Below are 72,089 nucleotides of genomic sequence, written 5' to 3' on the forward strand. Positions count from 1 at the left end.
GGAGAAGGAGAGAGGGGAGAGGAGGGAAGGGGAGGGGTTGAGGAATGGAGGGGATGGAGAGGGGAAGGGAGGGGAGGAAAAGGGAGAGGAGAGGTGGAGAGGAAAGAGGAGGGAAAAGGAGAGGAAAAGAGGGGAAAGAAGCAAAGGGAGGGAAAGAAGGAAGGGAGAGGAGGGGAGAGAGAAGAGGGGAGGAGAGGAAGAGGGGAGGGGAGAGAAGGAAAGGGAGGGGATGGGAGAGAAGGAAACAGAGGGGAGGGAAAAGAAGGAAGGGAGGGGAGGGAAAGGAAGGAGGGAGGGAGAGAGGGAGAGAGAGGGAGGGAGAGAAGGAGAGAGAAGGCGGAGGGAGGGAGGGTGTGATTACAGCTAGCTGCACACAGGTGCTAAGTCCTCAGTCATGTGGGCCACTTGTCCCATTCTGACTTGTGCCCTGGTGCTGGTACCTGTACTTAGCCCTTGATCGAAAACCCCCTGGTTATCTCTGTCCCTTCCAAGCCTGAACCCAGTTGTCCTCTCTGCCCCTCTCTAATGCTCTCTCTAGGAAGAAGAGGCCTGGGTCTGAGTGCCATCCCTTACTTAGAGGACCTTCACTAGAGATCTCACCTGTGACTTCCTCAGGGAAGCATTTTCTGATCCCAGCCAATGCTAGTTAGAGGCTAGTTTGCTGAGTTCCTAAAACTCCTAAGATAATGCATATGGCATTGTTTTAAATTGTCTGTCTACTGGCCCTCTGCCCTATTAGAATGTAAGTACCTTGAGGGTAGAAACTCTGTCTTCACCACCTTATTCCTAATGGCTGGCATGGGATAGGAACTCAAATTGTATTTACTAAATAAATGAATGAAGGCAGAGAAGAACATTTTAAGGGACACCAAGGTCTTGCCACTAGAGCTAAAATCATATCCTCGTTAAGTTGCACTCCTTCCAGAGGCCTCTGGAGAAGCTCAGGAAGATCTCATGCCAGAGAGTGACAGGAAGGGATTTATCACGGGTCCAAAAGATGTCCTGGCCTGTGGAGAGGAGAGAGAGAACTGGGCACCATTGGTGTCTCCTGCCTGGCAGGGATAAGTTGGCAGTTAGCAGGCACCTCACGAGAGAGAAGGAGAAGTAGAGGAAGACAGCAGGGAGAGGGAAGGAGAGAGCAGTCAGGTAATCCCAGGAGGTAGAGAGAAGCCACAAATCCAAAACTCTCCAGCAGCCAAATTCTTCAGGACCCCTTACCTCCAAGCTCCACTTATCCTCCACAAGAAGTTCCCCAGAGCACAAACAGATCCTCATCAAGAATACTTGTGGGCCTGGCACAGTGGCTCACGCCTGTCATCTCAGCGCTTTGGTAGGTTGAGGTGAGCAGATCACTTGAGGTCAGGAGTTTGAGACCCGTTGGGCCAACATTGTGAAAACCCATCTTTACTAAAAATACAGAAATTAGTCAGGCATGGTGGCACATGCCTGTAATCCCAGCTACTCAGGAGGCTGAAGCAGGAGAATTACTTGAGCCTGGGAGATGGAGGTTGCAGTGAGCCGAGATCGCACCACTGCATTCCAGCCTGGGTGACAGAGGGAGACTCCATCTCAGAAAAAAAAAAAAAAAAATACTTGTGAGCTGCTGCAGCCTACCAATCAGGACCCACAGCTCCAGAGATGAGGAAATAAGAGTTGGGAACTTGTCCTGCCCTGTCTCCCTCTGGGAGCTCCCAATCTCAGCTCTGCAAGAGCCTAAACTCCACAAAGGGCACCTGATGAGACAGACACATAGAGAGCCCTGCAACCTGGGGCGCAGGGGAGACTCCTGGAAGAAGGGCCTGGGTGTGGACCTTGGTCAACGGGCAGGATTTGTGGGGAGGATGCCAGGTGGGGTTGGAAACCTGACAAATGTGGAAATTGGGCAATAAGAGTGGGTGGTAGGGAAAGGCATAGAGATGTACAGTCAATATGACTTACTGCTGTTGACGCTAACCTTGATCACCTGGCTGAAGTCACACTTGCCAGGTTTCTCCACTGAAAAATTACTCTATTTTTCCCCCATCATTCTTTGGCAGTAAGTCACTGTGTGCAGCCCACTCTTGAGAGATATGGAGCTACGTTCCACCTCTCTGAGGACAGAGTACCTACATAAATGATTTGGAATTCTTCCGCACAGGAGATTTGTCTATTCTTCGTCTGTTTTTGTATTCAATCATTTGTTTATATAAATTACTACTTCTTATTTTCTTGCTCAAATTGTTTCAACTTTGGCCACTGGGAACTCTTTTAGCTACTGCTACACTCCTATAGTACCCCTTTTGCTGAGGGTGGTTGGGTGGTTTTGAGCACTTTCTTATTTTACAGCACTACAAGATCCTCCAGGCTCACCATACGTATTTCTTACTCCAGTCCCAGAATCAGCCCATAGTTCCTCTTACTAGAGAATGGTATTAGAAACCAATATCTAGATGCTGTATGTGCTCATTGCTACTGAGGTGTTCTTGCCTCTAGGCTCTCTCAGCTGACAGAGAAAGTAAATACATATGAGTATACTAATGTGTGTATCTACACACACCTGTACGTTTAAATACATAGCTGTGTCTATATTAAACTAAACATGAGTTTATGCCAATGTCTCCAACTCTAATCTGTTACAACATGAATCATTCTGGCCCCCTCTCCTTGCTTGTCTGTAACCTCCTTCTCTAACAGTAAGAACCAGGTTCCTGCCATCTGCCATCCATTTACTCAATTGTTCAATTCCAGGATACATGTATGGCAGTATCAGGCTACCCAGCACCCCTATGATGGCGATGGTGGTTTTTCTATGCTATTTAATGCCATGATTCCTCAAGCACAGGGATCCTTGCAAGGCAAATGCAGACCTTCACAGGTGCCCAGAAGTCCCAACCCCTGATTCATTGAGCAATCAGCTCTCCAACTGCTAGGGCCGCCTCCTAATAGCCACCACTGTACTCTCATGCCATGCACTAGTGAGAAGCAACGAAGTCAAGCCAGGCATCTTCCCTTCCCATGAGCCCACTGCCCCCACCCACAGCAAACTGGCAACCCTCAGGGGTATTGCAACCTCTGCATTAGAGCAAACCAGGATCAGGGTAAGGGAGAAGCTCACATAAGCCAGGGCTCCAAGCACATGCTACATTGTCCTATCAGATTTGACTTATGAAACACAAATGCAAAGATCAAATTATTACAAATTTCAAGTCGGTGAGTGCGGCATATAAATCCCAAGCATGGGGCCCATCTAAGCATGGAGCTCCTGGTTGACTACACTGGTTCCACACTCATGAAGCCAGCCCTGTCTGGCACTCACGTGCCCCAGAGAGGCCCCTGTCATCTATTTGCATATTGCCCTCCCAAAGTTCAGTCAATCCAGCCTACTATGGGCCACATCCTGGTCTTCTTCCACAGCAGTATCACCAGGCAGTAACCCTAGCCTCTAAAATTCATTTTACTTGGACATATATATGTATAAATACCCACAAGAGAGAACATTTTTCAATGAAACTTAAAGAAATTTTTGTAAACTGGAAAAGATATCAGCCTTAACGTGCTTGGACATAGAGTTTTCTCATGGCTGGAGCCAGTGATGTGGGTGGCTGGGGTCCCTGGAATTTTATCTGGGTAAAGTATTTTAGGAAGGATTAAAGGAAGAACTCACAGATTTTCCAAGGAGCCCTTTATTTTGGTGATCTGCAAGACACCCTCTAGCCTCCCAGCTTCCTGACCCTCTGAGGACATTGAGAGACAATGCACTCAGATAGGACACTAGACACTGACATCTGGATGCAGGGAATGAAACCCTGACCTCTCTCACCATGTGGCCTCCATAAGTCATTTAGTCTCTGAGCCTTAGTTGATTCCTCATCTATAAAATGGGCAGGGGGTGGTCCCTGATGATCTCCCTCGCAGAGTTTCTATGAGTATGCATTGGAAATGGCATCTATGAAGGCTAACACAGTACTCTATCCATGGAAGTGCTCAGTCAAGGGTGGTGGCATGTTGCTGAGTGCTTGACCCCTGAGACCCAGCCCCAATTTCCAAGGAAATCAGACAGAAAAAACGGCTCTCTCACTAAGCCATGGAGATCAGCTTAGGCAAGCCCTGGGTCCCTTGTTCCAGAAAAGATTCCCAGGCGAAAACAGTTTTTGCGACATCTATATGAAACAATGGCTTTTTCCAAATAGTCACCTCATAAATGAACAGTCCAAGGACATCTAATTGAAGCCTCTATGATCTACAGCTTTTTCTGTCCACAGGCCCAGGGCAGGCAGATGCACATTGACCTCCTGGGGGCTCACAGGCCACCACCAGGCCCATCTGTAGTGAGCGATCCTGGACTGTGAACGCATTTGTACAGTGCACCACCTGTTACCCTACAAATAAGAGGGCATTCATTTCAAGGCCTCACCTCCCTCTATTGCTTCCATTAGTAGCCTCCTGAAAAGCCAGGCCCTAAGAATGGTTACTTCCTGGCCACGGAGGGGCTCCAAGTCGGGGTCAGGTGTCACCTTCAGGTCTGTGCACCTGCCCACACCCTCTGAGACTGAGCAACTGGCTTAGACAGGCACTGTCTAGGAGGGGCCCAGGAGCCTGGCCTTTTCCAGAGGGGACATGTGGGACCTCTTTCCACAGAGAGGGAAAAGGATTCCCTCACTCTCCCCTTCTTTCTGCCACATGACGAGATAGCCCTAGGGTCAGGAAAGCCACCCGCTGGCAGGACTGCCCAGCAAAGGAGCCCTGCTGGTGGCCACCTGGGTGCGTCTTAATCCTGGCCCAGCTCGTGCTAGTCTTTAAGGGGTGGCTCCAGAGGCAGGTCCATTCACAGAGGCCAGCTCAGGGACTGCATTTGCTGTTCCAGCTGTGAAAGCAGGAGGTGCTTCCCTGACCTCCACTCCCACTTAGCTTTCAATGAGTACCCACTGCATGCTAGACCTGGGGCTGGGGCTTGGGGGTTCAGGGCAGACGACAAGGAAGACACTTTGGGAAGCACCAGGTCTGGTGGATTACAGGTGTTAGGTTTTATATGTGGCTGTACCTGGCTGGGTTTTTTTGAGTACTTATTATGTGCCAGAAACCACAGTAAGCACTTAACATGTATGGTCTCATTGAATCCTCACTGTCAAACTATGAAACTGTTACTGTTTCTATACCCATTGTACAGATGAGAAAACTGAGGCAGAGACAAGTGAAGAAGTCTCTCTAAGGTGACAGAGTGTGTCAGTTGCTGCTCTGGAAAGCAGATGTCAAGCAAAATTAGAAGTGCTAGAGATGTATTGGGAAAACAACTGTGAAAGATAACAGGGAGAGGGAGCAGGAGAAGCAGGAGGACTTTCAGGCATCCGCAAAAGGATTGGCAGGAGGAAGAAAGATTTGGCAGAAGGGCCTGACTTTGATGCATATCTGAAAAAAATCTAATGGCCCAACAGATAGCTCCAGTGCAAAGATTGCCTGCAGAGGGTCCCACACAGAGCTGAAATAGCCAGGCCCCTGGAGCGCAGATGTGCTCAGCTGTTGGCTGGGAGAAGCCCAGGATGAGAGCAGGCTTGGCTCAAGCACTGCAGAGGATCCCAAAGGTGCTATAGCTGGAAACCACCAGCCAACTGCCCCACTGCAAGCTGCTTGACAACATCTGTCTTGCTTGGAGGTCTGAGCCCCTCTCCCGGGAAAGTGCCACAAGGAGCTGTGGCTCAAACCAGGTCTTGTGCTGACTTCAGAACCCATACTCTCATTTGTTATGCTAAACAGATGAATTCACAGGTGATTATGTCTCTGACTGCTCTCTCCAAAACTTATTAGTCAGTCACCTAGCTGTACAGAGCCCTCACGTATGCTTCTCTCCATGGGGTGTAAAGAGAAAGCCTGATTACTCCCTATAGGAGGTTCCAACTGAGGAAGACAAGACTGAAAAAAAAAGGCACCAAGATGAACTGATCAGTCTCTGCCTTCACAGAGGTCACCTTCTAGATGGATCCAGGAACCAGACAATTACAAAAGAGTGAGAGAAATGTATGTAAGGGAAAGTGCAAGGAAGGATGAGCCCTAGCCCACCTCTGGCAGTTATGGAAGGCTTCCTGGAGGAAGGGGCTTCTTAACGGACTCCTGGAAGGAGAGTAGCCATTAGCTAGATGAAGAGGGGTAGATGAGGATAGGAGCACGTATATGTTTCCCAGTGGGAAGTGGTGGCAGTGGGCAGGGAAGGAAAGAAAAGAAAGAAAAGAGAATAGTATTTCTGACAGAAGGAACAGCCTCAGCAAAGGCCCACGAGGCAAGAGAAGGTGCAGTGCATTGTTCATGGAGCCACCAACTGTTCTGGAAGGCTGTGGATGAGAAGACAGCCTGGTTGGTAAGTAGCCCTGCCTGCCCCACTAAGGCATTTGTCCCTAGGGCAGTAGAAGGAAATGCTGTAATTAAGCACTTAGCCATGTAGGGTAGAAGCTCATTCCAGGGAGAGACCACTGAGGGCAGGCCAATCAGGGAGGGCTTTGAGGTATTGGGAGGGCTTGAAAGATTATCAGCAAAAATGTTTCCCATCATGAGAGCTGATGGAGTCCTCATTAAGGTTCCCATAGTTATAATCCTCCAGAACTAAACCTGAACTTAATCAGGTGATATGGGAAAATGAGAACTAAAAATAGAATTGTTACTTGATTCTATTCCTACATCTTCACCCTCCAGAGGGAAGTTTATGAGGGATATTGGATCTTTCTGACCATGTTTTTAATAACACTTTTAGCCAAAAAGTTCCCCCTCAAAAATTCAACTACCTGTTTGATGCCTGCTTTGACTTCTCTGATTAACCCTACTCACAGGGCAGCCTCCCTCTAATCCATATTGTTGGTCTTAAAATGTATTTTAGAATTTAAGTAGCCACAGCCTCAGCTCATCTCCAAGTTGTGGACAGGTAAGATTCCCCTGGGCTCTCCATTTCAACAGTTATCATTACTTATTGTTATGTAAAAAACCATCCCAAACTTTGTGGCATACAAAAGTCCTCTATTAGTATTATTATTAATATATCTCTTGCAGTTTTGAGGGTTGACTGTGCTCATCTAGTTGGTTTTCTGTCAAGATCTGCCATGCAGTTGTGGTCAAACAGAACTGATGATCAAAGGCTTGCTCACTCACATGTCTGGCAATTGATGCTGCAGCTCAAACTCCTATATGTAGCCTCTCCCCATGGCCCAGACTTCCCCAGAGCAAGTGTCCCTAAAAGAGGGAGAGCCAGTCCAAAACTCCATCAACCTTTAGGGCCTAACCCTGGATGTCCATAGCGTTGCTTCACCACATTCTATGAGTTGAAGCAGTGGCAAAGACCCACCCAGGTTCAAGGTGAAAGGACACAGATTCTGCCTCTCAACAGTGGACTGGCAAGGTCACATTGCAAAAAGAGCATGTGGGATGGAAGATATTGTTGTGGCATCTGTTGAAAATACAGTCTGCCAAGGTCACAACATCACTGCCACAACCACACTTCAAACCATTAACATCTTTTCCATGTGCAACATGCCCTGTGCTGGCCCTGAGATCCCCAAGTCCCACCATAATTGGCACTAGCTTGACATCCAGGATCTTTTCATTTAAATCAGGTCCAAATGCCAAGGAGACCCCACAAGTGTGGTTCTTCTTCCACAGGGCCTTGATCGATACAAAGACCTTTGAATGAGAGTGACATGTTATCCACCCCCTATACACCCAATATTCAATGGTGGGATGAACATGACTACTATATATACTCCTGTTTAAAAAGAGGGAAAACTAGGCCCCTAGCAGTAATGGGATCGTAGTAATCTCTCAGCAGTTTCCTCCCTACATGTGCAATTGCTCTGAAAGGCAAATAGTTGCATTTACTCTTGTATATTTTCACCTCGTTCTAACTCAGAGTTGGTAACCCTTGGCCCTAGGGAATGGTAAGTAGAAAGAAAGATTAGCCCATGGCAAGGCGGGAAACGAAGCATTGCTGTGGCTCCATTGTGGGCAATCTGCTCCACACAGTCATGGAGCTCTGTCAGTTGGGGTGTTCTCACCACCACACTCTCCCTGGCCCAGGCTACCGGTGGCTGGGATTGGTTTTTCAATGGCAAATGACCCACAGAGCCAGTCTTATGTTTTCTCTACATAAGCCGGGACATAGACCTCTCTTTTGGTTCAGTGTTGGTGTCAAGCGGCAAGCACATGAGTCTGAGACCGTCAGCAGCCATTTCTCCAACCCAAGGACAGAGCCGTCTGCAGAACAGAGCCAGAAGCAGAAGGGAGCAGAGCCAAGGATTCGAGTGAGCAGAGCCTAATGATGTCATTTGAGCCAAGACTTTAATTCAATAATAAATCCTCCTACTTGCTTTAAGATAGGTTAGGTTGGATTTTTGTCACTTGCATTGGAGAGTATCCTAATACACTCCCATTTTTCTCCCTAAGCTCTTTGCCCTGACCTAAAGTCTAGCCTCCCATGGCCCTCTAAACCCTCCTTCAGGAAGAAAGACCCCCCTGAAGCACTTAAGTTCATCTTATTGTCCTGGGGCATTCCCAAGTGGAGAGGGAAGGCTGTGTTGTCTTCCTCAGTCCTCCCGTCTTTCCAAACACTGGAGACAATTAGAAAGTAAAAACAGCTCACACACAACAACTGCCTCCACTTAGACTCAAGCCTGTCGCTGTCTCCCTTCACTCCCACTCCCAGTTGACCATAACAGTGAACAGTCTCCAAAGTGTACACATGCTGCAGAGGGAAGTGCCAGGATGGTCTCACAAGAGAGCTGCACAACACTCAGTGCAGACCACCCTGGACACTTCCCTGGCCAGAACCGACCACTCTCCGAGGGCCCTACTGTCAACTTTTCTCTTATATGACTTAGAACCTTCTGGTATCAATATGTTCAGCAGGAAATGGCCCTTTGATCACTGTAAAGTCCCTGCTGATTGTGAAGATTAGATCAACTGTGGTCTGCAGAGTCCCCTCTTCCAAGATATAAATAACTGAGACTGCACTGGGGAGCAATTAGCAACGTTGAGCACCAGCCCACACTCCCAGCGTGGTCAGATTTCATGCATGCTAGACCTGTATGGAGCCAGGGGCCTCAGATGCAAGGGTCTGAGGGGGAAGACTTCAAGCACAAGAGAGTGGGGAGAAAAGGAAGGTCAAAGGTGCAAGATGCAGCAGAAAAGGCTGAGACATGTCGTCTGATACCCACCAAGCTCCACAGCTCTCCCATTCCACACTTTGAACCCACAGCAACCTACCTATGAGGCATGACCCAGGTGAGGATAATAATTTTCAACCTTCCTCCAGCCCCTAAACATATGTCATTTGTTTGCATGGACACTCCCCCGAGCCACAGGCTGAAGCACAGCTGAAATTCACTATGGCCACACCTCCTACTAGCCTGTAGTGTAACTCCATCCCTTCCCATTCTACCCAGGAAAGTTATTGTATACTTCACTTCACTAACCACCATTAGTAACAATCCACCTGTGGCTCAGCCCCCAACAGCTCCAGATGGTGAACATGGAAGGCATCACCCCTTGAGCTGTGGACTCAACCAGCTGAGGGTACGGTCCACTATCAGACTCAAGGCCTGCTGCACGTTTATTCCAGTAACACCTCCCTTCTGGTGTGGCCTTTAAGTGCTCCTAACATCATTCCACTGTGGTACATCTCCAGGCTTAAGTTGACAGTGGACCCCTACACATTTAAAAGCCTGTTTCCAGACAGCACCCAGGGGACTCCCTCGACACTCCTGGGAGGTGGGGTTGGCTATCATCATGATTCCCTGCAGATTCATTTATTTGTTGAGGACTTGTTATGTACCAGACATGGTTCTAATAGTGAATAGAACAAAGACCTTTTTCCTCGGGGAGCTTAAATTCTAGTGGAGGAATAAAGACATTAAAATAAAAGCATAATAAATATGTAGTATTACTTATATAAGAAGGTAATGAGTACTACAGAAAATATGAGAGAACAGGGCAAGGCAAAAGGGAAATGATGTGCATGGAGGATGGGGAAGTTTCCAAGATTAAATAGGGTGGTCAGGGTCTGCCTCATTGAAAACATTAAGATTTGCACAAACACTAGAAGGAAGTGGGTGAGCAAGCCAAAGGGCATGAGGAGACAGTATTCCAGGCACAGGGGGCCGCCAGAGCACAGGCCCTGCAGTAGACCATGCCAGGCAGCTATGAGGAACAGCAAGGAGGCCACAGTGACAGGGAGAGAGTGAGCCGGGGGAGGCCAGTGGACAGGAGGCTGGAGAGGAACAGACAAAGCCAACCAGAGGGAGGACTTGCCACCTAAGGCCAGAGGTGCAAGACACCCTCGTGAAGGGCAGCCCCCAGAGGCTATTTACTCCCCTTGGACACCTGAGGGAGCCATCCTGCCTCACCCCTGCACCTGCCTGTGTCCCACTAGCAAGAGGGCTGACAACCAGGAAGAACCAAATTAAAGAACCCCCCAGTAATCAGAGGGCCTCTCCTTTCCTTATCCTGGGCCCAGAAACCTCCAATTGTAGATCCATGGTCCTGGGATCTCCCAATCAAAAGCTGGCATGCACGAGGCAGGGGCAAGCCAGGCCCAGGACGTGGCGGTTTCACATCCTGTACTGCCAGGGCCCAGCGGCCATCTGGCTGGGTTTTCCATGGCCAATCAGACAGCAGGCAGCTGATACTGGGACTGCCAGGGCACTGGGGCCGCAGGAGGCATCTGAGGCAAAGCTCCCCAGCTGCTCAGACATAACCAAATGAGGCCTTTGCAAGGAGGGGGAAGAGTGCATTACCAAGCCTGACGTGCCAAGAGCTCCTTGGATCCACTCCGCCTCCCATGCCTCACCCTCTCCTGGGCTCACCATGTTAGAGTTAAATGGCTCTATTTATTGCCATCCAAGTTTTTGTTTGGTGGGGCCCAGTGTGGCTGACCTCAGCCAGCAGTGACAAGTGGCCATACTCAGTCAGCAGACACCAACCTTGCTGCCATCTTTCAGCATCCCCACTTTCCCCTTTCTCACACACAAACGTCTACAGAGCTGTGGGCGGACCAGACCCCTGAACAACTCACAGAGGCAAGAGGGCTGGTGGATGGTGCTTAGATGATTCATAGGGATGACGGCAAAATCGCTCATTTTCTCTGGACCTCAGTTCCCCTTCTTATAAAATGATAGACCTGAAAAGCAATGATCATACAACTCTTAGAGACAACTGAGTATTCCATTTTGAGGGCAAGGAAGGACTTTGAATCACAAAGAAGAACTGACGAAATTCAGAGACCTAAATCTGAATTGCTATGCAGATGTTGCTGCAAGAAATGAGAGGGGCTGAGAAAGATAAGGGACCTCCCCAGGATTGCCCTCTTAGACTTCCTTAGATTGCCTGGCTTAGACTTCCAGTAGATGCAGAATATCCTTCTTCTTTCCCTCCACTACACAGATCTGAGACTGGAGCTAGAAATAAAGACATGGGTACTTCCATGCCAAATAATGAAGTAACAGATGGGGCAAGAGGCCAAGACAGTGGAGCTCCAGGCTACGTCTCTTCTTTCTGCAGATCTGGAGCCCCCACACCTGGGGGTCTATTTCAGCAGATCATCAGGAGCACAGCTGCCAGAGAAAGTGTTAAACCAAGGAGTCCCTCCAGGTGGAAGAGTGTCAACAGCAAGGCAGCTGAGCACAGAAACAGGAGTCTGTACCTCCAGCTTCTCTGTTAACTGAAAGGAAAATGCTGGAAGAGATTGACCTTTGATGACATGGATTCAGAGTCTGGTTTTGTACATGTCTGAGTTTAGACCAGAAATCAGGAAAAAGGTCAGGCAGAGGGGAGACACATGTTTGGGAGATGTTTGCAAAGAAAGATGTAGAGAAAGGATTGGAGTAGATGACAGAGAAAAAAATTTAAAGGGCATATTGGAGCATCTTAGAGAATGTCTGCATTTAGGAGTTGAGAGAAGGCGGAGTAGCCAGAAAGGGAGGCAAAGAAGGGGTGTCGAGAGAGGTAGGAAGCATCAGGGTTGCATGGAAGTAGGGTCATCATGAGTGCTGTTGATCAAACAGTCCTGTCTCCCCCACCAGAAGCACAGCAGAACTGGAATTCCTGACTCCCTGCAATGCTATCATAGAAGTGATATCTCACTTCTATGATATCTCACTTCTATGTGGCACATTTGAGAGTCTCCTTCTTCTTTCCCTCCACTACAATGACCATGAATGTTCCAGCAGTGACTGCACTGTGGGTCCAGGCCACTCAGGAGTGAGAAACCAACCTCTGTTGCATGAAGACACTGGGGTAATTGTTTGTATCTGCAGCACAACCTAGCCTTTTCTGACTCATTAACCAATGGCAGGTTTCTAGAAGGAAGAAAGTGACCCACAGGGAGAATGAGGCCTGGGAAAAGGTAGGTGTTGAGTTTGGCAAACAAGTTGGATCTTAGTGACCTTCAAACTTGGAGGTTAGAAGCAAGAGCCAGACTGCAAGGCATGAAGGAATGAAGTACTGAAGACAGAAAATGAAGATGTCTCTTTTAAATATCTTGGGGAATGTCAGAAAAGAAGGGGGTTAACATGAGGGCCAGCAGGGAGGGGAGAAAAGCTTCAGCTTTTATTCCTAAGATAAGTCAGTGAAGAAAAAGGGGATGATATCAATGGTGACCTGATTTGCCCAAGCTCATGACTTCTCTGTCCAGTTGGGAAGCAAGAGAAGCGAGAAACTAGTTCTCCCACTCCGCAAGTTTCCCTTTTCTTGTTCCACATCACTCTAGGAATTGACCAAGGGTCAGTGGACACAGCTGACACTGGCAGGAGTTGGGAAAATGAGAGGGAGGCTCTTGGGAAGAAGAAGTAGTGGGGGGATGGTGGGGAGACAGAGAAAAATCAGTGGAAAAATTATCAGTCTACAGGAAATAGGGAAGTTCAGGAGCCCCTAGGGATTGACCTCCATGAGGTAGGTTTCTATATTCATTGAATGGGGATAACCTTAGGGCACAGAGTCATGGAGAAGATCAAAGAGGGTGATGCATACATAGCAATGCGTTACAAACTTCAAAGCTCCAAGGACATGTGATGGGATATTGGCTGATCATCACTGTTGGGGGTGTCTTTACACAGAGAGTCCGTTGCCCCTGGTTGCTACCAATAAGGCTGCACTCCCAAATCAGGCACCATGGCTTGCTGATGGAACAACCTCAGGTTCACACCAGCACACACAGTTCTTGCACACTCTAGTGTAAACCAAGATGAGAGACCTGGATCTCACTGAGTGATCCTGGGTTAGTCACCCCTCCTTTCTAGGCCCCAGTGGTAGAGGCACCAAATGGGAGAAACAGGACAAACAATCTCTAAGAGGCCTCCCAGCTCTGACATTTTAAGATGCAGGGATTCAATTAGATCCCCAGCTAGTCTATACTTCTCATACAAATAAAACTAGTTGTAGTTAATTAAACTTGAAACAGTTACTATAGCATTAATTAGATGAACAGACACACAAACAAACACACACACACACACACACACACACAAAAGAATAACTGTCAAATGATATTTTGGTTCTTTAATTCCTTTGACTCAGTCCTCAGATCAGTTACACACATACTTTGGCCACATTAAAACCCTTTTACTGCCAACGAAGGCTCCAGCTGAGCTGGCCAGCAACAACGTGCCCTCTTCCTGGCCAGCTGAGAGCCCCTGTCCTGTGTCTGCCTCCACCACGCATAGGGCTCCAGCTGTCAGTTGCCTTGAAAGGGCACACATCCTCAGTCTGCCCACATATCGTAGCCCACCCCATGATGGGTGTGTTACTGAAGCAAAACACATAAAATCAACACTTGAGCCTGTGCTCACCCTGACTTCATCACTGCCACCAAAGACAAGTGCTAAGCTCCATGAAGAGAAAGTCTAAACTCTGACCTGCTTCAGTCCTGCCCATCAATACCCTCAGTAGAAAGTCAAACCTGAGATATCCTAGGGAGGCTGATACCCAAGAAAACCGCCCCCCAGATTCTCCCATATGTGTGTGAACCAATCAATCTCTCTCTCTCTCTCTCTCTCTCTCTCTCTCTCTCACACACACACACACACACACACACACCAGCAATGACCAGGAGGTATTGGCCACAGTTCTTAGAGCTGATCCCCTGGGCTGGGTGTGATTAATCCCTCTTCTTTCCATGGTCTAAATGGGACCAGACAAGCTTAAAGACTTGGTCATAAATTAGCCCATGCACAGGATAGTGGAATCAAGTTCCACTGAAAGCAGCATTCAGGCCCTCCTGCCTCTCTGGTCCAGCATGGCTTTGCAACCCCGCAAAGGAAAAGCATGTCTGGTTTTCAAGTAACTGGGTCTGGGACTCTCATTTTCACATCCAGCTTGAGTTGGTTATGGTCTTCCACGAAAAGTAAAATGCCACACCAAGCCCGCCCCACCTGCAAACCTACCTGACACCTTTCCCCTCCTGCCCTGCAGTTGACAGCCATGCAACCCCAATGGTGTTGTGGTGGGCCTCATTTAATCCTTGAGTGGAAGGAGCAAGGCCTGGGGACAGGAAGGGGTCCTTAAAAAGTCATCAGATCTAGGAGGCAGCTCTGCCAGTCCTAAGAGGTGTGCTCTCCACCAGCTCCTCCAGAATTCTGGGACCACATCATTCCACCCACAATTATCTGAGGAGGTGCAGGGGATGATGGGACACAGGGGCCTCTGCAGACCACACTCTGTGAGTTTGCTGCTAATTGTTCCCATTAAACAGTATGAGAACATTCACAGTCTGAATTGAGCAATGCAACATGAATTCAACAGTGTCCTGCTGCATCTCACAGCATTCTGCCTTGGCCATACCCTTCTGCTGCACGTCACTTATATCTTCTTACCACTGTACAGAAGCCCCAGGCTCATGCTCAGGAAGCCTAGGTTCTTGTCTTAGTTCTTTCATATCTGCACAACCTTGGACAATTTTTTTTACTCCTCTGAATATTAGTTTTCCACTCTCTAAGATGAGATGAGCACTACTTACTACTGGCCCTCCCTGCTCTACTGTTGTGGTCTGGAGTCCTGAGTCCTCTACCAGACACTTCCCTGTATAAACTTATTCCAAGGGCCAAATTTTATAGGCATAGAGAGAACATTGCAAAAGCAGGGGAACTGCAGGAGTTCAGAAGGTCCTGCCTTTGTCATTGCCCTGGCTCCCCACCAGAGTCTTAGAAATTCCACTGTAAGAGACTCAAGTTTCTAAGCAGGGTGCTTCCTCCTCACCCAGACCCTGCCTTCAAACGGCACCTCCACCAGAAAGGGAAATATCTGGGTGACTTTTATTTACCGTCTCTGTCTCTTACTGGACAAGGCTAAATTCCTTCATCTACAATTTAAAGTCTTCCAGAATCTGGCCTCAATCTACTCTTTCATCTTTATGTCTCATCCTGCCTTGGTTGCAGCTTTAGCCCCAGACACAGCGAAGGACTCACTCTTTCCTGAACTTAACTTGCCATCTAATCTTTTGTAGAGAGAATGTCAGTAATGCCAACTACAGATCAATCTACCCATTCAATAAAGAAGGTCCCTACAGACTTTCACAAAGCAGTTCAAAGCCTAGCTCAATCTGCTACTTGTTAATAATTCTTAAAATGAATAAATACATACTTCTTCAAACCCAAGTTTTCACTGCTTACTGCTGGCCCTCCCTGCCCTAGTGCTATGGGCTGAATTCTTACCCCCTACCTCAATTCATATATTGAAGTCCTAACACCCAGCACCTCAGAATGTGACAGAATTTAGGAGAGAAGGTCTCAAAAGAGGCAGTTAAGTTAAAATGAGGTCCTTAGAGTGGGACTTAGTCCAATATGACTGGTGTCCTTATAAGAGAAAATTTGGACACAGACATGCACATGTACAAGGAAAAGACCATGTAAAGACATAGAAAGAAGACAGCTACCTGCAAGCCAAAGAGAGAAGGCTCAGGGCCGGGCGCGGTGGCTCACACCTGTAATCCCAGCACTCTGGGAGGCCAAGGCGGGCAGATCGTGAAGTCAGGAGATCAAGACCATCCTGTCTAACATGGTGAAACTCCGTCTCTACTAAAAATACAAAAAAAATAGCCAGGTGTGGTGGCGGGCACCTGTAGTCCCAGCTACTCGGGAGGCAGAGGCAGGAGAATGGCTTGAACCTGGCGGAGCAGAGCTTGTAGTGAACTGAGATTGCGCCACTGCGCTCCAGCCTGGGTGACAGAGCGAGACTCTGTCTCAAAAAAAAAAAAAAAAAAAGAAGAAGAAGAAGGCTCAGAATGAAATTAAACCTGCTGACCCCTTGATCTTGGAATTCTAGCTTCCAGAATCATTAAAAAATACATTTCTATTCTTGAAGCCATCCAGCCTGTGGTACTTTGTTACGGCAGCCCTAGCAAGCTAATGCACCTAGTGAGGTGCATCCTTCCACCCAGCCAGCCCAAATACGAGTCACAGAACATCAGAGTGGAAAGAGCCTCAGATTGTTGAGTCCAACATCCTGTTTTTCAGATAGGCACAGAGAGGCCCAATAAAGGAAGAAATTGATCAAGGTCACACAGAAGGTGGTGGCTGAGCCTCCACCCAGGGCTGGTTTGGTGCTGAAACACTGAGCCCTGGGGAAACAGGTTGGGATGCACTGAACTGCCTGAGCTAAGCAAACACACAGGTAATTCCCCATGGAACTCTGCCCTACACATATCAAGGTTGAATATAAGTGCCGGACACACAGGCCCTGACTTCCCAGCTCTGTCCAGAGACGGCTATCTCCACAAACCCTGCATAAGCCCACAGTGACCTGAGAGTGCAGAGTGGGTCTTCCTTGGCTGGCACCAGAAATCAGCTTAATATAATCTAGTACCATTTGAGATGGTATGAAAGGAACATGAAGGGGGAAGGAGGAGAGCTACTGTGGTCCAGACCTGCCCCTGAACCCCAAAATCTCCTGCTGAAAGCCAGGCTGCCTTCATAAGTGGTAAATCTTAATTCCATTTTTCATCACTATCTCAACATTTACTAGTATTGTATTGTTGTATGTGTAGTATTTGTTGAGTGAGTGAGATTCAGAGATACTGCATGAAGTCAGTGCTTCGGAAGGTTAAGGAAAGAGGATATCCCTTTAGACCAGGTAATCAGATGCAACTTTTTGGGGAGGCTAAAACTTGAGCCAGTCATTGAAGGATAGGTGGAGCATGGAGAAAAATAGTCATTCCAGAGAGGCAGCAGCCCCAGGGTCAGATTTCATTTCAGGTTTCTACTGCATCACTGAATTTGTTCCCTGAAACAAATCTGTGCTGGTTTGGAATTTTATCCACAGTAATGAACACTGACAAATGTAGTTTAAGGGAGCAGAGTAGAAAGAGAAGGCACAGTCCTTGCAACAAGGAGTGTACAATCGGAATGAGAAGATCAAGCTTTATTTTTTTATTTCATTTTTGAGACAGTCTAGCTCTGTGGCTTAGGTTGGAGTGCAGCGGCACCATCTCGGCTCACTGCAACCTCCGCCTCCTGGGTTCAAGTGATTCATATGCCTCAGCCTCCTGAGGAGCTGGGATTCCAGGCACGTGCCACCACACCCAACTAATTTTTTGTATTTTTATCAGAGACAGGGTTTCACTATGCTGGCCAGGCTTGTCTTGAACTCCTGGCCTCAAGTGATCCGCCCTCCTCGGCCTCCCAAAGGATTACAGGCATGAACCACTGTGCCTGGCCCAAGCTTCCCTTTTGAAGTCAAGCTCCTGGGTCATGGCCAGCTCTTTTCAGCAGTGGCTTGGGGGTCTGAAAACAATCACTGGACTATTTGAAACTCTTCACCACATTCCAGGGTTCCTGAACGTTTAGGGGCAGCATTTATTAAGGAATAAGGGAAGAAACACCTCCGGGCTCACCTTCAGACTGAAGACCAGGCACTGAAAGTGGACTCCTCCTGAAGAGACATCCACAGCACTGCAGTGACACTAGTCAGCTGCCTGAACCTGGCCTTCTTGATTGTGTTTTCTGTGAGTTCCTATCAACAGGGGCTGACCATATGAGGGTCAGGTCCACAGCTTAGCTCTCCCTCTGCCAGTTCCTGAGGAAACTTGCGTTTCAACCAGGGTTTTACAGCCTGTCCAGCTCTGAACACCTTCATTATCCATCTGTCCAAGTTTAGGAGGTATGAACTGGTACCTGAATGACAAAGATCTTTTTTGGAGGTTGGAGAGGCTGAATGTTGACCATAAACTAGAATTGTTTGTCTTCCAAACTCTATGGGTTCATCCTGATAATCTGAAACACTTGTCTGCTTTGTGCATAAACTGGATTGAAATATTCTTAGAGTTCTCAATCAAGATGTATTTTTTTAGGGGTGGGCAACAGTTGATTTTATAAATATATTTTCATTCTCCCTTGTTGTGAAGTAAACAGTATTCCCATTACTTTGTTTATTATGTGACTAAATGAGAAGTAATAGGATTGAGTCTAGGCTGGGACAACGCCACCCCTAGGTGTGAGGGCCTGTTCTTGCCTATGGAGAGAGGGGCTCCCTCTCACTGGACACCAGGAAGGAAGGAAAGAGAGCCAAGGGTGGGCTCAGAGTGCCTTTCACACATGTGGCCTTGGCCACAAGAACTTTGAGATATCTAAGAGGGAATTTCAATATTAAAAAGGAATCTTCTGGTTGGAGTTTGCCCAGAACTAGAAACTAAAAACTTCTGGTGAGATGTCTGAAAAACTAATAGCCCTTCAGGATTAGAAGGTAGATGTTACGGATCAGAGACTATGAACTTGGAGAATGTGCTGCAGGAGCCACGGTTTCTTGAATTTTCTATGCTATTTTTCCCTGTTCTCCTTTAGTAATCCATTACTATCTTTAGAAATGTCTAGCCTGCCTCAGCTGCTCCAAAGAAAATCAGGATAAACTTAATTAAAGTCCATGGCCAGAGTGCTCTGTAGGAGCAGCTATGTTTATTACTATGAACATCTTGATGAAATAGACAATTCCTAGGAAGATAAAAGATTGACTCGAGAACTATTAACCATGCTGAGAAAAACTGTGAATGAATTATCTCTACAAAAGGCTCTGAGCTCAGACAGCTTTACGAATGAGTGCTTTCAGATTGTTATAGAGCAGAGAAAAAAGATGGAAAGCTTTCCAATCTCTTTTATAAGGGATAATTTCATGACAAAACCTGGCAAAGATAATATACAAATGAATACACATATAACATTATATAATATATGTCAGTAATACATACACAGACCAATGTTAATTACGTATTCATTTTTCATTTGGGATTTTTGCTATACTACGTACTTCAGTATGCTATATACTTACACTCAAGTATATAATATAGAAAAAATGTATTCCTCAAGTATTAACATATACTGCATACTTGAGTATATAGTATAGCAAAAATCCCAAATGAAAAACTATGCTAATACTTGGGAGTATACTAATACTATATATATGCAATATGTTATATACTATAGTATATAATACCATATACTCAAACATATAGTATAGCAAAAATATATGCTCAAGTATATAGTATAGCAAAATCCCAAATGAAAAACTAATAAATTCAGGAGATATTCAAATAATAATTTAATATGACTAATATTGTATTTATCCCCGGAATTCAATGATGACTTTGATATGGAAGTATGCAATAGTCTACATCAGTCTGTCACAGAAGAAAAACCATAAGATCATCCTAATAGATTCAAAGATACAGATTTTTTAATGTAATACGTTTTGTGGATTAGAAAAAAAAAACTTAGCAAACTGTAGACAGGATTTTACACTTGTAATCGACATCCTGTTCATGGTGAAATAATAGGTACCTGTCTACCAAAATTAGAAACAAGGCAAGTAAGACTTCTAGTACTATCATGATTATATATTTTCTATTTCTGGTCAATAACCTGAAACAGAAACGTAACATTTTTTAAAAGTTAGGAAATCAAAATATCATTATTTGTAGACAATATATCCTAGTCTGCCAAAAAAAAATTCAAGAGAAAACTACCAGAACTAATAGGATTTTAGTAAGGTGGGCAATAAGTTAAAAATATACAAATCTATAGATGATTATATACCAGAAGTAGCTAGTTTAAAAATACAGTGGGGGAGAAGATTATATTTAAAGTGAAATAACAATATTAATAATAATAAACCTAAAAATAATCTTCATGAATAAACACACAAATTCTATTAAAAATATTATTTAAAATCTATTGTGAGACGTAAAAGCAGACTTGAAGAAATATCATGTTCCCGGTGGAAACATTAATTTTTTTTTCAAATTCTTTCCCAAATATTTTTTGAAAAGAAGAATTGTATATGACAGGAGGGGAAGAGCAAGGCCTGCAGGACTCTCCTAACAGGTACTGTACACCCTCATGCTAGAAGCATTCAAGAACACAGAGAAGCACAACCCCACCCAGCCACATCCACGTGTAAAGATCTAATGTCCCAGAGAGAGGAAAATACGCAAGCTTTCGAAACACAACAGAATATGAGGCATGACAATACCTGATGTCAGCTTTGGAAATTGTGAAACTTAAGTTTTCTTTGTTCTGGGACTGTTCAGAAATCACTAATTATTCATAGAGGTAGGAAATTAAGTAAGACTGTGAGTGCCATCTCATGGAGAAAGACACCAATACGGTGTCCAAGTCACTTTTGTCACGGTTCTTCCCAATCATGTAAACTTACGGCATCTGACATGATACAAAGCCACAATAATAAAAACAGTAGGGAGCTGCAATCAGAGTTGTGAATTAAATCACACGACAGGCTACACAGCTCCAAACATATAAATAGAGAGATTTATTATTTTATAAAAGTAGCATCATTCATCAGGGAGGAGAGGAAGAATTAATGGTTAAAGCATTAACTAAAGTAAACGGTTTACTTTTGAGGGGGCGAATAAATTCTGAACTCAATTTTATGTGAGCATAATTCCAGATGAATAAAGAGTGTACCTAGAATTAATGTTAAAAAAAAAAACTAATTAGAAAAATATAAAGAAAAATAGCAGAAAGCATGGAAACTTCATGAAGGCAGGGATTTTTGACTGTTTTGTTTATCGCTGTATCTCCAGCACATAGAGTAACACTTGCTGCATAGGAAGGGCTCAATACATTATTGAAAAGATGAATGAATGAATGAAATTTTTTTCCATTATAAATTTCCTGATTATGTCCTTTGTCACATTTTCTACTAGGGTTTTTTTTTTCTTTAATTACTACAATTTGCTTTTTAAAAAAATCTTCTTATATGTTAAAGATTATTCTGTGTACATTAGACTTATCGCAAAGAATCTCTCAAAGTTGTTGTCTTTTCATTTATTTGATTTACATGCAAAAAACAACTTATTTGTACGAGGTTAGCCAATTCAGTCAATTATCTTTTATAACTTCCTCTGATTATCATTATCTACAGAAAGTCCTTTCTGATTCCAAAGAGCAGTCTGATCCAAGTTATTTCAACTGGGGGGCTAGCCCATCCTCTCCTTCTTCCAAGGCCAGGGCCCACTTCACAGGCATCTGATTCAGAAGATTTCCCTCCCCAACTAGACTCATCAAACCCCAAGCTTCCTTTCCCTGCTTACTCTTTTGCATAATTACACAGTGAGGTCATGTGTTTACCATACCATTGTTCCATCGCCATGGAGATGATGAGCCGCAAAGCACTGGCAAGAGGCCTCCCATGCAGGATGAAGCCAAAGAAGAAGAAGGAGAGAAGAGAGGAAGGACACGCCCATTAACCAGAAGACCCAAAACATATCTCAAGGAGCTCATGAAGTCACCCTCATGCACACAGTTTCCCAGGTGTCAGATCTGTTTGGTAAGCACGTAACCTTCCAACCCAGCTTAGCATGTGGCTGCACCCAACAAGCAGCCTCTGACCTCAGAAGATGAGGTTCCTTTCCCCTTTAACCTCTGGGGCTCCTAATCTGATCCTCAGCTGGCTGGTGGCCTCCTGTTTTCTCTCAGAATATAACTCCCTGTTTGTAATCACTTTACTGCATCATTCTTACCCTCTCTCCCCCCTCCAGATTCAAATCTGTGCTCCCCTCTACTTCCAGGACAATCTCTCTAAGACAAAAATCTGACTGCCGTACTCATATTGTAAAGTTAAGTCAGTGATTAACCATTGTCCTAAGGGAAAACATTCTAAATTCCTCATGATCTGGCCCCTGCTTCTATTTCCAGTCAACTGCTTACTGCCCACTTCTTTGTGCTCTACTCCAACCATATTCTGTCTAGCATTTGAAAATACTGCTTTCTCCATCTAAAATAATAACTTCCTCTTACTGATAACACTGACCTAGGCAGAGTCCTAAGAAGGTGATCTGTATATCCTCTAGCAAGGAAATTAGGGTTCAAAGTGGTTCAACAATTTACCTAGGGTCATACAACTTTTAAGTAGCAGAGCAGAGACTTGAATCCAGGTCTTTCCAACTCTGAAAGTTGTGACCCTTCTACTACCTAGGGTGACCTACCATCCTAATTCACCCAAAATTGTCTCAGTTTTAGCACTGAGAGTCCCACATCCTGAGAAGCCTCTAAGCCCCAGCAAATCTGGATAGTTGGTTTGTTAGGCCGTTATTGCATTGCTATAAAGCAATACCTGAGATTGGGTAATTTATAAAGAAATGAGGTTTCATTGGCTCACAGTTCTGCAGGCCATACGGGAAGCATGGTGTTGGCATCTGCTTGGCTTCCGGGGAGGCCTCAAGGAGCTTTTACTCAATGGCAAAAGGCGAAGCAGGTGCTTGCATATTACATGGTAAGAATTCACTTATTGAGAAGACAGCCCTTCTCTCCTTTAGCCCCAAGCCATGAGAGATCTGCCCCCGTGACCCAGACACCTCCTACCAGGCCCCATCTCCAACATTAGGGATTACAATTCCACATGAGATTTGGTGAGGACACACATTCAAACCATATAAGTTGGGTACCCTTCAGCAACCCCTTGCTGTGGCCTTTCCTGTTAATGCCAATTCATCTTTCACACACGCTCTCTCTCTCTGTCTCTCTCTCTCTGCCTCCTCCAGGAAGCCTTCCAAGACTACCCCACACCAGAGAAGTATATTTCCTCTGTCCTGCCACATTCCTGGGCCTGCCTCCATCCCAACAAATCACCTTATATCAAAAAGACCTGTTTACCTCTTAATCTCTTTTGCTAGAGGATGAACTTTCCTGCACCTTGGAAGCAAGACCAATTCATCTCTGTTACCCCAGGGCTTGACAAAAAGTAGGAGCTCAATTACTGATTGTTCATTGAATGGGCAAATGTGATAAGAACTGCTCTGTGGGTACCCTGGTGGCCATATCTCCTGAGAAAGTGGTTTCTAGAAATAACTTTGCAGTCTCAAAATTCAGAAGTAGGTTCTCTCTGGAGCCTCACAATCAGCAAACATGACCCAAGCAATTGCTCTGCTTGGAACCCATGGGCCCCACAAGGTCTATATCTGACCCAAACTCCTCTGTTGCTAGTTTTTAAGCCCACTGATATCTCCAATGCCCTCCTTAAAAGTCTCTGGTAATGTTAGCTTGTGGGATCCATTTACAAAGCTGTTCCAGGAAGGAGGAGGAGGGAGGGAAGGAGATACGGAAAATGCATCACTTTCCAAATGGCTTCTGCTCTGATGCAGAAATGGTGCTGGCACACAGAGGCCACAGGTGGAAACAGCATCTTCACCCTGCACCTACACAAAACTGTTCTACCCCTACATGCCCTCTGAGAAGGGGGAAGACCCGTTAATCATCCAGAGAGAAAGAGAATGAGGGTCGCTTTCCTGGAGCTCAGGTGCGCTGCCCCATGAACAGGCAACATGAAACTTAGGAAGAGACAAAAGAAGAGCAAACTCCATTGTTGGGTGAAAGAAAGAGTTCAGATTCAGGCTGGTTCTGATTTATCCAAACAAGTCCCACTGCTCTGGCGAGAAATTGTTAGAATCAAAACCACCTGACACGTGTCAAAACACCAGCATCACTGCCCACCGGCAGCATGTGAGGGGCAGATATTTGATCCAGCCACCGTCTTTTCCCTCCTGCCTCGCTCCATGATGAAAGCAATGTGTCCTGACCCCCTACTTTTCCCCACCACTGACACTCTGGAGGGGCTTAGGGAAGCCTTTGCAAATAATTAATTTTAGCTGTTGGGAGAAATACAGACGAAAAAAGGTCAGGGATGAGAAGAGAAGCGGTGATGAGAGAACAGGAAATTGATGCCCAAAAAAACTCAAGAGTGGGGCCACAGCTTAGTGCGCCAACCAGATATTTGTATTAACAATAATCTAGGCTATTTATATGATCCCTCCATATGCACAGCACGTAAGGGTTCACAAAGCACTCTCACAAATGTTCATTAGCTCCTGTGGAGCACTGCACCTGATTTTTGCGATAGGAAGGTCAGTGATGATTAGTCTGACTGTGTAGATGGCAAATCCGAGGTGCAGAAAGGTTAAGCAACTTACCAAGTCCACAGCTGGTAAAAAATGGAGCCCAAATTTAAACCCAGTTCTTACCCCAGATTGCATTTCTTTAAGAAGCCCTCTTGTAACACTTAGGAGTGCCAGATATGGTTCTCATATGCCCTCATTGAATCCTTCTAATCCTTCTGGGCTGTACTCATTGCTCCACCCTTGTCTCCTTTAGCTCCTACCCTGCCAAAACATCCAAGAGATATCTTTGTGACAAGTGAGCATGACCAAATTTACTGCAGAGCCCCCTTAGGAGATCAAATTGAGGTCAGGGGGAGACTGTGTACCTCCCACCTTGGCTTCTGCAGTTCATTCCACCAACGTGAATAAGTGCTCTGAACCCCCACTGTGTGCCAGACATGGAGCCAGGGATCAAGGGAAGTGACCCCATCCTCACCCCTAGACCATGGCCAATCCATGCCCATGTGCCATTTGGGTCCCAGCAAACCAGTGGGCAGGGCTGGAACTTCCCAGGAGGAAAATGTGGGAAAGTTCAGGGAGAACCCGAGGGGAAAAGGGGAGATTCTGAGGTCAAACACAAATAGGGTCAAAGGATTATATCCAGTGCCCTAGTTGGCAGAAAATGTAGGTACCCACTAGCCAAGGAAGTGGTTTGGGCATTGGTGATCACATTTCTTATTCACACCACAAGATATAAACATCCATTCAGCAAAGCAGACAGCCTCTCACCACATTTGGAAGAACTTCTTCTCCCTGAAATTCCACCAGTTTCTAAAACCTTTTAAAACTACATTTGACCTTTCAGCTCCTGTAACAGTCTAAAGCAGATGGGCCTACAAACAGGGTCGTCTACTGAAAGGGCAGAGCAAAGGAATTTCTACAAAAACTTTTGACTACTTGTGGGGGACCAAACTCCCTATTGCCAGACTCTGCCGACTTTTCACCCCACACTTAAAGGCTTCCTTAGCAACCCCCGCTAAGCCAGCCACTAGGATTGCAGTTAATGACTGCGACCAGCCTGGGAGCAGCCAATCTGTGGTGGGTGCAGGGTCCTCTCGTTTGATGGAAACCCACCCTCCAATCTGGTCGCAGAGTTCAACTTCCCATGAAAATAGCACTGAGCAACCCTCTTGTTCCACTCAGCTTCTTTGGCTCAAAGAAATGCAAGTCTACCTTATTGCAGGGGAACTCTCTGCTCAAGCAGAAGGAGAGTTTGGTCATCTCTGGATTCGAGGAGCTCCCCAGGCTTCATTTCTACCCCAGAGCTCCCCATAGCTGCCCTCCCTCAGGGCAGCCCAGATACAGGAACTAGATCTTTCATACGGACTCTTAAACTCTCCTGTGCCTGGGGTCTGAGGAATGTTCTTCTGCTCTTCTGGTCCTGCCCTAATCCCTTTCCAGTTTCTCCAGCTGCTGGAGATGAAGGAGTAATGATTTCCCCCTCCCCCAAGAAGCTAGAACCTAAGGGGATAATGGATCCAACTGCTCTTCAAGCTCTCTAGCCTTGTGGAGCTCAATGTTCAAAACAAACAAACAAAGAAACAACAACAATAACAAAAACAAACAAACAAAAAAAAACAAAAAAACACCCTTACAGAGAGAAAGTACTCATCTGAAAACCGATAATCAGACATTTCCACAGGTAGGCATTTCCATGGCTTGTAGATTACCCACAGGCTTATAAAAGGACCGCTGGGGCCTGACATATCAAAGGAAGGGTAAAAGTTTTGTTGGCCTCAGAATGCTGCCCTGGCTCACTTATCTGGAGCCTCCATTAAGAGAGCCAAGGATGAGTGTCATCCTTGGCCCATGGGCAGCCTGTCCAGAGTGACCAGCTGGGTAAGGTAGCGTGGGCATGGGGGCTAGGATAGCGAAGAAGGAAGTGGGGCAGAGGGGGCTCTGGGGCCCACTGTCTCAGAAACAATCTCTGGTGTTTTGGGGACAATGCACAGAGGCCCAAAGAAGGCTGGCTTTAACTGAGAGAGGACAGAATGGCAGAATTTTAAGGGTTTTTCAGAGACCCTAATGCCTCCTTCGATTGTCCCTTACTTCCACACAAAATGCAACATTAGCAGTACAGTTCTTTGAGAGGTAATAAGCCTGGACCCAAACCCCAGTAACTCTACCCCAAGTTGGCACTCAGTGACATTACTTCCAAATTTCCAACCCCCAGAACCTTGCCATTAAGATAAAAACCACCAATACCACCAATATACCATTACACATTGTGTCCCTGCATTTCTGTTTGTTTTTTGGTTTTGGTTTTTTGTTTGTTTGTTTGTTTGTTTGTTTTTTGAGACAGGGTCTGGCTCTGTCACCCAGGCTGGGGCACAGCAATCATGGCTCACTGCAACCTCAACCTCCCCAGCTCAAGTGATCCTCCCACTTTAGCCTCCCGAGTAGCTGGGACTACAGGCATGCACCACCACACCTGGCTAATTTTTCTGTTTTTTTTTGTAGAGACAGGGTTTCACCATGTTGCCCAGGCTGGTCTCAAACTCCTGGGCTCAAGCGATCCTCCTGCCCTGGCCTCCCAAAGTGCTAGTATTACAGATGTGAGCCACCATGCCTAGCCCCTGTGCTGCATTTCTTTAGCAAATTGTTTTTGGTTTTAAAGTGACTTATAACCTTCTATCAGAGCTTCAGAGAGGCAGTGGCTGCAGGGAAAGACTCAGACAGGAGAACTAGACTCTCGCCCCACTATGCCATAGTGGCCCGTGCCTTCTGGTCTTTTCCTTTCCACTGATTCTGCTCTTCTGCAGGTATAATTAGTAAGGATGGGGTAAAGCTGGAGTAGGGTGGGTCTTTCATTCAATATAGTGGGTGTCCTTATAAAAATGAGGTATCTGGTTGCAGGGCCATACACTCAAGAACACCATGTGGGGATGAAGGCAGAGAGCAAGGTGATGCAGCTGAAGCCAAGGACGCTGAAGACTTCCTGCAAACCCCCAGAAGCTGGCGGAGAGGCCCTGCCAGTCTTCAGAAGGAGCCAACCCTGCTGATACCTTGACCTTGAACTCCTAGCCCCAGAACTATGAGAAATAAATTTCTGTTATTTAAGCCACTCAGTTGTCTTACTTGGTTGTTGGCAGCCCTGAGAGGCTAATTCTTAGCACTTTCTCTGGATGTCCTCAACACTCTCCTGGTTCTCCTCCTGCCTCAGAAGCACTCCTCAGCTGGTTCCTTTCATTTCTCCAGAGTTTATACAGGAGTCTCCTGAGCCAAGCAACTCCCACCTCTTCTTTTCTTTCCCAACATTCTGTCCCTGGGTAATTTCCAATTGTCCCATGGGGCTTTAGAAACCACGTATGTGCCAATTTAAAATTACCTCTCCCAGACCCATAGATCTAACGGCCTACTTGGCATCTCCCAGTGAATACTTAACAGGCATCTCGAACATAAGAAGTCCAAAGCCTTCCCCCAAGGGGCTGGGTAGCAGACTGGGCCCCAGGCCCCAAGGAGAAAGGGCTCATCTCAGGCCAAGCCTTGGGATCAGTTGATGCTGTACCCTGGGAGGGAAGTGGCTCTGCTCTGGCACGTTGGCTCAACAGGATGTGAGTCCCAGGGAATGCTGGGCGTTCGGGTACAGTGGAGAATGGGACAGATGTGGTGTCTGCCCATGGAGCCCATATTCTTGACTCCCAATGCATTTCTATCCCAGTCCATAAGAAATTATACAGGCCAGCTGGCAGAAAACACTTCAGGACTACTAACATGTCTAAATTTTAATCTAAATTTGCCATGTTAAGAAAAACAGCCCTTTTACATTTCAAAACTAAACCACACTTGGGCAAGTTGAGTGGATGAAGCTTTGTCATTATTGGTGGGTAATGTGGAGGGGTGGGGGACGGAATTGAAAGGGGAGGGTCTGTACTGGAGATACGAATCATGCCAATGAGCATAGCCATTATCTGTTTGTATAGACAGATTCTTTCAAAGGATATAAGTTATTCCTCCAAAGTTAGGTCAGAATTCAAACAGTGAACACTAAAATTACTTAATGTGCTATTTTTTTTAAATGTGCAAACAAGCCAGCAAATAAGAGAAAACCAACATTTTCAAACACTTTCAAGGCCTGTACAAAGTATAATAATTTAAATTATTTCCACTTCACAAAAACAATTATTCCTCCTCCATCACTCTCCTTCCATGTTTAGGAAGCAATTTGCAGATCCATCCAAATTTATATTCAAATTGCAGCTTTTAAAAAGGAAGCTCATCAATGATTCTGATGGGCTATGCTTCCCGCCAATCCCAGTGCATTTCACTCTTTCAGTACCTGAGGGTCCCATCCTGTTATCTAGATATGCCATCCTGTGAGCCCCACCTTGGCCTCGTGTCTCTGCCACTTGGCTTGGCATCATTAGAATAGCATTTCACTTGAGAACTCAGGACCACCCAGAACTCGGATTCCCTGATGGCCTAGGTTACTCAAGGAGGAAGCGATTGTGAGTCCAGCATAACAAGGATGCTTTCCACAGTCCCCAGGGTTTGGCCAGGGAAAGCTCCACCTGAGCTCAAGGTCGCCAGTGAGCTTCCCGGAGCTGATTGCTGAATTCAGGTGCAAAGGGTGGCGGGGAGAAAGGCTTGTCCAGGAGTACCTGGAAGCTGGTCACAGCAAGTGCCTGTCCCACCAGCAAAGGCCTGCAGCAGCTTCTCTGGCAACAGGCAAACTCCTGGAGTCTGGTTTGGGCCCTCCTCCGTGTCGGGCTCTCATTTCTTGCCCTTCCTGGTTCCCCTTCTCCAGTTTCTATCTCGATGCAGATCCCCTGCCCTAGGGGACCAGCATGAGAGACCTTGCTGCTGAACAGCAACAAGGCCAGAAGAAGGGACACCACACCAAGAACGAGGCTTAGTAAGATGGAGGCCAGGCACCAGCCAGCCCAGCATGCTCCCCCCAATCCCCTGTCTCAGTGCCCCTTCCCGCCAAGCCCCTGTGATTCAAGGTCCCATACTCGGCCTGTGAGCCCAGCTCTCTCTGCCTGGGAACCTCTTCCCAGAGACAGCGTTTCCAGCAATTATGTCTCCCTTGACTTCTCCATAAGAGAACACTGCATGCTCTGGTGGGCACAGAGTATCTTATCCAGAAAATACAGAGGAGCCTCTGGCTTGGAGCCTGCTTGGGGTCTGCTTGGAACCAATTTGAGAAATATTGGCACCTGAGTCTTCATCAGGCACACTTGGGATGCCCGAATCAGGGCCAGATGGATGAAATTACCCTTGAAATGTAGGCAAGATTACAATCCAGACCAGGAGGGAGGACATGGGCATTCAGGGGTAAAAAACCCTGGGTTGTGTGGTGCTGGCACCCAGCCATGGAAAAGAACATTTGAAAGTGGTGACAAAGCTTTCAACTTTGCCAGGTTTGGAGAGTTAGCTCAAGGCTTTGGGCCGGACAGGCAGAGACACTGAGGAGTAAGAAGGGGTGGACCTGAGATAAGGGCCGGAGCATCTCAAAGTCTCTGCCATCCAGGCCTTTGCCTCCCCATCACGCAAAAGCTCTGCCTATAAAACAGTTCATGAGGTTTTTGAAACATGATGGAAACTTCCAATTGCCCTCATGATATTATTCCAGGCCGGGGCTGTGTCCTAGCTAAGCTAACAACCCTGGAGTTGATTGCAGGAGTTGAATCCCTATGCAAAGGGAGGGAAAAATGACAACTCGCTAAATGCAAAGAAAGAAATAGGGCATGGGCCCATGAGAATGGCCCTGGGCCTGGGGCATGACAATCCAAGCAGGCCAAATAAGAGCAGATGAGCCAAGGGCCAAGAAGATAGGTGTGCAGGAGAGTACAGGTGCCCGGCCAGAAGGCAGACAAACACTCAGGGAAAGAGGCAATGACACTGCGTGGATGGAGGTTGACAACATCTTGCAAAAGATACTAGCTGCAAAGAAGAGGCTGGATTCCAAGCCAGAAGACTGCGAGCGACCTGTCCTTCCTCTCAACCCCACCCCTGGCTTTCCCGCTCCCAGGGCACTTGCCACACAGCTTCACTTGCATGTCTGTGTCTGCCCCATCAGACAGTGCCTGGTGTGTGTGTGTTTCTGGGAGATACCAAACATGAAGCAGAGCTGATATTAAGAGAGTGTTGAGAGAATGAATACATGACACTGAGACTCACCAGAACATCAGAGGGGAAGCCTGAAACACATCAGACTGCAGTGCATGTTCTTAGAGCTCCACCCACCCCACTCCCACGAGTGATTCCAGAAGTAACTTGGCCCTTTCGGTTGGGTTGTTGTTTTTTTTGTTTGTTTGTTTGTTTCTGGCAGAGCTCAATGCAAGAAGCCCAGAGGCCAAAGCCACACAATTGTCCTCTGACCAGGCTGGTGGACAGCCACCTTGGGCACAGACTTCCTGATAAGAAAAGAGCCCATAAGAATGGTTCCCTCTGTGCTTCCTTCCTCTGGGTTCTCATTCCCTCTTCATGGAGCTTTAAATGCTATCTCTGAGAGGTGATGACTTCCAACAATCTATCCCCTGCCTGGTCCTCATCACTGAAATCCAGACCCATTACATAGCTGCCTACTTGGCATCTCCATCCAGGTGTCTAACAGCGTCTCAAACTTAACATGCCCCAAACCAAACGCCTGACCACCCAGCCAAACCTGAGTCACTAAAGCCCTCCCCTCCTCAATCAACGGCAAATCCATTCTTCTAGTTGCCAAGCTATGATAGTGAATTTGATGTGTCAACTTGGCTGGGCCACAGTGCCTAGTTATTTCATCAAACATTACTCTGGATGTTCCTATGAGGAAGTTTTCTTTTCCTTTTATTGGATGAGATGAATATTTAAATCAGTAGTCTTCCAGTAAAGCAGATGGGCCTCCATAAGTGTGAGTCTCATCCAATCAGTTGAAGGCCTGAATAGAACAAAAGACTGACTTCCCCAAGCAAGAGGGAATTCTCCAACAGATGGCCTTGGACTACATACTGGCTCTTCCCTGGGTCTTTAGCCTGATGGGCCACCCTATAGATTTTGGACTTGTCAGCAGCCTCTACAATCCTGTGACCCAATTCCTTAAAATAATCTGTCTCCCTCTCTCTACATGTATGTACACATACACACACATACATTATTGGTTCTGTTTCTCTGGAGAACCCTGACTAATATCAAAGCCAAAAGTCCTGGAATCATCCTTGACTCCTCTCTTTCCTATACCCCACATCAAATCCTGCCACAAATGGTACCAGTTCAACCTTCAAATTACATCCAAAATCTCATGCACCACTACCACTGCTAACTACCCACCAGCCAGCTAGGTGTGGTGGTGCATGCCTGTATTCTCTGCTACTCGGGAGACTGAGGTAGGAGGATTGCTTGAGCCCAGCAGGTCAAGGCTGGCTGCAGTAAGCCATGATCATGCCACTGCACTCCAGCCTGGATGACAGAGCAAGACCCTGTCTCAAAAAAAAACAAAATAAAATAAAAGAAAACCTCACACACGCACCCGACACTCCCCATTACCACCTTGTTTTATTTTTCACCATAGCCCATACCAATATTTAATATCCTGTACACGTTTATTATTATCCTATTTATTTTCCCAACTCAAGTGCAGAACCCATGCAGAATAGGAAACTGTGTCTCTTACTCTCTCTTCAGGGTCTAACCAGTGCCCAGCAGTAGTAGGCATGTCCGTTCAGGCTGCTATCACCAAATACCACAGAGGAGGTGACTTATTAACAACACGCATTTATTTCTCACTGTTTTGAAGGCTGGGAAGCCCATGAGCAAGTTATTGGCAGAATCCAGGTCTTGTGAGGGTCTGCTTCCTCATAGACAGCCCTCTTCACAATGTGGCCTTGCATGGTGGAAGGGGTGAGGAGTCTCTCGGGAGCCTAGTTTTATAAGGGCACTAATTCCATTCATGAGGGCTCCACCCCCATGGGCTAATCAAAGGCTCTACCTCCTAATAATCATGCTGGGGTGGAGTTCCATATATGAATTTGGGGACAACATAAACATTCAGACCACAGCAGCATCCCATAAATATGTGTTTAACAAATGAATAGGTGAACGGGTACACCAGTTATATCTTGGTATAAAGTGGGGTCTCTTTGCTTCTGTTCCTCAGACCAGCATCAGTTTTTGAGTTTGTGTGGGCCAACACCCACCTGAGCCATGGGGGCTGGAGAGCTCCAGGCTGGAAGTGAGCCTACCCTTCTCCAGCCCCATGATTGGCTGGGTGCCCAATAAAAGTTCTGCATGTTACACGCACTGGTAATTAAAGTCCTGGAAAAAGCTCTTCACTAGGCCTCCTTCCTCATCTCTGAGACATTCTGAACGCTCGACTGGAAATGTTGAACACTGCAGAGCCTGGATGGGGGTTTTAAAAAACAAAGTGATGATGACAATATGTGATCTTCACAGCCCTCCCCCACCAGCCCGGCAGGAGAGGCTGTTGAATTGCAAGGCCCTCTAATTCCCCAATTCCCAGGAGAGCAGGTCTTCCCTCAACATGCATTCTATGTGGGAAAAATAAATCACTGTTTTTCTGAAGTTCAGGGGTGAGTTTATTTTTAAGTCATCTGATTCTCTGAGGCAAGAGACAAGAAGATATCCCAAGACTGAAGAAAAGAGCCAGGACTTGGGAGAGACACGAGAGACAGAGAGCAGAATTACAATCAATGTTAAATCAAAGTCCAAATTGTTCTGTTTCATTTCTGTGCCTCCTCTGTTGCCATGATAACCTGTCAACAAACAAGTGACGGAGAGGAACTGAATGAGCTGGGGCTGAGCAGAGCTGGTCCACCTGCCCAACTAGGTTCTCCATTATCCCCCACACCTGGTACACGGGAACACTGAGTCAGGAACTCAGGTGGCGGTGTCCTACCCACATGCCCTGCGCTCCCTCAGTGCCTCTCCTGCAGTACTTCCTGTGGGGCAGCTGTCATGGGGGAGAGGGTGCTGCAAACATGCATGGTCAGCACAGGAACCAAAAACTCGACCACCACTCATTCTCCTTCATGTATCCATCTCCATCCTAGAATTAGGAGAGCCCAATGCTGAGCTAGGCATAGTTGATGAGTGAACCATAACGGTAACTAACATTTCCATGCACCTCCAATTTGCCAGGTGTTTTACAAGTAATAACATGTTTAATCTTCACAACAAATCTATAGACAGGGTTATTACCCTCATTTTACAGATGTGAAAACAGAGGCCCAGAGATGATAAGTAATAGCCCAAGGCTAGTAGGTGCGGCTGGGGTTTGAGCAAAGGCAACCACATCTGGAGCCAGAGGGTGTAAGCACCACTCCATTCTGCTTCCCATGGTCGGAGGGCTAAAGACGCTAAAGACATCACTTCCTGCACAGACATCTTCTGCCGAGCTCCTGCCACACGGGCCTCCTGGATTTCAAACACCCTAGGGCCTGTGCACTGAGCCCTCACTGACTGGCATGCTTGTTCTTCTGAATCTCCACTTGACCCACAGTCTCCCGGTCTCAGCTCCACTGGCATATCCTGAGAGAGGCCTCTCTGCCCCTACTCTAAAAGTTTCACCCACTGGATTGTCTCTAGGTATTATCCCTGTTCTTTTCATTGCAGTCACCATTATCTGAAATGATCCTGCTCGTTTACCTATTGTCTAGCTCCCTCCAATGTTTCAAATTAAGTAAGTTCCTCAAAGGGCAGGGGCCTAGATTCTTCTGCTCAACTCACCACAATATCCACCTGGCTCATAGTTAAGCCCTGAACTGATTTTATTAAATGCGTGAATTAATGATTGAGAGAAGTAGAATGAAAGCCTCAAGAGCAGAGGCCTGGCATCCTAAACACGCACGGAGTAGCGGGCAGCGAGGCGTGAGCTCAGAATCGCAGCCAGACCCAGAGGCAGGGAAGGTCTGGATACCACAGCCCATAGCCTGACCTCCTAACTCAAGTCATGCGTTTCCTCCATGTGGTTTGTGGAATGATGCCCTCCATCCACCTTATTCCATCCAGAGGTCACCAGCCGCAAGTGGCCAGGGAGCCTTCACACCCTGGCTACCACAACTGAGAAGATGAATGTTGATTTTTATTTCATTTTAATGAATTTAAAATTAAAAACTAATAGCTGAGTCTGTTAGTGGAAAACTTTTAAGTATGAATGAAACACTTTGGGTGTGCGAATCTGCTTTTTCAACACTCAATTTTATGAACTCTAAATACAGATCAAGTATTGCCAATGAAAATTTAGCATCTGAATAGAAATGTGCTCTAAGTGTAAAATACACGCTGGATTTTGAAGACTGAATGCAAAAAATAAATGTAAAATATCTCGTTAATATTTTTGTATGGATTGCATGTCCACATAAATTTTGGACATATTTGGGTTAAACAAAATCTATTACTAAAATTAATTTCACTGGTTTCTTTTTACTTTTTAATGTGGCTACTAGAAAAATTTTAAATGACTTATGTGGCTCACATTATATTTCTCTTAGGGCTTCTGGCCAATAGAACTGAACTTTTGAGTTAAAAATAGGCCCAATTTGAGTTTTAGCAGAAGCAAAACTGAATCGTTAGAGAGAAGTTCCCCTCCTGTTTCAATTTGTCCCTAGAATACTCAGGAGAAAGCTAGGGGTTCTCAGGGCAGCGAGACATCCTTGCTCCAAACACTACATCATAAACACAACACAGCCCAGCAAACTGACCTGAAGATTAAAATTCAAAGTCCCTCAGGATCAAGGCAAGAACCCTACCATCTCTCAAAAGCTGACTATTTCATTTCTTCTCCTACAAAGAAATATTCTTCCCCACTACAATGTTATATGCTCTCTGTTTTTTATTTATAAGAAATTCTGAAATTAATCTAGCTGTATACAAATGGGCTTCCTCTCACAGACTGGAGGCCTATGGGGAAACTAAACAGTTAGTTTCCCATGGGAACAAATGTGAAGGTGAAAGGGTCAGTCCCTCAAGGTGGATCCCACAGGGCCTAAATTTAAAATAGAGCCAAGTGGTCATTTGCTGTCTAGGGGTCACACGCGTACTCCAAGTCCCTGGAAATCTCACACCTCTGTTTCACTTTCGAACTTTCAAAAATCACCTTGCAAGCTTCACTATTGAAAATAAAAATTTAAAAAAGAAAGAAAAAATACCTGAACCAACCAATCAGAGCTCACCTGCGTTGGCCAATGAGGGCTCAGCTGTATTGACCAATCAGATTTCAGCTACACCAACCAAGCAGAACTGTCAATTCTTCATTTGCATAAATGGACCTGATTGGGAACCTGGTGAGAACTTTTGCTATAAAACCTGAGCCTTCTCTTTGTTCTCTGGAACACACCTTCATTTTGATGGTAGGCTGCTTCTCCTCAGTTTGTAAACTTCACTTAAATAAAGTCCCTTTCATCCAAATTGCTTTTTCAGAGAACTTTTGTTCACACCCCAAAAGCACCATCTAAAAGCAGCATAAAAGTGTTTCAGCCTTTCATTGTTGCCAGAGACTCTACAATCCCTGTCCTTGTCCCTCTGGCCACTGACCAAGAGCTAGAGCCCAAGCCCTTAGTGAGGAAGCTGGGTAACAAGCCCCTCCCAAGCAGCAGCTAATGGGCAACCTTCCTCCCACACTCAGGCAGCTCAAGGCCTCCGGGTTGATCCAGTGAAAGCAACTACCAACCTCTTAGGAATATCTGATGCTTTTATTAGGCAAGAGAAAGACAAATCACTGTATAAGCTTTTGACGCTCCAATTTATGCGAAGTTCTTGTTATACAATGAAGCTCCAAAAAAAGAAAAAAAAAAGCCACACAAAAGAAAAAGTAGACAAAACCTGAAAGGTGATTTCTTACAAAAGAGGCTCGGGAGGCAAGAGGGATCCAGATTCTGAGAAATCTTTTATGGCATCTCTCGGACAATAAATTTTTCTGACAAAAGCCCCCTGATAAGCACATCGTAGCTCCTTGTCTAAGAGTTGTTGACATTTTAAAGGGAGTTAAGCCTTCGTGCAGTAGGGAAAGAATTAACTGATTCAATTATTCTATTCTAAGAGCCTCTCTTTGTGGAATGAATGAACTTGATTCACCTGCAATTTGGACAGCCTCATTCCACAGCCCTCCAAAAAGCAATGGCTGAATGAAAGATCTCCTTCAGCGTGGGGAAGTTTGCTTTCCCAGAGTTAATATCCCTGAATGCCCACAAAGACCCTGGGGTGTTCAACAGTGTAGGGACAGCCCTTCCTTTTGGGGAAGGGACATCCTGGGAAAAGACACCTGGCCCGAGTCAGGGACAGAAGAATGCCCCCAACTCTGAAACCAGGTATCTCAAAAGGCTGCCCAGGAGCCAATCTTTGGGAATGAGGCCACTGTCATTGGGGCTTGTGGTGCCCGGGGTTCGTATTGCTCTTTGTACACTCACACCTGTAATAGGCAGAATAAGGGGTTCCCAAAGGCATCCGTGTCATCATGCCAGGAACCTGTGCCTACGTGACATTATACGGCAAAAAGAAATTAAGATTACACATGGGATTAAAGTTTCTAACTGACCTTAAAATAGAGACAGTATACTGGATTTTCTAGGTGTGCCTAATTGTAATCACAAGGGCCCTTAAATGTGGAAGAGGGAGGCAGAACTGTCAGTGCCAGAGTGATGTGACATGAGAAAGACTTGTCCAGGCATTGCTGACTTTGAAGATGCAGGAAAGGGTCACAAGCCAAGGAACCTGCCCAGCCTCTAGACGCTGGAAAGGGCAAGGAAATGGATCCCCTCCTAGAACCTCCAGAAGGAATGCAGGCCTGGCGACACCTTTATTTTAGCCCCATAAGCCCCATTTTGCACTTCCAACCTCCAGAAGTGTAAGATAATAAATGTGTGTTGTTTTCAACCACCTTGGTCATTCCTTCCTCCACCGCATCCAATGCCCACCTTCCTCCATGATGAACTTGATTTACCTGTAATTTGGACAGATTATGAAAGATGAGGAAGAGTCTCTACATGAGTGAAGTAACGCCTGTTTAGAGGTTTGCCCCAAAATTTAATGCATCTGTTTCTAAGATGCTTCCCCCCTCACTTTGGAGTCCTGTTCCCAGGAAGCCATAACCCAGCAGCCACGGTCCATGGGTTCACAGCCTTGCTTTCCACTTACAGCATTCTCCTGTGTCTTTCATTCCACTGTATCTCCCACCTGTGACAACAAGGGAGAGGAAAGCATGACAACTGAAGAGAAACATCATACCAATTCTATTTTTCTCTACTGCAGTGTCATAGGCCAAGAGACAGGTTTTTCAAAAGGGTCCTTAAGAACATTCATTCCTCTCATGGTTCTGCAGATGAAGTTGTAGGGCCCAGTAGGGCAGGACTTCTTCAGAGCATACAGCCAGTGAGTGACAGAACCGGGTAGAACCCAGGGCTCCTGACTCTCCAGCCAGGGCTTCATATTCAAACTCCCATTCTGGAACTTTCCCAGCCCCACAGCATAGAGAAACTCAGGTCAAGGCCACGCTGGAGGTTCACGTTTCCCTTGCGCTGCCCGTTGACTCTCCTCCCCGCCTCCTGCACCTGCCCACCCTTCCCCAAGGGCTCCCTCCACTGAGGTCTGTCAGGCACTCAGGCCCTCACCCCATAGTTCAGGGACCTGAAGCTGTTTTAGCTTGGACCTAAGGCAGCACAAAAGACTTAGGACACATCAGATCCTAGCAAGAAAAAGCTGCCGTAACCACAGGCTTGAGAGACAACTCCGGTTGCTGCATCCTGCCTCTTGTCTCCAGCCTCACAAGAAGGTTCATCAGACCCAAGCCTTAAATCCTCAGCCACGCCCATGCCCTGACCACCTTTAGGTCTCCATTCAATGCTGAGTGAACCCTGCCTCATGTCCCGGGCTGGTAGAGCTCTGTCCATACCCCAGCATCAGCGAATTTCCTTCAAACATCATCACATCATCAGAGGTCTCGGGAGACCCATTCCATTGGCTGCAGATGGAGGATTCCTCATCTGCTGCCTGAGCTTGGGAGCAAAGCTCATTCTTTCTAAAACTAAACCCACCTTGGGGCCACTGGGGCAGTGATCCTTTAAACCACTCAAATTTGCCTAAGGCCAGAACTCTGATTCCTTCACCTTCATGCCCGCCTTCCCCCTTCCAGCCAGCCCTGCGAGCCTGAGTGACTGCCCACTCTGTCTAAAAGAGCTGAATATTTGACCTTGGCCACTGTTGCCCCATGTTCCTTAAACAAAAATATTCTGGCATTTGCATTTGGCCTTCCCTTTGCCTTGCTCCCCCTTCCTATTAATTATGCAGTAACGAACAACTGTGCTAACCAAAATTGGGGCGGCTACTTGCCTCTAAAAGTCAATAATTAGCCCCACAGGAACAACAAATTCTTGCTGAGCTCCCCCACCACCCCTTGGCAGCTGCTGGAAGCAGGCCACCGCTGAAAGCTCAGCTCTTCGGGTCCAATCTGGAATGCATATGTTTCCCTTCAGTCATTCACTCCATCAAACCTAAGGCAGGCCTGAGTGGGTGGGGAGGCCCGCTACCCTTCTCTGAAAGTCTCTATTAGTATGGGCGTCCTCGTTATAAAGGGATGTTGTATTCACAGGTACCCAACAGCCCCCTGCGCATCTGGGAACACTTTGAGTGATTGCTGGGGAGAGAAGAAATTTGGGTCATAACTAATGATCAACATCCCCTTTTAATCAAATGAAGCCGTCATAATGTGTCTATCCTCCGGGAGAACAAGGCCCTTTCACCTCCGGGAGGTCTGCGGTAGCATTAACCTCTTCGGGTAAGCCATCGGGCTTGGCCTTGCCTAGGTAGGAGGGATGAAGGGGAGCGATCAGATACTCAGCACCTACTGTGTACCAGGCTCTGTGCTCAGCAGCCTCATGAGTGTTCCTGCATTTAATCCTGATCTGTACTAGGTCCACACTTCTCAGCCTAGGCCTGCAGCAGAAGCACCCGGAAAGCCAGGGAGGGCACAGATTGCTGGGCCTCACCCCAGATTAGAGATTCAGTAAAATCTAAATCAGTAGATTCGGTAGATGGAGCCCAAGTATTTGCATGTCTAATAAGTTCCCATGTGATGCCAATCTTGCCAGCATGGGGACCACATCCTGAGAACCAGTGTTGGAAGATAAAAAGACCCCTATTTATTGTCTGCTATGTTGAACACCCTTTACAAATACCATGTGATTTAATCCTCAGGAAAACCCTATAGCACAAGTGTTGTCCTCATTTTAAAGATGAAACTGAGGATCAGAGAAAAGCCAGCACTTGCCTAAGACCCTGTGATCACACACTGCGGGAAGGAGCTATGATTTTAAACCCAGATCAGTCTGATGTCAAAACCCTTGATCCCGCCATGCCACAGGAGAAGCAAACTACTGTGAGGTAAGGGTTCAGAGAGGGTGAGTTCATCTCTCCAGGGCACCAGGAAGAATATGATCCTTGCACACCTCACCATGCAGCCTACACCTGGGGCCTTTTGCCCAGATTGGTGCCTGGCCTGTCCTCCCATCCACATGTGGAAGGACACAGCTCTGAGTGCTTTAGGAAACACCTCTGGGTATTTCCTTGGATACAGCCCCTGCCCAGACACAGGCCTTGCCCTCCCTGTCTTCTCTCACCCTCATCTTCCAACTCCTTCCAGTGCTACCCCTCTTCCCCATCTAGTTCAAACAGTGGCTCCTCCATGATAGTCCCCAAGAATCTGTTTAGCACTCTCACCTCAGAGTCTCCAAGAAATTACTTTCGGTCCTTCAATATGCGCAAGCTCAGGACTGCCTGCCTGAAGCACACACTTGCCTCTTGGGGGTGGTTTCTGAAAGAGTTCCTGTCCTCACACCTCTGTGTTCCCAGGGCCCCAGACCAGCCCCTCCAGCATATCGGCAAACCACTTTTGAGCCTTCTCCCCATAATAAGAACTCAGGAAAACCAGCTGAGAACAAGAAACTAAGACTCGGGAGAAGGAAGAGAAGTGAAAATGGCTCTCACGTGGAGCTCCTGCTGGGTGCCAGTCATTGTTCTAAGTGCTTTATGTATAGGAGCCCTTGTAATCCTCTGATGTAGGCAGACCATTATCATCACCACTTACAAGTGAGGAAACTGAGGTACAGAAAGATTAAGTGGCCTGTCCAGTGTGGCACAGCTCATAACTGACAGAGCCAGGCTCTGAATTGAAGCAATCTGGCTCCAGAGCCCATACTTGCAACTGTGCTATACTGGCAGAAAGAAAGGAGAATTCATGCCCTGATTGTTGCCCCACAAAGAGTCCTAGCCCAACCCGGGAGAAGTTGTAGTAGTAGTAGTTGTTGCATTGTTGTAGTAGTAATAGTTGTGGTAGTTGTGGTAGTTTTGTATTAGTAGTTGTTGCCATCATAGTTATAGTAGTTGTTGTTATAGCTACAGTGATTGTAGTGGTAGTAGCAGTTGTAGTAGATGTGTTAGTAGTAGAGGCATTGCTATAGTTGTAGTTGCAGTAGTAATCAGCAGCTGTAGTCATTGCTGTGGTAATTACTGTGGTAGTAGTTATAGTAGCTGCAGTAGTAGCTATAGCTGTGCTAGCAGTTGTTGTTATAGTGGTACTTGGTAGTAGTAGTTGATGATGTAGTTCATATTGTAGTTGCAGTAGTGGTTGTTGCAGTAGTTGTAGTAATTACGATAGTTGTTGGAGTACTAGTTGCGGCAGTAGTTGTAGTTACTGTCATCAAAGCTAGCAGCATATCAGCAGCAGCAGTATTGAAATCATTACAATGACAGTAAAATGATTGTCTTTTGTGGACTGCCTCTGTGCCTGGTGGGAGACAGAGTAGCATGATGCTTAGCAATGCAAACTCCAGAGCTGGACTGGGCTCAGATCCCAGCTCCTTTACAAAATAAGTTGTATGACCTGAGGCAAATCACTCAGGCCCTCAAGCTCAGCTTTCTTGGGTTTAGGAAGGGCTAAGCATACTGCCTACCTCATGCCTTTCTCATGAAGATGAAATGAGGAAATCCATATAAAATACTTAGGATAGCACCAGGGATACAGTCAACTCCCCATAAATGCCATTAAGTGAGAGGGTGAAAGAAGAAAATCCCTTCAACGGAGCATCTGCTTCTGAGGTCTTGCATTCTGGTGAGGGTGTTACATAAGAGAAGGCATCATGTTCAGTTGTTGCTCAGAGGTTCAGAGGACAACACAGGGCAAGGTTCCTCTGTGTGAAGGTTCTGGGAAGGCTTCAGGGAGCAGGTCGGATTGGAACGGGACCTTACAGTAGATTGTGTCACCCTGACGAGGGGCCACCCAGATTGTCAAGGCGTGGCAAACAAGGAGAATGTCACCAGCATGGGCCTGCCACTTCTGCAGCTTTTCCACAGAGCCAGCCCACGCACCAGCCCTTCTCCCCACTGTCTGCACCTAGTGCCACAGTCCAGCCACCTCCCCAGGTGCTGCAATGGCCCTGGGCCCTCCTCACCACGTTCATTCTCCCTCATCTCCAAGAATGCTCCTCCGAGCTCCTTCATTTGCAAAATAACTAAAGTCCCTCTTGAAATTCCCTAGTGATCATTGATGGTTTTGTCAGGTCATAGGGGAGAGGCTGTTAGATCAGCTGGTTAAGGGATTTCCAGTTAAGCTCATCATTAACATGTTTCCTGAGCCCCCAGGGATAGAATATGCTTTGGAGCAAACCTCTTCCCTACTCTCAGTTCTGTGGAGACTCTGAGGTCCCTTACTGCCATCCAGAAAAGAGAGGTGCAATAATTCAGCTCTACTGATGAATCACCTAAGTGCCACTGGCTTAGCCTTCATGGGCATGGCTCTGATGTGACAGTCTCCTGGGCACTTCTTTTAAAGCCCATCAACTTCCCTTCCACCCGATTGTTCATCTCAGTGTCTCTTGATCTCGTCCTATGCAAGGCTCTATGAGTGATATGAAATGAGTCCCCACTCTCCAAGAGCTTGAGTCCTATGGACAGAGCTGTGGCAAATCCTCCAATAAGTATAACTATTTGAATGTAGGAAGTGTCATAGGTTGGGAAAGAAACTAACATTCTCAGCGCACTTGCCAAGTGCCAGATGTTGGGCTGAGAGTTCTCACCTAATTTATCTCATGACCCTGCATATCAAACTTGTAAGGTAGGTATGTATTCATATATCGCCATCGTCTGAATGAGGAAACTGAAAATCAGAGGAGGTAAGCAAGTTACCTGAAGTCACACAGCATATGACAGCTGAGCTTTAAACCCAGGTCTGTGTGACTCTTCCTAATAAACTGGTTGCCTCTCCATAATGTGCATGTAAAATTGGAAAGGAGAAAGGAGAAGCACCCAGGGCTGCAATGATCAGGGAAAGCTTTTTAAAGGAGCTGAGACTTGTTCTGGATGGAGGAGGTGAACTGAATGACGATGGGTGAAGACCGGGGGTGACAGAGGAGAAGTTCCAGGAAATGGGAAGAACAGAAACAGAGACAAGGGACTGAGAAGCACTGGGCATCTAACAGTGGCCATGTGAAGCCCACTGGGTGGAAGGAGGCTTCCCACCTGGTAGATAGGGTTGAAAGGGCTCAGGGGGCCTGATCGGGAGGGTCTGGCCAATTTGGCTAATTGTACAGTACTTTCTTCTGGATGCAGTAGGGAGCCACTGAAGTCTTGTGACCAGAAGAACAACGTGATGGAAATAGCCCCTTGGGAAAACCACCTTGGCTGGGCTGTGTCGGGTTGGTGAGCAAAGGCTAGGGGAAGAAATGCCACTTCAAAGAGACTGTTACAATCATCCCAAAGTAACAGCAGATTTTTAAAACTTTTTTCAAGGTTATGAACTGACAGTGTTTTCAATGCTTTTGTTTGTTTGTTTTTTAGTAGAAACTATATTTTTTTAAAGTATGATTTTCCAAATGTCAGGAAAAACAATCCACGTTAACCTCCAACTGTGAAACAATTATAGAAGCAGCAAAGCATCTTACTCTTGCCCAAACTGCAATAAAATATAGTTCTTGGTTCAAGAAGTCAGGGCAAGGAGTGACTTCTGAACCAGGCTTCCACTGAGCAATGCAGTTTTCTGCTCAAGAAATTCATAGTCTTCCTTCACTGGATCTATTTTAATAGCATAATGAGGGTTGTGCAACCCAGCCCTCCGACATTCCCTGAGAGTACACCCCTAAGTGTCTCAAGATGTCTGAGGAACATCAAAGAAAAGGAGAATTATTATTTGGATATACCATAGGATACAAATCCTGATATCCCACTGCTGGAAACAAAAACCCAAGACAGCTCCCACAGTGCCAATAAAAAATATGGACTCAGAAGATTAACTGGCTCCAATGCTACAGGACTTTAGCCAACTGTAACCTGGCATTTTACATTAAAAAAAGAAAAAGATGCCTTTATTAATGCCGCTTGCCAAATTTCCCATGAGGCCTGAGGACGGACTCACTTTGGCCTTCCTCTTCTCAGAGCCTCATGCTAAAAACTGCTCTCTCCTGTTTAAAGTAAAGCCAACCTGAGGTGTCTGAAGAAGGCTTCCCCTGGAAAATGAAAAGGCTACCTTCAGCCAAACCGTTTAACTCCTTGTTACTTCCATGCTGCTCACCAGGCTAAGCACAATGGGCGGGGCCTCAGAACTTCCCAGAGAGCTTCCCTGCCCATGAGTTGATCCTGCCCCCATGCTGTCCCCACAGGGCAGAGGGAAGAAAAGATATGACAGAGATTATTTTACAGCTGAAGCATCTGAGTCATGGAATCACTGCCGTGGAGATGTTTATAGAAACATCAAGAAGAATAATATCCTTTGGCATGAGCTTGAGGGAGGCCACGCATCTCTGGCTTCAGCTGGAAGATAGCTCCAACCATCCCATTTTTAGAGATGGATACCAAAGAGTCAGAGTAAAGCTGAACACTCTGCCATTCCTACTGCTGCTGGCAAAGCTCTGTTGAGGTCCAGGACTTCCACTCACTCCCATGGGACTCCCATGCTGAGTCCTGCAGCCTTGGATGACACAACTGGCCTCACCTAGTCAGCAAATCTTTCTGAATAGCTACCATGCACCAGGTTTCCAAGAACACGTATTGTGGGTAAACAGATGTTCCCAAGTCAAAAAGAAGAGCAAGTTTATTTAAAAGAAAATATACTTTTAAAAAAGTAAGTGGACCAAATAACACAGAGTTACCTTTAATGTGTACCCCATTTTTCTAGTCGCCCAAATTCTGAAGTGCTACCTTGGGACCCCAAGCCTTCCCACCTGCTATGCACACATATACACACCTCAACCCTGCCCCTTTCAGTGGGACACAATGATGGCCCAGCTGTTATACTGTGGATGCCACTGGAAGTGAAGCAGGAAGGCCCAGGACACCCAAGGTCAATAGTGTCCTTGAACCTCGCAGCCTCCTGCTGGCACCCTCTTCTGAGTGAATCCTCTCAACCCCACTCCTTTCCCCATTCTTTCTCTCCTTGCATTCCTATGGCATTCAATTTTCCCTCTGGAGGTAAGCATGGAGCTTCACTCTATCCCATCTCCCTTACAGTCTGCATTATATCCAGTTGAATTCTTTACTGGGCCTGCTCTGAGCTCAAGGGCAGGGACTGCCTTGTCCATCTTTACATCCTAATGAGAGGAAGACACAAGAAGATGCTCCATAAAGGATGAACGGATGGATGGATGGATAGATGGATGGATGGATAGATGTGTGTTTACATGGATGAAGCAATTGATGGGCAGATGAGTGAATGTATGGCTGAATTCCCATGGCAATACTTAGGCCCTTATGGCCAGAAAGTTGACTCCCCTGGATTCTATTCAGAGGTAGATGTCCTGTCTGAATCAAAAGGCCATCCCCAAAAGGTCACAAATACCCCGTAACTTTGCCATGGCAGCAGCTTAGCGAGGGGAACATCTAGTGCTATCTCTGTGAAAACAGCCCAGAACAGGTCCAGCTGTGCTCTCAGAAGCAAGTGCAGTCTTTCTGTTTGGGAGTTGAGTCTCCTCCAGAGTCATCTTCCAGGCCCTCTCCCACCCACTTTGCATCAGGATCCTAGACTCAGGTCAGTGCTCACCACAATTGTGGATACGAAACTGGGCCCACCCCCTACAACTCCTTCCTCTCCTCCAATCTTTCAAGAATAAAGGAATCTGATTTTGGAGGGAGCACATCTTTTCCCAAGTCTGAGCTGGAAAATTCTCCTGTAAAAGTGACCAGTAAAAATAGAGCTGCCCTCAAGAGTAACCACAAGACCCCAATGATGGATACTGACATAGAAGATACTGCTCATATAGGGAATACCAAACCTATTTCTCACTCTGGCTCAACCTGCCAAGTATCAGTGCAGGGAAAGGGTGGACATTTTCATTCACTAGAGGCATCTCCTAGAACTTCCCCAAATCACCGGAGGGGCCACCTAGCAATGCCAAAGACACAGTTCCCAATCTGATCATCTCCAAATCCAAGAGTAGTGTCATGAGTCTCTTACAGACCTCTCAGTCCACATGTCCATTGTACAGATAGGGAAGCCGAGACCAGGGAGTGCCAAGTCTCCTGCTTCTTAGCCCAGGCTCTCTTCCCCTGGCAGCCCACTGAACCTACATGTGGCTTTCCGTGTGGGAATCACCAATGGTCAGGGGCTGGGGCTAGGAGGCTGGAGAGTCTCCAGAAGGCTACCATTACCAAGCATGGGCTTCCTGCTGAGGCCACTGAGTGGAGGAAATAATAATGGAGATTGAAAGGCATTCTGCATTTGACCTTCTGCAACCCTGCCGTTTTTCAGTAGAACCCGATAGGGATCAGTCACATCTGCTCTCAATAGCAAATGTAAAAAATGACCTGCAGTTTTAAGGTCTGAAAAACATAAACTTGTGTTAAAAGACTGACAAAAAAAATTCATGCACTCTATAGCATGATGTCATTCAACTGCACACACATTGCAATAACAATTGTCCATCAGAGCCCATGCCCTAGACCTGAGCTCTCCCCTCCTGGGAATCATAAGCGGCTCTGGTCGCCCGGCATGTCAGCCATGTGGCTGGTCACACAGTGCAGGGAGCCTGCCCGCCTGTGTAATCAGGACTGGGCTGCTAGGCTGGACTAGGCCCAGAGCTACACTGAGTATCAACTTACCTCACTCTCCACTTCAAACACTCGGGTGAGCTGCAGGAAGGTTGATGTGAAGCACATTCTGGGAAGCCCAGAACAAACTCAGGGATCTGGGGAGCAGCCTGGAGCTGGCCAGAGGTCAACAGGCCTTTAGAAGTTAAGCGACTCCTCATTAGCCACGTGGGTGAGGTCCTCCAGGCCATTACTCTGCTGTGTGTGGACACCAAGCAGAATACTCTTCAGGCTAACCCGAGAGGCTGACTGCCCTGTGGAAGTCCAGGAATGCCACCTCTATCCCCACACACCTCTGCCTTCCCTCACCTGCACCCCCTCACTCTCTCATCTGGGCTGCATCAGGGGTTCCTGGCTGTGATGGAATCTCAGGAAGGGAAGCTTAGGGGATCCCAGATAGCTCATTAGACTATCTCCAGTGATCTCCATCCGGTAAGGTCCCACACTTGTCATCAGCAAGCAATGGCCCCAGAACGAGTCGACCTCTCAGCCCTCAGGAGCTCACAGCCTAGATAGGGAAGCAAGACTCACTCAAAGACTCAAAGCGTGGGTGTCTGGGGCTCAAGTGAGATGCCATAGAAACCAGAAGAGGCAGTGTGGAGCACTACAAGTGGAGAGAAAATTTTTGAATTTCAGACCCTAAGAACGCTATTATTGGATTTTTTTTGTTGTTGTTCTATCACCCAGGCTGGAGTGAAATGGCATGATCTCACTGCAACCTGTGCCTTCCAGTTTCAAGCGATTCTCATGCCTCAGCCTCCTGAGTAGCTGGGATTACAGGCGTGTGCCACCATGCCTGGCTAATTTTTATATTTTTAGTTGAGTAGAGATGGGGTTTCACCATGTTGGCCAGGCTGGTCTCGAGCTCCTGACCTCAGGTAATCCACCCCCATCGACCTCCCAGAGTGCTGGGATTATAGGCATGAGCCACCGTGCCCAGCCTGGAGTAATTTATTAAGCTGAACAATGCTTTATTCTTTCCTCAATTCTAAGTCATAACCCCTGGTGGGCAATGGCCATATACACTCATTTGATTTCTTATCAAGATGGAGACAAAGAGAACCAGCATTCTTTAAGCACCTACTATGTGTCACATACCAGGCTGGGAACCTTCACATCCATGTCTTGCTTCAGAGCTCCTGCCTAGGCAATCAGACAGTGAGGTGAAACATGGAAGTCTTGGCAGGCTCACGAGGCAGCTTATAGTAGGTACATTTGTTTGTGCTCCACCTGCAAAACTCCCTTATGCTTCCCAAGGTGAGCAGAGTTTAATGAGGCCCTAACAGACAGGAGAGCAAGCTCTGTACTACCTACTATTCCACCCAGTAGAGTTTGTCTGGTAACACAAATGATCTAGTAGCCTCAAAGATTCCCTACTAAAATGGACCTTCAGCAGCAGGGTGGTTTATTTGCTGTGGAGTACAATCCAAGCTGTTGGTTCATTAAATATGGGGACACTAAGGTGACTAAAACATAGCCCCTATCTTCAAATGGCTCATAAGTTATTAGGAGAGAAACCTGCAAACAAACAAGAGTTCCATTGTGCAGATGCTAAGAGACATTTGTGTAGAGAATTCTAGGGATACAAAGGAGAGGGTGACTAGTTCTACCCGGAGGCAGCAGAAATTTTTATGGTGGCCCTTGAATTGTCTTTAAGCTCCCTAGGGTGCTAAATGCCTGTGGGAGTCAGGATGGAATAAGGCATGGTCCTTGTCCCCAGGCTCCACTCTCACCAGAGAGACAACACTAACTCATCCCAGAAAAGTAAGAGGTCCGCTGGGGAAAACCAATGGAAGATACTGCTGGAGGCCAAAGTAGGGAGAGATCAAAGACTGACAATAGTAAAGTCACAGTATTATTGCTGAAAAGGTAGGAGAAACTTTCTAGAAGTGACGTGGGTTAGGCGTCCGTAAGGTCTGAACGATAAGAACTGAGAAGGCAGGGCACACAAAGAAAGATTAAATCGGACACCGACATGTGAACAGCATAAACTGGCTTCTGGAGGGCCAGTCATGGAACCATGGTATAGGCCCCAGGTCTGTTCTCAGCTTCCAGGCTCAGGTTGCCTGGCGAAGCTCAGGGTTTGCCATCCTGTCCTGAGCCCTCCCCAGTGGCAAGCAGCCTTCAGTGATAGACTGGAGCTGAGCTCTGCCCATGCCTCAAGGGGAGCTCAGGGGCTGTGGAGGCTTCCCCAAATTTGGATTAAAAAAACAGCTACTCACGGCCTCCTCCACAGGATACATAGCTTCCCTCTAAGTCAGCAGGAACCCATCACTAAGGCTATGAGAAAATAAACAAAGGGAATCCGATTTCAAGAGACACTCAGCCTCCAAAAAGAAGAACAGCACCATCAGACGCGTCCTTCCCCTCCAGGGCATGCTAGTTGTGGGGAATCTCACAGCTCTGGTTCCAGCAGAATTAGGAGCAGTTGCTGCCAATGATGGAGCAATAGTATCATGCTCGGAGTTCCCTGGGGACACTCCAGCATGGGGAGCGAAGGCATGTTTCACTGGAAACCAAAAAGAGAAGCCAGAGGACTCCAGCCTTGCCATGACCCAAGGACTCGAGCCAACAAACATTGTCTCCTGTCTCTCCTCAACCTGGGGCTCCCCTCTATAGATCTCATCAGAGTCAATTGGTACCTGAATACCAACTGCCCTGCTCATGAAATGTCTCTGCTATACATGGACAACAAGCTTCCCTTTACTATTTTTTGGTGGAGTCTACACTGTAGGTAAGAACCCCCAGTGTTCCTAAGCCTCAAAGGGGCTATTCTGATACAAGGTTGTACAGCATCTGCGTCGGTGACAAAGCACAGACTTAGGGCTGTTTGGGAGGCTGGATGGGTTCTTAAAAAGAAAACAAGAAAAACACAAAACCCATCAAAGCCGCTAGAAAAGCAGGAGTTGCTGAACCTAAGAATGAGTTTGGCAGAGCTACCAGCTGGCCTGGGAATGACGTGTTGGCCTCAGAGTTTCCCTGTTGAGGCAGAACTTGAACAGCATGTAGAGTATGGTTCAAGCTGTCAGTTCATTAAATGCGGGGATGCCATGGTCACTAAAACACAGCCTCTGTCCTTAAATGGCTCATGAGTTATTAGAAGGAGAAAAGAAGCTCAGATGGCTTAACAAGTTCAAATCTAGTAGCAAGGCTGATACCCTGTTAACCTCTCTAATCCACAGAGGACTCACAAATAGTAACAACATCAAAGAGCAACAAGGGAACTCAGAAATGCAGAGGGATGAAAGGCTCCCTGGTTCTAAGAGAGTGGGAAGTTGTAAATGGTGAGAGCCTAGGTCTCACAACCAGGGAATGTGAGTTGTGTCCCTAGCTCTGCCAATGACCTACTGTAGAACATGGGGACAAGTCCCTTCCCTTCTATGGTCCCGGTTTCTACATCTGTGTAATGATAGGCTTAGCTTGGATGATTACTGAGGGCCTGCTCAGTGCCAATCTATGAGTCTGCAGCTTAGACCAGAACAGTGTCAACAACTCTGCTAGCAGATTGGAAGAACTGTCCTATGCTCAGCCCTGTCTAACTCATGCAGATTGGAAGAACTGTCCTATGCTCAGCCCTGTCTAACTCATGCAGATTGGAAGAACTGTCCTATGCTCAGCCCTGTCTAACTCATGCCATCAAGTTCCATGAAAGTGTGCGTCTGTTAGTTACTCCTAAGCCTAGAGATTTCTGAAGACATAGACATAAACTCGAGTTAGACTTAGAAATAGATTTAGATACAGGTGAGATATAGACACAGACTGGAGATATAGGTGTATGTGTATAGATCTACATATATAGATACATACGTGTGTGTGTGTGTGTGTGTGCGTGATTCTCCCCACTAAGCACCTTTCCTTTCGCGAGGGACATAGACATGGAACCACTGATTTTATCTGAGTTCATGTCCTACATTTAGTGCACTAAAGCCCTCCCCATTCCTCAAAGCCCATCTCAAAAACCTCCTCCTCCAAGGAGCCTTCCTTGGTCTCAAATAGATTATCGCTCCCCTTTAAATTACTGAAAGTTACCTTTTGGGCCATACTCAACCCGATTATAACAACTACTTAATTGATTATTGCCTAGGAAAGCACTCCCACAGGGCAGATAAATTGTTTTTCAATTTATACAGAGGTTGCCAAGGACACCTATGCTTCAGACTGCCCTCGTGAAAATGCAGGTGGATCAGCCTGCTTCTTGTAGCAGAAAAGGCACTCAGCAAATGCTTGTCTACAGGATATGCCCATCGAAAACTGAACTTTGGCCCACGCCTCATACCATACACAAAAAATAACTCATGATTTTTTTTACAAACCTAAATGAAAAAGCTAAGACCCTCAAGAAAAAAAAGAAAATACAGGATAATATATTTAGGACTGGAGGGTAGGCAAAGATTTCTTACATAGAGCAGAAAAAGTGGTCACCACAGAAAAAACTGATAAACTACAGCCTGGGGAATATGGTGAAACCCTATCCCTACAAAAAAAATACCAAAAATAATAGCCACTGTGGTATGTACCTGTGTTCCCAGCTACTCAGGAGGCTGAGGTGGGAGGATCACCTGAGCCTGGGAAGGTAGAGGCCACAATGAACTATGGCACTGATCACGCCACTGCACTCCAGCCTGGGCAACATAAGTGAGACCCCATCTCAAAAAGAAAAAAAATTGATAAACTGGACTTCTGCTCACTAAAAGGCACATCAAAATGAAAAAAATAAGCCACAAGAAAATATTTACAATACATATATCCAGCTAAGAATTAGAATCCAAATTATATTTTTAATTCCCATAAATCAATTTTAAAAGAGCCTAAAAATGAAAAAAGGCTTAGATTAACACTTTACAAAGAAGAAATCCCAATGGCCAATAAACACATAAAAAGAGATTTGACATCATTAGTAATCAGGTAAATACAAATTAGAACCATAATGAGTTACAACTACACACCCACTAGAATGGTTCACATTGAAAGGACTATCAGTATCAAATGTTGGAAAGGAACTTCCATATTTGGTTGGTAGAAGTATAAGATGGTACAACTACTTTGGAAAGTTGTTTGGCAACCTCTTATAAAGTAAAACATACACTTACTTCACGATCCAGAAATTTCACTCCCACACAATTACCCAAAAGAAATAAAAACATGTGTCCACAAAAGACTTATATATTAATCCTCCCAGCATCATTCTTCATAAAAGCTCCAAATTTGAAATAACCCAAAAGTTCATCAAAGGGAAAATGGATAAAGAAAGCAAGGGTAAGACCCATATAATGATATAGCAGGCAACAATAAAAAGGAATGATGACAGATACACAAAAACAACACGATAAATCGCAAAAATATTATGCTCAGCAAAAGGAACCAAGGAGAAAAAAGAGTTCATATTGTTTAATCCAACTTTTTTTATAAATTCAAGACCAGGCAAAACGAATCTATGAAGATGGTATTCAAAATAGTGGGGTTTTTTTTTCTGTAGAGAAAGAGAAATTAGAGGAAAATGACATAGGGAATTTTCTCAAGTAATGAAAATGTTTTCTATCTTAATTGGACTGTTGGTTACATTGGGATATATATTTGGTAAAGCTCATTGAATGTGCACCAAGTTCTGGGCATTTTATAGTATGTAATTATACTTCAATTAAATGTAAAGGAATAATTAAAAATAAAATAATTCACTCAATTATTATTTATAAATGTCTTCTCTGTACCAAACCTTGGGTTAAGGGCTGGGACATGGCCCTGAATAAGAGGCATCCCCTCCTTCAAGAAGAATGAATGAGAAAGCAACCCTGTGATATTTCAGCATCCTAGTGACTGAGGCTTTGTGCGCGCGCGCACACACACACACACACACACGTACGCACACATACCAGAAGCAGTGGAGGCTTCTCCCTTGCTTCTCTGGGTCTCTGATGTATGGCAATGCATAAACATTTGGGTCAAAAGGAAACCCCCAGAACTACTACCTGCCCAAAATATCCTGGACAAAGAAGCTTCTAGAATTAGTCTTCAAGGTCAGAAGCAACCAAACTCTAGCATCACGCCCAGAGTCCTCAAGAAAGACCCCTGCCTTTCTTCCCAGGGAAGGCACAAGTTCTTCTCCTTGGGGGTTGAGCCTTGTCTGCAGTGCTAGAGAGGCCACAGGAAGAGGGGAGGGTGGCCCCCAGCTCCCCACCTACCCCCCCAGGGAGAGGAGAAATCCAAACAAAAGCCCATTCTCACAGGCAGCCTTTCCAAGAAAAACCAAGTTCTAGAGATGCCGGGTCTGGTGTGAATAAGGGAAAAATGCAAAAATCCAAAAGGCAAGGTCCAAAAAACATTTCTCCCACTGAGTGTGCTATGAAAAGAAAGGGCACAAGGAGGTGGACGGGAAGGAACTCCAGGGTACCCACAGCCAGTATGGGGGTTGACCTCTAGCTACCATTAATTTTCCTGAACAGAATCTGATTTTCAGTGACCCAGGAAATACCCCATGACTTTCAAAATGTTAAATCCTACAAAAAGGAACCTCTTATTTCTGAGCTTTGATTACTCATTTGTCAAAAGAGAATAACAATCCCCACCCTGCCCACTTCACAGGAGTGAGGTGGCGCCCCTTAAGGAGGAAACAAGCTCTGAGACACCATAGGCCTTGCCCTTGGCCAATGTGGAGCGTGTCTCACTGCCTCTTAGGATATTTGTATTTTATAAAGAGAGGAGCATGGGTTAGAATTCTGGCTTCACACACACTGTGTGAATTTGGAAAAATAACTATTTCTCTGAGCCAACTTCCCCATCTGTAGAATGAGAAAGTTGATAGCTCTCTTGAAGTTTGCAGCAAAGATTAGAAAAATGTCTATACAGCCTTTAGGAGAATATCTAGCTTATAGACAGCCTTCAGGAAACAGGAGCTGTTGTAATTCCTAACCGTGAAAAATAGATTCTACACACTCCTGCCTTCAGCCTTTAGAAAAGGGAAGTAGTAGAGCTCTTGGGTTGGCCAGATAAAAACCACACACAGATGGACAGATACTTTTCTGAAAGAATTTGTTAGGCATCCTGGGAGCATTAAGAGCTGCTACTAGGCCGGGCGTGGTGGCTCAAGCCTGTAATCCCAGCACTTTGGGAGGCCAAGACAGGCGGATCACGAGGTCAGGAGATCGAGACCATCCTGGCTAACACAGTGAAACCCCATCTCTACTAAAAAAATACAAAAAATTAGCCAGGCGTGGTAGCGGTAGCCTGTGGTCCCAGCTACTCGGGAGGCTGAGGCAGGAGAATGGCGTGAACCTGGGAGGTGGAGCTTGCAGTGAACTGAGATCGCGCCACTGCACTCTAGCCTGGGCAACAGAGCGAGACTCCGTCTCAAAAAAAAAAAAAAAAAAGAGCTGCTACTATACACCGAGCCCTCTTCTAGGGCGGGCACAGTGCTCAGCACTCTGGCTTGTGTTATGGCATTCACAGACACCGCAGGAGGAAGAGAGGATCCCATCTCCATTCTACAGAGCAGAGCCCTGTGACTCAGTGAGGTTACAGACCTTGCTTGACTTCACACAACCAGAGAGCGGCAGAGGTAGCACACACGTGGCACTGCTGAAGTCCAAAGCCCAGACCCTCAGGGCTGCGGTGTGCCAACATTCTCACCATATGCACGCTGAAAAGCTCAGAAATCCCAGCCAATCACAGGGGACATTGCACTCTCAGAAGCTGGAAAGAGTCTGCAGCCTGGTGACTCTTGCTTGGCAACTGTAACCACCACCTTCTCCACCAACATCCAGGAGTAATGTGTCTTTCATTCCCACCTCTCTGTCTACAGGTGTCAGCAAGGCCACAGCCAATCAAGGCAACCAAGGCCCATCTGCATATTGTCAGACTGACCAGCAGGGGCCTTAGAATACTCTTGGGCTACTTGTTGAGCCTTGGAGGAAATGTTGGTGGGGAGGGCTGGTGAGATGGGGCAGTGGAGGCAGAGGGGAAGGAGGAGCACTGCATAGAGACCTGAGGAGCCCCAGAGTTGTCTTTGGAATTGCTGCCTGGAATGGCATCCAAGGGCACAGGCTGGTGCGATTCTGTCTCCAGCATCGAGATGAGGATGGGAAAGGAGAGGAAAGAGAAGAGCAAGTAGTGAGTTGTCAATCAAAGGGCATGACCACATCCTTACCTTGAAAACTGAGGCCATCAGGAAACAGAGCACAGAATCCAAAAACTTCTCTACTCTGCATCCATCTCAACTGCGCTTTCCAGGACACACACTGCTGAGGAAGCCACAGCTGGTGTCTGGGCCACCCAGTCTTTCCATTTAATAATTCAGCAAACACTGGCTGTGCACCTAATGTGCGCGAGATACTGAGGCAGATGTTGGGGGGACTCCCAAGGGCAGAACACAATTCTCAACACAAGGAGGTCATTGTCCAGGAAAGGAGAGTTACAGATACAGATGACTGTCCCACATGGTGCTAACAGCTCCAGCAGGTACTGCGGGGCCCAGCTCCCTGGGGAAAACAGGGAGGGTCCCAGGATGGGGGTGAGGCGGCCTTCACTGAGTCCTAAGGGTCAGGAAGGAACGTGTCTCATGGATGGGAGGGAGCATTTCCAGGCAGAGGAAACAGTGAGAATCCCAACAGTGGGCAAAAGAGGAGTGCTCAGTTCGGGGAACGTGAGGGAGTCCAGTAGGTTGGCGGTTCCCAGAAAGGGAAGAGCAAGCCAGGAGATGTGAGACCAGAGTCAGGGGTAGGGCCATAGGTAGACTACAGAGGTCAACCTTTCTTCTAAATCTGAGGGCGTGGAGGTAGCAGCATGGCCTGGTCTGAGTCATAAGTTAGAGCCACCCTGTCCCAAGTGACACCCATTAGGCATATGTGACTATTTAAATTACTTAAAATTCAATAAAACTGAAATGCAGCTCCACAGTTATACTAGCCATATCTCAAGTGCTTAACAGCCACATGTGACTGGTAGCTGCCATACTGGATGGTGGAAGTGTGGAACATTTCAGTCATCCCAGAAAGTTCTACTGAACAGCGCTGCTCTGGAACAGCTCTTCTACCTCCACGGAAAAGAAACAGAGTTGGAGGCAAGGAGGCTGGTGCAGAGAAGCAAATGCTCCTAGACTGGGACCAATGTAGAGAACTGGGTGGAATCGGATAGGAGAGATACATAACGGTAGAAGAAACAAGACTCAGTAACCAATTGGCTGGGGTGCCAGGTTGGGCAAAGAAGCTAGGGAAGACAAAAACAAAGGCCTGTTTTCTGGCATGGTCAGCTGGGAGTGGTGGGCAGTCACTCACAGTGGGAGAAAAGAAAAGGGAAGAAAGAGTGAGTCTGGGAGAGAAGGGTGTGCTCAGTGTGGGTGTGCTCGGCATGGGATGCCTGCAGAATGCCCACAGGCTGATGTCGTGTGGTTGCAACTCAACCTGCAAGCTCTGGGATGGCCAGTGGCTGGGGGCTGTGAGGCTGAGCTGAGGGACTCTCAGGAGTGGTGTGAATGCAGGGGCTAGCACCACCATTAGTGTGCCACTTGCCACTTGTGCTCTGTGGGGACCAGGGGTGGCTGAGCTGCTGGAAGCAGACACAGGTGTGGTGTTTGGGAAGTGGTGCTGGGTTCTTGGGGCTGCGGGTTCCAAGCTGAGGAACTGCAAACCACAGACTTTATGCTGCGCATGCAAGACTATGGAGCAGGGAGAAAGGGGCTGCAAAATGGCAAAATCGTCTCGTGAGGCCAAGGGATTGTGGCTTTGGCCTGTTATTCTGAGAGTTCAGGCTGCGACCCAAGGCCAGAAGACTGCTGAAAGTCACACCAGAGCCTCCTTTCTTCCCAGGGTGGAAACTGTGTTTCCAATTGCCTGCCTAAACCCCCAGGAGGTGCTCTCTCGGGAAGCAGCTGGGAGAGGAAGAGGACAGAGGGATGTGCAGACAGCGAGCCGGCAGTGCTGGGCATCGCTCAGGGTGTAGAAGCCGCCAAGCCCTGGACGCTGGCAACCTTGCAGGTGGCTCAGGAAGGAGGCTGGGCTTTGTCCCCACCTCGCAGCTCCCAGCACACTGGAGGGTAGCGGCACACAAGCGTGTTGTTCTCCAAAGCCACTGGGGCACTTCCTGTCAGTTCACATAATTGAGTATTACAGTATTTAAATTGCAAATTGAATATTATTTTTACAGGTGTCATTTTAAATATAACACAAAATTTCTTGACATGACATCAGCCCCACCACACAAACAGCTGCACCAGGCCGCCTGCATGTGTGGGGCACATGGCTGGGCCAGTCACGTGACAGCATGCACGCAGAAGTGCAGCGGGAGAGCATGTGTGTCTGTGTGTGCATGCGTATGTCACTGAGTGACATGGTGTGAGAGTCAGTGTATAGATGTGTGTGGTTGGGAATGTGTATGTGTGGACCCATGTTTGTGTGTGATGGTGAACATGTATGTCTGTACAGATCCATGTGAATGAAGGTGTGAGGCATGGGGTATGTGGAGACATCGTGCCTAGTGTGCCAGAGACCATGTGTCAGAGCACCCCGCTGGAGGCCCCAGCCCCACAGGAGATCATCGCTAGACAGGCAGAACCTGGCCTGTCTCTGTCTCTCGGGCTGACCATCAGGTTGCTGCAGGAAGCAGACAAGCTCTGTTCTTAAGGTAGAGGGGCTGCCAGGGTGGCGCAAGGTGGTGCTGCAGTGCCCTCCAGTGGACAGTGCCCCCACCCCAACCCCAGCCAGACCCACAAGTGGATTGAGAGCAGGCAGCGTGTGCCTGACCCCGGGCCCACATCCTCATCACTCACCTACCTGAGTGGTGCCGAAGAGCCTGCCCTGAAGCTCCCCCAGCTCACAAAGGCAAAGACTTAGGGGAGCTTGGGTCAGGGCTCAAATTCCCCACCTGGCGCCCTCCATCCAGCCTTTACCCCAGCTGGGCCAGGCACGCCATAGCAATGCCCCCACCTCCAAGGATGGCCACAGGTCAGCCTCTTCCAGGAAGTTTCCTGAGTCCCCAGGCAAGAGGAACTCCCTTCCCTCAGGGCACAGCTCGCTCTCCCAGGGACTACAGTGCCCCTCGAGTCCCTCTGGGAGCCTCAGAAAACAAGGCCTGGGCCTGGCATGGCACCTGCTACCTGCACTGAGCAGAATACAGAGCAAGACAAAGAGAAGACGCTCTACAAAACAGCAAATGTTCATTTACTGTTTCATGTAACGAACTGTGGGGTCTTTAGAGACAGAGACAGAGGAGGGAGAAGGGGCAAACGACCCAGCAGAGTCCGGCTCTGGACCCCAGCCTACAGAGGCAGAGCACTGTACTTAAGGAGGGAGGGGGTGACTCAAATATGGCAACTGTGCTAGGCAGCTATTTTTAGAGTGGAAAAAGGGATATCTCAGGGAGAAACTTAAACCTAACAAAAGAAGAATTTTCTGGGCTTCCACTTTAGCAAAATGTTATTCGTGGCACCAACAAGCACCCACCAGGCTGTCTGGCCGCAGATGAAGAAGCAGCACAAAGCTGCGTGGGCACTGGCCTGGCCTCATCCTGGGCTCCCAAGGCCAGCAGTAACTGCCACTGGCCAATGCCCTAAGGGATGGGGCATTGCAGAGGAAAGCAGGGGCATCCAACCACCAGGAGCCAGAGGGTTCTAGGAAGGCCAGCCATGGCCCACCTTTGCCTTTAAAATCGCAGGCTACATTTGCACCAGCAATGAGCTCCGGGCTCTCTGGTCTCACTCCCAGGGGTTTAACAGGCCAGGTCAGGCCTGCAAAGATGACTGCCTGGAGCCGACCACCTTAGCAACCTGTTCTGCAAAGGCCAGCCCACCCAGAGGCCCAGGCTTCTCCCTGCCCTGCCCCCTTCTTCCAGGCTTCACGGCATTGCTCTGCTGCGACACCAACATCCCAGGCTCACTTTAGAGAAGAGAGAATCGAAAACATATAAGCAACGTGGAAGGGGCAAGGAGCCCATTGTTTTTGCAATGTGCCAAATCCACACCAGAGGGTGCAAGTCAGAGGACTCCAAAGAGGACTTCTTGTAGGCTGTGTCCAAAATGGACGTGGCTGCTCAGCCCTAAGCCAGGTAACCTGCCTCTCCCAGGCAGGCCTGAGAGGTCTCTTTCCAGGTGCTGGGCCTGTCCGCCTCAGTCCCCAGCAGCTCAGGGCCAAGTACTCCCATACCACACCTCTCCCTCCTGTCTTCTTGCCCGCTCCCATGTCAGAGCAGGAAGAGAGGTACAGGTGAGAGAGAGGGAGACACAGAGCTTCTCACCATCAAGAATAAGCATGAAGAAAGACTCGCCCAAAATGTGGAGCAACTTGGTGGCTACTGCCTGCTCTGACTCCCGGTCTATCACTATTTCCCAGGCAGCCTCTGCCCAGTCTATGACCTTTTCCTTTGCCATTTTTGGCTGACATCTTTTCTGCTTCTCTATATTGCTGTCCCTTGTCTCCATCATTTATCAAGCCTAGGAAGTGCAAGAGAATCTTTCACGCTGCAAACACATTGCAGATGTTACAAATCCAGGTCCCAGCCTTAACTGCAGATGCTAAGCAAAGCTCTGATTCCTCTCCAGCATCTTCTCAACATGCATCTCACTTCTTTGAGGAGCTTGCAAACAGCTACCCATGTGGCTGGCAACCTCATGCCAGCAGTGGTGGCTTTAGACAAGGAGGTAGTGTCACAGCGGACAGCAACGTACATTCACAAACCAAGAAGACAGAAATCAGTATCACCATCATTATTGTCATCGGCAGCACAGCATCTCTAATGGATATGAAATGCTGGCAATGTCAAGCCCCATACTAAGTACTTTACACAGATTACTTCATCAAACTTTTACAACAAACCTTCCCAGGGGCACGCAGTTGTTTTCCCACTGAACAAATACAGAGGTCAAGGCTGTGCTATCTCCCCCGGGGCCTCTGAGCCTTGCCTGCTCTCCAATCCAACTCCTGCCTCTACCTGATCTGCATTTTTTGGAACTGTGGGAAGCACATCAGCGGGTTTATGAAGTCAATGTAATAGGACACAACAAGCTTTACACAACATTCTTCTTTTAAATGGAAGAATGGAATATAATATTCAGAGTGCATCACTCATAGTAAAGGTAGGTATTGTTTCGTGAAACTTTTGTTTCAGTTATATGAATGTGTGCGTACATTCATTACACACAGGATGCAATAGAGCATGATTTTAAATATATATCTTACTATGAGTCACAGTTAACAATCTCCAAACACTATTATGTTGAACCCTCTGTCCACTGTCTCTGTCTTCCCGTGGGAATTTCTATCCTGCTTTCGTTTCCCCACCTTCCATGCTACAGGGTCCCCTCAGAACCCACAGGGTTCCCTGGTGCCCCGGTTTGCTGAGGAGCAGCCCTTGGGCCCCATGGACATTGTTGAGCCTGCCGGTGGGGGGCAGGCCAGCAGGCCAGGCTCATGGGCCAGAGTCCTAAGAATGTCTTTGCCTCCTATCTCCTGCGTTAGCAAGGTGCTTCTGTCGGCCCTGCAGGACAGATGTTTCCCAAAAGAGGTTTAATGACTCCTTCCTCCCTGAGCTGTCAGGTTAGTGCCTTTGTCTACAGAATTAGCACAGGTACACCTGCAGGTTGGTGTCCTCATTAAACTATTTTCTGCATCTTGATCCCGTAAGGATGGCTCCAGGGGACATTTCAAAGAAGCAATTCATTTGCAGTGGCCTCTCCCGATTGGAAAGGGTGATCCCAGTTTTACTGGCAGAAGTAGAGGGAGGCCTGGGTCTGTCTGAATGTTCTGTACCAGCCTCCTGCAGCTGGGCCAGCCCACACAGACATGGAGAAGTCAGGATAGTGGGCCTTCTCTTCATCTTCTCCTTGCCATGCTGCTTCTGTCCTGTCCTTTGCCTGCTGACACTCTCCTGGCCACAGATAGGCCCAAAGCAAAAGTGTAAACTTATCTTCTGGGCTGCTTCTGCCTTGTCAAAAACGCTCTCTGTGACAGACTGCAGTCTCTAACGGTGGCATTCTAGGTGGAGATGTTATTGGATGGAAGGTCCTTGAAACCACCCCATGCAAACCTAGTCCACTTCTGGGTACCCCCATCCCTGTCCTCTGTGCAGCTCTGGGCCCACCTTTCCTGGAGCAGTCTCCCAGGGCTACCAGTCCAAGGAAGGAAGCATTCCAGACACCCACCAAGCACTGGCTAGGGACCAGGCTCAGGAGTCAGAGAGACACAGCTGGGTCTTTGGTCAGCAGTTGACTTACTGTTCTCTTGGGGAGACAGGATCCCAAGTGGGACATTGATCAATGGCAAGTTGTGAATGCTAAGTGACAATGTAGAAGGTCCGAGTCAGGACCACCGGGATGCAGAGGAGAAGGAGGCCTGTGGGCCAGCAGGCTGTGGTGGTAGAAGAGTCCCAGAAACAGGGCTGGAACAAGAGCTTAGAAAATAGTAGATAAAGAGCTCACACAGAAGACAAGGGCAAAGACAGGTATCCCAGGCATGGAGGATGGCAGGAGTAAAGAGGAGGGAGATGAAAAATTACAGGGTACACTGGGGGGAAGTGTGTCTATTAACAAGCTAGAGCAGAGCCTTTCACAGGGGGAAGGACATTTAGAGCAGAGCTTTCAACCAGTCGCAGAAGGATACAAGTGCTCCAAGACACAGATCCTCTAACCCTTGGCCTGAGGCACCTGTGGCAGCTGAGTCCTGGGTCAGTACTCAAGTGACATGGAGAGGGTCAGCAAGCCATGAATTAGAGCACAACATTGAGATCATGCACCATTCCTGAAGGCTGATCCTAAAATCAGTCTCTCTCTTTTACCCTCCTCTCTCCTTTATGCCCCTCTCTCCCCTCCTTCCCTCTCATATACAACAATATTTCCTGGGTACCCACCCCGCTGGGTATTGTGCTGAATGGTGGGAATTCCACAATGAAGCAGACAATATCCCTATAGTCAAGGGTCACAGGGTCTAGTAAAGAAGACAAGCAAGCAAAAACTTCATTCAATAGCATGCACCTGGTGCTAGGACTAAAGTCTGCATAGGGCATGCTAGGAGCTCAAAGGAAACATCTAACCTGGGACCCAAAGAAGATTTCCCAGAAAAGCTGACACTTGAGCTGAATCTTCAAGGGAGGGTGGGAGTCAGCCACAGAAGGAAGGGGGGAAAAGGACATTCCAGGCCAAGGGAACAGCATGAGCAAAGGCAAGGTGACTAGGGACCATATATACCCTAGCCGTGGCAGGATCTACAAACACTCAGAGCCACTGGAGTGATGCTAAGGCTGGGGCCACCCTGCAAAAATAGCAGAAATACAGTGCTGGAAGGGCAGATGGGGGAGCAAAGGGGGCTGTAGGAAGCCTTTCCCAGTGCCAGGTCTATTCCTCAGAAGGAGATAGACACACCTGGGCCCAAGGGAAGGTGGGCATCCCTTGATGGGGGGAGTGGCATTTTCTTTCCCCAAGACTGAGGCTGCTTCTCTTGCTGCTGACACCCCCAGAAACTCCAGAGGGTGCAGCCCTCACTGAAGGGCCCACTCCAAAGTGTGCTGAATATCCTCCAAAAAAAACTTATTCTTAGCAAAGGCTTTCCTGTGACCTTTCTCGGAGAGGAAAAGACGCACACTCTTCACTATTGCTATTCCCCTGCCAGCTTTCCAAAGAACTACTCCCACACTGACCTCAGAGGGGGAGAAACCCCAGGGACCAGAGTTAGGAGCAGTACTGCAGGAAGATTTCCAGGGAACAGAGAAGAGGATCTGATTAAAGTCCATCAACTATGAGGTTTTCTTCCAGGCAATTAAATTTAGCAAGAACATTCCAGTTCGTTCAGGTTGTTCCACTGACAGACACCTTTTTTCAAATAGGGAAAAAATAATCTCTGTAGTATGGTAAAAGATGATTAATTAAGACCACCACAAAGCATTTATTTGATTTGGGGTTTAGAAAAGCCCATCAGTTTCACACAGCAAAAACCAATTTATCTGTACCTTTGATGTCTAAGTTATCGCTAAATCTATTATGTTGGAGAGGATCCTATTTTTTTGATAATGGCATAAAATATGGACAAAACATAAATAATTATGAAAAATAAAACAAGAACAGCACACACAAAAAAACAAAACTATTAATAACAGCTCATCAGGGAAAGCAGATGGCTCAAAGGCTTGCAATGGCAAGCCCTGGGCTTCATACTCTGACTCCAGCAGGTGCCACAGCCAAGCAGACCTGATGATATTCACAGGGATCAAAGAGATCATCCCTTATCCAGGCTCCAGAAGTCCAACTCATATGACACCTTATCCTGTACACCTTCTCTTTTCCCACCCCCATGTCCTGCTTTCCAGAGGGGCAGTAAATACTCTGAGAGCAGGGACCACATCTCATTCATGGCTCTGAAGATAATGAGTCAATATGCAGTTTCCAGCCATCTAGTCCTGAGCTGGAAACACAGAAGTATGCATCCCACAGATGTGCTGATGAGCCCTGATTCTTCTATCTGGCCTTCAGTCGGGTGCATAGGCTCCTTCCCTGTGCCAGCGTCCTGGTCCCTGTTAAGCCCAGTCACCTTTTCAGATAAGATGTTCTTGGAAGGGGATCAAGCAGCAGTCCCTGCACACAGAAGGGGTTGGTATAAGCTGGGAATCTGTAAGCCTCCTCTGTCTCACTTCCCCCATGAATCCTATGATCTGAGACCTCAGTTTTGTCCAGGATATTTCTGAAAGCTTAAATAGCTATCACAAATGAGACCTACTACTTCTTGTGGTGGGAGTCAGCCACAGAAGGAAGGGGGAAAAGGACATTCCAGGCCAAGGGAACAGCATGAGCAAAGGCGAGGTGACTAGGGAACATACTAGCCGTGGCAGGATCTACAAACACTCAGAGCCACTGGAGTGATGCTAAGGCTGGGGCCACCCTGCGAAATAGCAGAAATACAATGCTGAAAGGACAGATGGGGGAGCAAAGAGTGCAGGACAGATGGGGGAGCAAAGAGTGCTGCAGGAAGCCTTTCCCAGTGCCAGGTCTACCTTTCATCATTTTTCTTCTTTCGTTCCTCACACACCCATTTTTAAGCTTACTGTGGGATTCGTATAAAGGAAACATGCCTCCTTCCTAGGTTTAGCTCAGTAAGGAAGTAGATAAGAAATTGGAACCCCTGTCTCAAGTGGAGTCTCCTCGCTTATAAATCTAAGTAAAGTTGGTCTAAATCCTTGATCCACAATTTGCAGAGCATGCAATAGCCTCTGCTCCTACATGCAAAGTTCCTGTGTGTTCCAAGGAGAGCTCCCATCCTGGTTTAGTGTATTCACCTGCAACATCTTTCCCTTCTAGATTCTTCCCCTTTCTGCAATGTATTATGGCTATTTACTTCCACATGGAAGAAACCCAGACATGAACCCACCTCACTTTCTGAATTTATACCACACACCCACACAAGTCCTTAGAGTGCAGAATAAATTTTACTAGAGATTTGGGCAGCTGACAGATGTTTATGCCTCAAAAATGCCTATGACTTTAATTAAACATGAGTTATTCTGGTCTTGAAAATTCTTTGGCTAGCCCACCATTGGGCTCAACCATCCTCTCCATGTCCAACTCCCCTGATCTGTTCTCACTAACACCTATATTCCCACCTGGTCCTTATATGTAATAGCTTAGTCATCTCTTTTGTTTCCTCATCTCCTAGGAAACCAGGCCCCCAGACTCTCACCTTCTAAACCAAGTGACTTATCAAGATGTTTTCCTAAACAAATTCAATTCCTTCTCAAGAGAAATTCTGAACCCTCTAAAAAGAAAAGAAAAATCTTCCACTGCACAAATAGGCCTTTTCTATGTACTATGATTGGTATGATCATTACTTGCTGTGGGAATTTATTGAACACTATGGAAGCATAGAGAAATCCAGGCCTGGACTGAGGGAGTCAGAAAAGATATCCCAGAGGAAGCAATTCCTAAGCTAACACCTGAAAAAAGGGTAGAGTTAGCCAAGAGAAGAGAGAAAGAGAATCCAGAGGAAAGCACATACAATGGCTAGAAGCAAGACAGAGCCTGGTAGCACCGAGAATTGCAAGAGGTTCACAGTGACTGAGAGGGGCATGGCAAGCTGGGTGAGGGCATGATGACAGATACAGCTGGTGAGGGGGTGGGGCCAGGCCACACCTCATAGATCAGGTTTGAACTTGTTCCAGAAGGCAATGGGGAACCTTCCAAAGGTTTAAGCAGGAGAATGACATGGCCAGATTTGCACTTTAGAAAGATGACTCTGTGTGAAGGATGGAAAGTCAATCATTAAGAGGCAAGACTAGAAGTAGAGACTGGTAGGAGGCTACCGCTGTGGCCCAGCATAAACAGACAGATGCCTTGACGAGGGAGGTTCCAGAGGGGAGGAAGAAATGGGCACAGCTTGAAGAGAGATTAAAGAGGAAAGAATTGCCATTCCATGGTGCTGGAGTGGAAATGGGGAAAGAGTCTTAAGCAACTCCAAGATCTCTGACTTGACCAATGAGGTGGCAGATGGTGTTGTTTTACTAAGATGAAGAATGCAAGAGGAGAAGTGGGTGGCTTTGGGAAAGCTCTGCCACCTCTCTCCCTGCCAGGGTGAAAAGACAAATGTTTTCTCCACCCAGGAACTGCCCACTCTGGTGTGTCCTGCTCATTGCAGCCACCCCCTCAAAAATCACCTGACCAGTGGGGACCCAAAGAGGCCACAGCTACATGATGTCCTCAAACACCATGGGAAACCAATAGAGGAATCTAACAGACATTGAGTGGACCCACCCCATACCCACACTGCCCAGGCTACCTTCTCCTGCCCCCATTCTGTGCCCTTCCCCAGATGGGAGTTCCAGGTCAGACCACAGCTGCCCAGGCCGGCCTCAGTCTGGGTCTGCTGAGTTCTAAATCTGACACCACAGCTTCCTCCTAGTCTGGGAGAAGGCATCTTGGTTTTGTTCTCTTGCACATACATAGCCATTCTTCAAGTCCAGGAAAGCCAAACACAAAAGTAATATCACTTAGCCAGGCTGCAATTAGCAGATTAGCGGCTTGTTGCTCTTGTCTTATGTCCCACTCAATGACCTCACAAAAGCCCAGAGAGCCTCAATACTGAGCTGCTCCAGGAAAGGGCCCATCGGCTTCCCTGGCAAAAAAATCCCCCAGCCTGTCACCATGAGTTTCCCCATTGTAGAGCTAAACTAAAATTGATGTTCTGTCTCTATCAATTTCTCAGGAATGCCGGGACACGAGCCCAGTATTAATGAAGACAGCAGAAAGGAAGGCATGAGCTTGGCCCCATTCCAGAGCTGACGGAGAGCGTGGATCCTGAATCATTCCGGGGACCTGGAGAAACCCGAATGAGGCAAAACAACCAGACTCTGGGGTCACACACGGGCTTAGTGGGGCAGACAGATGTGAGAAGCCTTAGGGGAGAATTTCTGCTGGGAAGAAACAGCCTCAAGATTATCCTTTTTATGATCAGGTATTATTTTCACCATCCAAGAAAGGCAATTTTAGTTTAGACTAAAAGGGCATACCCATAAGTGTATTCATCTGGTAGTACACAATCACACACATAGAGCTTACACATCACATTAGGGGACCACAGTAAAGCCAGAACTAGCACTCGAGTAAGGAACTGAGGCTGTATCCCCATGTGTCTGACCAAATCCCTGAGCACCTCTCAGAATTGCCTCTCAAATCAGAGGCACTCCCAGGTCATACACAGAGGAAGCCTTGATTGATGTGGGAGGCCTCAATGGTATTAAATTAAAAGCCAGTAAAATGCTTGTCTTCATCTCAGTTTGAAAAATGAATAGAAACTGGCCACTGGCTCCTGTTTCTCAGACAATGTCATCTGGGAGCTTCTCATTTCGGAACCTTTTTTAATCACATATAATTCCTTAATCATTCGAAACTGACCTGCTCCTTAATACTGGCTCCAGTGATGCTGGAACAATTCAGCTAAGCCATCAATCCTATCAAGCCAATTCACTGCCTCTAGGATGTGGATCTATACAGGATCTGGAGAACACAAGCAGGCTCCATAAGCACACAAAGTAGACCAAGGGTGACAGCCACAATGTGAGACATAATCATCCCTGACACAAATTTCATAAGAATCCAAATCAATAAGAAATGGAAGGCTCTGCCTGTAGGAACTCTATAAAGGAGAGCTAATATCATTAGGGATATGGTTGTTTTAACACTGTTTTGAGCAGATTGGAGCTCCAGAACTGTGAGCTAATGAATTTTGGTTATTCCAAGGCCCCCAGTTTGAGGTACCATCTTAGGGAAGCCCCAAGAACCTAATACAGTGGTATGTCCAAGAATAAGAGATTTGTGTTTCGTTCACTTGTTTGATATCTGCTTTAGTATCAGGTTTGTTGACCTGCCCCATTGTTACCTAAGCAAGGAGAAAGGAACCTGGGGAGAACTGCTGTGTTGGGAAAATGTGAGAAAAGAGGGACCAGAACTATCTTCCTGACTTTTCAGGTTCCAGAGGTACAAAAGATGCTTGCCAGTTGGCTATAGAGAGCAGATGAGTTTGAGAACTGCTCGCTCGGTGCAGGTAACAGAAAGACGTACAATCAAGGGGATGCAGCCTGATACCACCACATGGGAACAGGCAGAAGGGCTGGCCAAATCTCCAAGGAATCTCCAGTGCCAGTGGGGCCTCAAGGGAAGGAGCCCTTGTCAGTAGGACACAGTGGAACTACCACACTTCCTCATGGAAACTGTAGTTCATGAGCCAGAAGGGCAGTTATAGTCATCCTAGAAGAAGGCCACAACCCACTATTCACAATAGCAAAGACTTGGAATCAACCCAAATGTCCATCAGTGACAGACTGGATTAAGAAAATGTGGCACATATACACCATGGAATACTATGCAGCCATAGAAAAGAATGAGTTTGTGTCCTTTGTAGGGACATGGATGCAGCTGGAAACCATCATTCTCAGCAAACTATCACAAGAACAGAAAACCAAATACCGCATGTTCTCACTCATAGGTGGGAACTGAACAATGAGATCACTTGGATTCGGGAAGGGGAACATCACACACGGGGACCTATTATGGGGAGGGGGGAGGGGGGAGGGATAGCATTCTGAGTTTTACCTGATGTAAATGACGAGTTGATGGGTGCTGACGAGTTGATGGGTGCAGCACACCAACATGGCACAAGTATACATATGTAACAAACCTGCACGTTATGCACATGTACCCTAGAACTTAAAGTATAATAATAATTTAAAAAAAAGAAGTTCTGCAAATAATTTTCCTACGAGTGGAAAAAAAACTTCAATTTTCTAGAACAACAAATGTTGCATTATCAGATTGACAAGGCATTTCCAAGGGAAATTATGGGTAAAATATTTTTTGTCTAAAGAACATTATATTTCTACTTTCTAATTTTGACATTTAACTTTTGCATCTTATTCTCTATCTCTTATTTCCTTTATTTCTCTCTTCCTTTCTTTCCCTTTTCATAATAATATTCAAATAAAATAAATTTTTTTCGACAAAAAAAAAGGCGGCGGCGGCCACAACCTCATCCAGGGAAGGAGGATGCTTGCCCTCTTTAGGGTCTCTTCACTCCACCCTACCATACCTGAGGAACTAAATGCCACCATGCACGCTCACACATGCACACACACAAAGCACGTTTGATTTCAATGCCACTAGAGTAGAGAGCAAAGCTAGACATTGGTGGGTGGACAGAAAAGGGCTGTGAATCAAATTGGAGAATAAATGGGTTTTTAATTAGTTATTAGGAATAAGTCAAATCACCAAATAAGATGATTCTAGGAACCAAATGTTAACTAAAAAGTTATGGAATCTGGCCTACATATTGTTAAGGGAGCTACTATGTAGTATGAATAGGAGATCTGGGATGGTTTCACTGGAAATGATGATTGGAAAAAAATTAAAAATCATTATGATGGTAAACCTCATCAAGCAGAGATTCTTTAATAAACCAGTTGCTTGTACATGAAGGAATGAATAACGCTTTCAGGTGGGCTTGTGAGGAAGCGACAGAGCAGGCAATGTAACCAGGGGTCAGAAGAGGGCTGAAAGTCACCATGGACAGGAACAGTCAGGAAAATAATGCTTAGGTGCAGCCAGACTGAGCCTCAGACACAAGGACTAGCCTTGAGGAAGTGCAGAAGGAAGAAGGAAGATGATTGACATCTTTCTTAGTGGCATGACCAGCAAAGGCACTGGTTGGTACTTGTGAAGTACCAATGAATCTACAGTATGGGAATGAGGATTGGTGCTGCAAGCTTGGGGTCAGAGGATCAGATATTTTGGATAGGGGAACTACAGGCAAGAAGCAGGAGAAGGAAGATGGGGCCTCTCATGGAGGACTGTCAGTGCCAGGCTAAGTGGAAGGGATCCCACTCACTTGTCCTCAGAAAACCAATGGCCTGCCTGGCCATCCCGTATCTGAGGGCCTCCCCAGCCGGCACTCTCGGTGCCCTCCTTGCATGGCTCTAGTGCTGGTATTTGGGAGTGTGCATAGGCCATTATGTGTTTGGTTAAGGGATAAGTAGATGACACTGCTGGCCAAGAGACCAGCACACAAGTCTCAGCTCAATTTCACAAAGCCTCGGGAACTGCCAGAACCCTAGGGAGTAGCCCCCACTCTGGCTTGGGGAGGCAGAATGGGCTATTGAAGCTTATGAGACAGTGTGTTTTTTCTGGCTTCTGGCCATCAGAAAAAAAACACAACAAAGGAAAGAGGAAAAGATATGGATTATTGGCATGAACGGCCTAATGACAAACACATTTGCATGTGTTGCTACATGGAGAGCCTGCCCTCTCTGTGGCCTAATAAGGTTGTGTTTTTTTTCCTGTGCTCCAAAGGGCAAAGCCAGGTGCCAGCCCCAAAAACAACACCTCTTCTCTTCCCAAGACCCTTGGTTTAATGTGGGCAGCTCCAGGTGCCTGAGTTTGGGCCACTGCCTCATGTGCCTGATTCACCATCTCTGACATGTGGTTTCTCTGTCTATTCAGAGGATTAGCTGGGCTGTCCCAGAGAGCCTGGGCCATACTTAACTCTGTGGTGAAAGGCGCAGCAGACATGCCTTGAATAAGCCCCCACAAGTCAGGGACCATGTTAAACACTTCATATATATTGTCTCATTTGATCTTCACAAATTCCTACAAAGTAATAGATCTTATCCCCATTTTAAGGGTGAAAAAACTGAGGCTTAAAAAACACACCATTTCCATCTTACCACAGCTGCCTCCCTGTGTGAAAAGAGAGCTACATAAATTATTTAAGAAAATTAAGATTCATGGATTTCAGAGCTGAAAGAAACTTCAAATAACATCTTTTCCAATTTATTTACTATACAGTTGGTGAACTTGAAGTCAAAAGAGAAAAACTGACTTGCCCAAAGTTGCACAGAACTAGGAAAGAATGCTATTGTGTGCATTCTGGGCTCCAGCCCATCATAATTTGGAGGCATTTTAAACAAAGGCAAGATTAACAATAAAGAAGGGGCTGTTCCTAATAGGGATGTACATGGCTAACTGGGGAAAAAGCCCCCAGCTCCCTACTCCTGCATGCCTCAAACTGCTGGGTGGTTTCCATGAACATGAAAAGGATGCTGCTACTTGCAGGTAATGAGTAAACTCTTGTGTGGTGTCCACATATCTGTCATGTTGAGACCTGGGTTTCATCAACATGTCACCCATTGAAGGCCCAATCTTTGCTTTCTTCACTCTGCACAACCCAATGCCAAGCACGCAGAGAACACACTGGCCACGGTCAAGAAACGAAAGGACTTTGCTAAAACTGGAATGTAAATTAGGAATTATAAACAGAATGTCAGCTTGGATAAACTCTTTCAACTTACCAGCAGACCTTGTCCACAATGTCAATTAGGAGGAAAATAAAAGGAAATTAGGAGAAACAATGAGGAAAAAGGAACAGAGGAGCAGAGAAAGGACAGACAGTGAATTAAAAAAAGACCTCAGAGGGTGTCACTCAGTGATAACCTGGTACCCAAAGTCTGGTCAATGGCTCTTTATGATGAAATCCCAAACATACCCCATCTCAGGTGAACCATTAAACCTGGAGAGAGGGCTTGATGAGAAGCTGAACCAGCAGCAATGTTTCAAGGCCAATGATGTTAGACCCTCTGATCCCCCAATTCTCCATCCAGCTCCTATCAGTCTATAGGCACTCAAAGCCCTAAAAACCATCCAACTTAAGGTTGACAAGCCTAGGCCCTAACCAGTAAGAAGCAGATTAGGGCTGGGAGCAGTAGCTCATGCCTGTAATCCCAGCACTTTGGGAGGCTGAGGCGGGCAGATCATGAAGTCAGGAGATTAAGACCAGTCTGGCCAACATGGTGAAACCCCGCCTCTACTAAAAATACAAAAATTAGCTGGGTGTGGCAGTGTGTGCCTGTAGTCTCAGCTACTCAGGAGGCTAAGGCAGGACCATCGCTTGAACCTGGGAGGCGGAGGTTACAGTGAGCCGAGATGGTGCCATGGCACTCTACCCTGGCAACAGAGTAAGACACTGTCTCAAAAAAAAAAAGAAAAAAAAAGAAAAAAAAGAAGAAGTATATTAGGCTGTGTATGAAACCCCATATGCTCCGTCAAAAGGGGAGGTCGTTCTAACCTAAGCCCAGTATCCTGTGGGTCTGGGTGTGCCCATGATTTCAAATATCCATCAGGATAAAAATAAAGTGTATACAGAGAATAGCATAATGCCTGGCACATAGTAGGAACTTGTAATAGTAGTTATGACTATTTACAGTCTATGCCAGGCATGGCAGAGACTAATGTACTAAATATATTTTCTTTTCCTCTTGGGCACACAGACCATACACCAGCCTCCTCTGCAGTGAGGCATGCCCATGTGTTTGAGTGCTGGCCCATGGATTGTGGGCAGAAGTGCTGCACTCCACTTCTAGGTCTAGTCCATTAAAACCTTCCATGTGTCATTCTCCTTTTCCCGCATCTGTCAGCCAGACACAGAAACCCAGCACAGCAATCCACAGCCCCAGGGTAAGGCAAAGCCACAGATGGAAGGAGCCAATGTCCCTAAATGAACATATCTAATGCCACCTGGAGCGACACCAGGAACATCATATTGGACTCTGTGTGAGTGGGAAATAAGCTTTCTGCTATATTAAGCCACTGAGATTTGGGGATTTGTTTGTTATAACCATGCAAACACTAACATTACTTACCCTAACATAGACCTTAAGCTTGGTTTCCTGAAAAGACTCCACAAGGATTGAAGCCCTACTCTTTCTGAGTGACAATTCTGATGAAGCTCTGGCCTTCTGTCAGGCCCCTGGAAGCTTCTCTGTGAGACCTGATTACTGCCAGAAGTCCTTTTTCCACTGAGACAGACCTGTCTGACACTACTCCTGTACCTCCTGCCAATCCAAGAGCTATCTGCCCAAAGACAGGCTGGCACATCCTCAGCTCACCCTGCTCTACACCTGCCAGGCTTAGCTGGCTTCTAGAAATGCCTCACAGCTGAGTTAGGGGTAAGAACAAGGTTTATGCCTTGACTCTTAAGGGGTGGCAAGAAGTAATAAAGAGACCACTAGGTACAGTGCCAGTCAAAATCAAAAGGAAAAATGCCAAGCCATGTGTTATAATGTTTTAATGTGGAAGCATAGGTCATAGTCCAAGAGCAGAGCTGTAGACACATTCATTACATGTTTATTCATTCAAAAATGTATACAGCAACTGCTGTGGGGTAGGTACAAATCACCAATGAGTGTTGTTCATTGAGTCAAAGAC

General features: G+C 46.7%; 1 long non-coding RNA gene across 1 annotated transcript; it reads left to right on the forward strand.

The window, feature by feature from the left end:
- The first annotated feature begins 21,611 nt into the window (after positions 1–21,611).
- LOC108581572 lies at positions 21,612–27,443 on the forward strand. The gene is made up of 2 exons (XR_001893905.3): positions 21,612–21,774; positions 27,236–27,443. It is a non-coding gene; the product is annotated as an uncharacterized LOC108581572 (long non-coding RNA).
- The last annotated feature ends 44,646 nt before the right edge of the window (positions 27,444–72,089 follow it).

This window comes from Papio anubis, chromosome 14, assembly GCF_008728515.1.
Source record: "Papio anubis isolate 15944 chromosome 14, Panubis1.0, whole genome shotgun sequence".
NCBI lineage: Eukaryota > Metazoa > Chordata > Mammalia > Primates > Cercopithecidae > Papio > Papio anubis.